Consider the following 72089-nt stretch of genomic DNA (forward strand, 5'->3'; position numbering starts at 1 on the left):
TCGCAAATAGTACAGCTGCTCTCAAACAGCAGAACTAATGAATTGTCATGACTGGAGAGAGGGAGAGGTGCCTTCCATCTGTAATCCGAGACAGCTGACAGGATGATGCCTGATCAGGTTTAGTCACCATTGCTAATTACAGGCTGAGAAATTATAGCCACTTTTAGGTTAATGGCTGGTAAACACCTAGAGCTAACTTGCAGCAAGAGAGGACTTGCCCTAGAGCTTAAGAAGGGGGTGGAAGGACATTTTCCGCTGCTGTGCTGACCCTCCAGCAGTGACTGTCCAACCCAAGCCTTTTAATTTCCATGGCATTCTGGTTCCAAAGACATTCTAAATACAAAACCTGGGGACCTTTCCCCATTAATTTTATTTTTTTTTAAATAGAGATATATTAACACTTTAAAGGCAAGTGTAAGAAAGAATTCAATTATTCTTCTCCTCCGTCAATTCTTCTTCTCCTCAACCAAGTTTGTAATGTTGTAATGAAAAATGTCAGTGGTGTGATGGTTATACCAACAATAAAATAATTTGCTCTCTGTTTTTATCTAAGGATACTAAATCTAACATGCCAGTTATATCTCTAGAGTGGGTTTGAGGGAGTAGTGAATACCTGCTCAGTCAGCAGAGTTTTAAATCAATCCTAGTGCTCTGTAAAAGCAGCAGTATCTTGTCAGCTTAGAAAATGTTAATGGACTATCTGGCAAGCATGACTAGAATTACAATTTCAAACTTATATTTCACTGTACTCATCATTTTTGGTTTTTATTTCCTCTCAGCAGTAACTCACATAAATTCACTGGTAAACCAGTCCAAGTGTTTCATACAAGGATACATAAACTAAGGCAAGGGTGATAAGTGAGGAAGGTAGGTAAAGGACACTAAAAGTACAGTAAATTCAAGTGGACCTTGAATTTGTAATACTGTACAAGCTTTTGTGCTGCTCAATATTTATTAGCCTGAGCATTTTCCTTCCAGACCTGTTGCAGTATTCATCCTCTCTGCTATCTAACAGGGATGGCAAAATCTAAAATCAATGCATGTCTCAATAACTCTGCTACTGAAATGCTCAGACTTGCTTTGACATCCCCATTTTGGAAATAAAAAACCCAAGAAGAGGAAAAAGCCACATGGACATTTTCAAAGCTACAGAAGGCTCTTTTTACTGATAAGCTGAAGTAAGTCATTTAATTTATCAAGATGATAACTGAGATGGGATTTGATTGCTGTTATGTGAACAGTTTATTGTTGGCTAAAAGGAGGGATGGTGAAAGGGCCTCTAATTTTTCAGGGAAGAGCATGACATATTCTGATTTATGGACAAATTCTAATGACATACCATGCCCAAATGTTTAATCTTTCAAATGTGATGAAATGAGCAGAGCAGCCCAAGGATGCAGAAGTTTAATGTTTCTTTATCTTATCATACCTAACTTCTGGCAACTGTACATGAGGATATTGAAAGTGAAACTACGTGCAATAGAGGGTTAAATTCTTTATTTGTATTGCTCTTTGATATATTTGACTGGGGATTCTTCACCTTTTAAAAAGTGAAAATGAACACATAAGCTTGGGGTTCTGGGCTAGTAGTTTTTTATTATCTGAAATGGTATGAGCTTGGTATGATGTCTAAGGAAAAAAAACCCCAAAGTTATTGCATCTGAATTTTTTTTTCTCTTCCTGCTCAGTTCCAGTCAGTTCTGGTGGCATTTGAAGTGTCACGCTATTTGTGTGTAAAGGCAAAAGAGTCTCAGTATTGGAGAACTGTCTAAAATTCATCCCAGATCTCTCAAATTTGACTTCTCTGCAGAGAGAACTTCTGTGCAGACATCTTCAGAAGCATAGAGATAGTGTGAAAAACTACAAAATATCTTTTTATAGCTTCAAAATGAAAAATGTAAAGATAAAGCTTGATAATTCATTCAAACTTTAGAAAGTCATGAATATGCTGACATTTAAGTCACTATTTACATATATATGTGTATATATTTACATATATGAAAACCTTTTTGAGGGAAAACCTTATTTATACACTCTGTTAGAAAAGTAAATTGCTGATAACTGTTAAAGTTTCATTTAAAAAAACCCTCACACCAGTTCATACTATGGCTTTCCTGGCTCCCCCTCTAGAAGCAGCTTTCTTAGTTCTCTGATCAGTAAGGCATTGCAAAAAAGATAATTCAGAATTGTATTTGCAACTTCAGTTTTGTGTGTGTGCGCTTAGATTCTGCTTGGACTATGGTCCAATGAATAAAGGTATTAATGTCAACAATTTTTCCTATGGAAAAGCTGAGGTTTCACTAGAACACTCCATCCAAGCACTTGTGCAGCCACTTCTTTTCGCCTCTCTTATCCCCTGAGTTCACAAACAAAACTTGTGGCTCTGTATCAATAACCCTTCCCCCAGCTGTTCTGAGGATGCTTGCCATGTGCAGGCTTCCCCACATGATAGCACTATCTGTTGTCCAAGGATAAGCCTCAAAGATGCCCAAATTATTCTTTTGGGTTGTTTATGAGCTGCAGAAGTGTTCTGGAGGCTGTGCCGAGGGTGGTTGGTTCCATAAAGATTTGGGGATTTGTGACCTCATTCAGAGATGTCCAGTGACTGATACAGTGCAGGGTAAGGTTTTAAAGGGTGTGGGGGGGCGCCCCCCCCCCTGAGGATTATTTCTTTGGAGGTTTTACTGTTTCATGTGGTGTTTTGGCAGGCTTTATTTGGATTACCTTATTACATGTTTCCTTAGTAAAGGAGCAGTATGCATATCAAGGAAACATGTTTTTAGTTGGATTAAGATTTAATAAATAATACAAAAAATAATTGTCAGTTGGAAAAATTACTGTTCGAAGATGCTCTAGTGAAGTCATGAAACAGTCATTACTTTCTGCTTTCCTGACTAGGCATAAAAATCCCTCACACTTTAAAGGGAATGCAAGTCAAAACTTGTTCAAAACTTGTTACTCAATTTTTTTGTTTGTTTGTTTTTATTTTTTGTTGTTGTTGTTCCTAAAGCATCTTTAAATTTCCAATTAATGTAGAAAATAGTTAAACTGCTTCTGCGCTGGAATTGGAGGAAGAAATGATTTTCTGTTTCTGGACTGAAGTCCAGTAAGTTATTTTATTTGGAGCTTTTTAGGTTTTTTTTATTCTTCAGCTGAATGAACCGAAACAAGAAAAATATTGCCTGTTTCACCACTGCTGTACACCATAAACTGCATTTTTTTAATGTGTCACTTAACTGCTAATGCTGAAAGACTCCACGAAACTGCAGAAGGCTTCCTGTTTACTCTAGTGAAAGCCATGATGACAGTAAGGTTGGGTAAAAACTAAGTGTCCTGACTTTCTATCTCTTAAAGGAATTACTTTAGGAAGTTGAGTTAAAGAAATACCAGATGTCAAAAAACCCCCAAACCTCTCTGCTTTGCAGTGTGGGAAATTAGAAATTATAATAAATGATGTCTGGAAACTTGAATTCAGTCAGGAACCTGCCTCAGTTTTATTTTCTTTAAGGACTCACTGTGACCTGGCAGGTAAGACCATCATTGTTTGTAACCAGCAGTTTATAGCATGATGGCACAGAACTTTGTAGGTACAAAAATGCTGCTAGCGAGATTTCCTTGTTATTTTCTAAGTCTGTGAGAGACTTTTCTCTCTCACAGAAGAGGTAGCAGGGAATATAAACAACCAAGCCACCTGCAACCTTGATAAGTCTTGTTTATGGTATAGTAGAAAAATATTTTGATAATGGATGTTTTAGGATTTTAGCCAATCACCCCCAAGGGGTGGCTGATCCTTTGTCCAATTAGACTATGAAGAAAAAAGTCTATAAAAGGTTTGTAAAATAATTAAATAAATCAATCTTGCTGCACAATTCCTGCCTGCTGGATCTTCTCTCCTCCTCCTCCCTATGGCTGCAGGACACGGTGATATACCCTAGGGCCCAGGCCTGCGGCAATAGAACTTGGCACACCCCATTTTATCCAGCTTCTTTATGCTGCCTTAACTTTTAAACTGCTTTCATCTATTTCTGCAGCTTAGATGCTGAAGGCCTTTGAAAGAGGAAAGCCCCCAAGTTGGTGAAGTGGCAGAACACCATCTCCAGGGGAAGCTCTGTGGGGAAGTCTGGGACTGCAAATGTTGTCTGTCACCTTGTTCATCAGGTAAGAGGTGAAATGCTACATTCACCTCTCCAAAACTAGCAGGATGTGCCCCTTTGCAAAGGAGAAGAGGGGAAAAAAGAAAAAAAGGTATTTTTTTGAAGTGACCCCTTGAAGGATTATAAATTGTGCAAATCCTTTCAGAGTAGATCTCCTTGGATCTTTCTCTTGGAACAAAACTGTATGCTATGATAGACAAATGCCCACAAATTTGCAAAGTGGTTTGCTTTTTTGTTTTTTTCTAATTTAAAAATTCTGGATTTTGTCTGAAGTGATCTTCTTGTAGCTGAACTAATTCACATACACTTAATTGAACAGAGAAAGGAAAGATAACAATTTCTTGTGTTCAACAGTTCTAGCTGGAAGGGCCATTCACAAAATTACCCACCCAAAAATCTGAACTTACATCTTCTAGGACAGAAGGAAGCTCGTGGTCTTGGTCCCCAAGGAAGACACATCTCTGACCTGCAACGAGGGGCTGGGAGCCAATGTGGCCTAAGAGTAACTAGTCACAGAGGCAGTTTGTATTTTCCAGGCATCCTGCGTTCAGTATGTACCCTGGCCCAGGATCAGGGCATCCTGCCTTCTCAGTGACTGGCTCCACCACATTCACTTGCAGCTACACAGGCTGCAGAGGAATTTGGCATAAATAACTGCCTGCAACACATGTAACAAAGCTCTGGTTGTCTGGTGTAGAGGGACTTATAAGTGCTTGTTAAGCAAAAGCATTTCACCACCATTTTTTAAAAAAAAAGAGAAATAATTCAAGGACATATTGCATGCTCAAATAATAATGATAAAAGAAAAGCTTGGGTGAAACAAAATCTTGCAGTAATGCCTGTAAAATCCCCTGGCACTAGCAGCTTTTGAAGTGTTTCACTCCAGTTTGCATTTATGCTAATGAGCACTTGAATATTTCAGTGGTTTTTTGTGTTTACTTCAGCCTGACCCAATAGTTTGCTTTTAAGATCTTATGCTCTGGAATAAAATCATACCTTTTGCCTACACTTGGAGCACATGTTCCTTATTCCTCACTTTAAAGAGTGCCTGGGACCAAGCCTGCCTGCAGCATGGTGTTACTTTTTCCCACAGATGATGGGCTGCTGTTGTTCCAGACATCTTTCAAATGGTCAATGGGATGATGAGACAAACACCTGTTGGTTTGCAGTCTGTATAATCTGCACCATGCTTGCAGATGGTGCCCTGCACAGTTCTGTGAGGTATGTGCTAAACAGCCATGAATGACTTGGAAGCAATGCTGGAAAAAATATAGACATTAAAACTTTCAGCAGTTCCACTCCTGTCAGGTTTTTAGACCTGGCTGGGCACAGCAGAGCACAGAAAGGGGAGGATTTCAAGATTGCAAATGTTCTTGGGCTGCTAATGTGCCATTTTTCAGCTATGAAAGTCTTCACTAATACAGAAATGAAGAGGTTTACCCAGAAGAAAATAAGTGTTGCCACTTTATTGTTTTCGGCAGGAGGTGGTGGTTCATCATTTGAACACATCAGGTACTCTTGTTGTGACTATCATATAATTTAAAATGACAGTGCTTCAAATGGTGACAAAATGACAAAGCACTGATCTGTGGTGGAAGTCTAGCATGGAGAGAGAGCTGCAGCCAAGCAAAATTGTCTGGAAAGGGAGTTGGAAGAGCACTTTGCTTTCATTTTATTTATTTCCTGGGCTTTGCCTTTGTTGATTCACTAGCAGGGAACCAGGAGGTGTGAACCTTGATGTGAATATCTCCAGTTTGTGGGGTATTGTGTCTGTGGCACTCTCTCCTCCAAAATTTTGAGGATTTGTTTATACAACGTTGTTCATCCCTTGTTTCAGCAGTGGAAACTGCTGAAATCAAACCTGGTGCTTTCGCTGTGGCTGGAATACTTACGGCCATCCACATAGTAAGGAAAAAATTCATGGTTAAAACTCTCTTGACTGGTTTGCATTGTCACAGTTGCTTTTGAGATTCTCAAATAGAGAATTTTGCATTTTGGAGATACATATTCTGCTGAAGTTCCCAAGCCTGAGAAATTCCTGGAAGGGCACAAGTAGTTGCTTTGTGACAAACACTGTGAGCTGGTCAGCATCAATAGCTGATGGTAGGAAAGTGTCCTGTGGCTGGGAATTTACTGCTGCCTTCAGAGATTCATAATCCTACACAATTTTTTTTCCTCAGGGACTTGCATGGGTATTAGAAGGATGGGAACGAAGATAGATTTTGTGGTCACAAAATACATAAAATTATTTTTTGTAGAAAAATAGTGTATGTTATAAATGCGGTGATTAGACGAAGTCTAGATAAAATTCCATCTAACTGAAACACTTTCAGCAAGGACTGAAGTTAAATGAGATTCTTGAAGTGTACAAACACATACCAGACAAGTGCTAGTGAGTGATATTACTATCTTAGAAACTGGAGTTATTGCTAAAATGTAACAGCTGTTTAAACTGAAATTAATAGAAAGGCATCCTGTGCCACTTGATTTTTCTTAAGTCATTTTCACTGCTGTTCCCAGGAGAGGCTGAGAATATGGGATTGATTTACAGTGAGAATGAGACCTGTGATTATCTAGTTCCTCATCTTGCCAGTAGCTTTCCTTTGAAAGGTATTCCTGCCCTCCTTCCCACCCCATGTCCCTGCTGGGTTGCAGGGGATGCCACATGGGGAGCTGGAGAAAGGTGTTCAAACAAACCCCCCAGTTTTAACTCAGCCAAGGGAATTATTTACGTGCTGCCCCTGTTAGTATTTAAATCACTGATACTCAGGTCCACGACGACGTCCCTTCCTCCAGTCATTTAGGAGACGCGAATTCTCCGACTGACCAGATGGTCTGTGCTTGTGGTTTCAGGTCTGAACTCTTCAGTGGCCATAACCAACTGCAAAATGCCATAAATGGAACAATAGCATGACTGGAGCTACCCAGTGTCCTTCAGATTAACAACTGGCTCTGTAAGTACCACTGTCCTGATGGGAATTCTAAAAAGCAGTGCCAGCTTCTGTGGATGGTGGGATCTTGGTTGGCAAATTACATGGTGTTAAGGAAAAAGCTTTTCTGCCCAGGAATTGTTCTATGGCTGTGTTCAGTTTGAACTCCTCTCATGTTTTTTGCGATTTACTTATATTTCTAAACAAAGGTAAACCGTCAGCCCCCCACAAGGGGCTCATACATATCCCTTTTAAACAAAGCCTTAAATCCCCAAACCATCTGTGCTGTAGGAGACTCGGATTTTCCAAGTACTGTTTCAAAGCTCAGGCTGGTGTGACTGGTCAGTGATGCACTTTTTAGATTTAAAATCTGGTTTCTTGCTTCTACCTTCCAGCCTATGGTTTTAATCTTCTGTGGAGCTGTGCTGAGCAGAACAGCTGGCCTGTAATTGGGGGAGATTGCTGCAGCCACTTATCTCTGTGGGTGTTACTTCTGTTCTCAGCATTATTGCAGTTAAAATGGTTATCATTTTCATCTATAGTGTCTTGCTAAGACAAAAATAAGCATGTGCCACTTACCTTTTCAGTGTTATTGAATCATTTCAGTATAGAATGATTTACTTTTTTTTTTCTTCTTTTCTTTCCCTGCTGATCCGTGGCCATATCCCAGCAGAAGTTGTGCATTGTTATCACTCTCATGCTATTTAGCAGAAGGGAGCAGGATCTAGATAAGCTTAAAAATTTCTGATTACCATGACTGGAATAACAAAATCTTTTAGTCTGACAATCAAAAAAAAATCCAAACTATTTTATAACTGTGCACCTGAATTCTACAAGTTATTCAGATCTTGTTACACTGCCTTCTTTTCATGCCCCTTTACTATTTTCTTTTAACTCTGAATGGCCCTGGGCAGGTGCCTCTCTTGTTGAGCCAGTCATTTCCTGAGTCATAAAATTGGGAAGCCATACTGGGTGGTCAGAGTTCAAGTGAGTTCTGGAAGAGGGCTTGTACTAACAGATTAGGACTTGAGAAATCTGATTTCAGTTATTATCTCCAGCAAATATTTCTAGTGGGACCTTATATGATCCATTAATCAGTCTGGGTATGATCTGCAACCTGACAGTGTTGATAAAGGTGTTTCTTTTGACTTTATTGAACTTTAGCATCCTCATCCACTAAGTGGGGCCATTGCTTTCTTGTTTCTCTTCTTTGTCTGTCTAAGAAAGAGGCAATGTGCAACGTACATTTAGCATCCAGAAAAAATAATACACATGGCTCTGGCAGCATACAAGTAATGCTACCAATGCAGGAAGAGAAACCTTTAGAAGGTCAAGTTACCACACATCCAAATTCCAGAAAGCATTTGTCATGCCCTGGGAACTGATCTGAAATCTGATCCGTTTTGGAGAATAAATCACCACACAAAAATGCATTAGAATATCTCTTACTGAAATTCCCCATGGAGCTGATTTCCTCGAAGCAGCCTTGGGTATGGTGTGGTAATGGGACTTGTGTTCTGGAAGGAGGCTTGTGTCTGAAAACCAGTAGGGACACTGGAAAAAGCAGTAAATCCCTCAGTGCTTACAGAGGGAGGGACTGAAGCTCCTTCTTGCAGCTCAGTGGAAAGCTGGATCACTCTTCAGGTATGTCCTTATAAATGTTAGCACATGGACCTCATTCTGAAAGTTTTAATGCCAGTACTTTACATTGGGTAACTTGTAATATACAAATAATATCAGCTCCATGAAGACTTTAAAATAGAAAGGAAGAGGATGTTTAAGTCCTGAGGGTTGCTCCCATATTAGATCTCCTTGTACTGCAAATTCTATGTAAGTAAAAAATAAGAGCATTTGACTGTTTCATAAAGCTACGCATATTTGATAGTGCCATATCATAAAACGCTTGTGTCTTGGGTAGCTGGGTGTGGTAGTTGTAAAAGTGTCAGATTTATTCTAGGAATTCTCTGGGTTCATATTTTTTAATTGCTTTTATTACTTGTATCTCCAAGCAGAGGTGCATAGAAACAATCAGTAATTTGTCCTCTAGCCACGTGATTTCATGTAACTGAGCCAACGTCCTCTGCACACAGAAAGAAAGCAAAGCCCCAGGATGAAAGCTCTGCCTCGGATTACCTGGGATTAACTGGTGAACACAAAAAGGGTATTAATAAGAAAATAGTGGAGGGCTAGCACAGGTCTTCTCTCCTGAACAGAGTCTAAGACACAACCTTATACCCTGGTGGGTCTGCTCTGTGCCTCTTTAGCAACTTTTGGTTTTAATGGTTTGTGCTAAAGTGGGCTGGGACAAATGTAATGGATGTAGGGGGCAGGAAAAAACCCTTCTGCTCTAGTGTTCGGTTTTAAATGATTTTCAGATGAAAAGAAAGCTGAATATAGTGCACAATATTATTCCAAATAAGGAAAGGAACTGGCTTGGAAGAGAAGGTGGCTGAGACTGAAAGCAAACACAGCACAAGAGAAATGTAAAGTGCTGTCTTATAAACTGTGTATTTCTCCTGCTCTGTCAGTTTATTCATAATAGTCAGTCCTTAAAGTAAATAAATAAACAGTGTGGATATTTTTTTTCCATTTTTCTTTTGCCATTTGTGTACTTTATTCAAACCATTTCTTTTCAACAGCTTTTTGTCTTTCCTTCCATGGCAACAAAGAGCCAGGGCTCCTTTGCAAAAGCAATACAGTCCTTCCCATGAGACCCTCTCCATGCTAAGGTAGGTACAAATCCCCACCTGTTGTTAGGACTGCTAACATTATTGACCAATAATGATGATAATGAGACAGCTCCTAGAAATGCATTATTAAGATGATGGTGTTACCCACAGCAAGTGGTGATCTCTAGGTTTTATTACACTAAGGCAGCCTTAAAATCTTCAAATCATTTACAGCTTTATCGCACTTTTTCAGTGGCTGTTATTGCTCAGCCATTCCTCTTTTTCTTCCTGTTGCCTTCTCAGATGAGCAAAGATCTTTGATGATTCCCTTTTCTCACTCCGTGAATGAATCAAACAGCTCAAAATCCACAGGGCTTTTAAAAAGGAGGAGCACTGGAAGAAGGAGATTGGTCAGATAGAACAGACATGCATTTGTCTGGAGCTGGATTGGTCTGGTTTTGTAGTTGACATTTGTGAGCACAAAAGCATTACAGAGAAGTAACAATGGCATTTTTAGATTAAATAGTAGTAGATAAAGTTAATTTTGTACTAAATACCACTGTAATATTATGTCTTGCAGTATATTTCTAACTATTCTGAAGTGATAATCAGTTTTCTTTCCTGTGAAAAGATCCATAGTCTAAGGAGACTCTTGAGTGGCAGCCTAGATATGAGAAATGCTATTTGAATTAGGCACAGTTTATGTGCCTAATAAAAAGGCATATACTATGCTTATAGTACCTTCCAGAGGCTTTCTCTCACTTTTAGACCTTCTTCACAAAAGCACATGCAATAAAAATGTTGCTGCCACCAGCTTGTATGCCTGAAAGGTCAATTCTTTTTCTTTGTTCTAACTTTATCAGTTTCTTTAATAAAAGATATTAACTCTCTTCACAAACCTGTCTCACAGAGAGAAGAAAAATATCCCCATCTCCAAAGAAAATATCATTTCTATTTAATGATTAAAACAAATCAGTGTGAGAGAAGACATAAGGCAGCTACCAGAAAATTCTGATGAGTAGCAAGCTATAAAAGCTTCAGTTTTCTGGCCATTCTGAAAGTGGGTTTTGTTTTCTTAGTAAAATTGAGCACAATAGAAGAAGAAATCTTTCAAGGCCATGGTTAATACATCAGGAAAAGAATTCTTCCTTCCTGACAATCTGGACGATGCCCTTTTTGATTCCAGCAGGTGCTACAGCAGCTCAGTACCAACTCCATTCCTTCAGCCTGACTCATGGAACATCCCCTCTGTAAGGGGAGACCAACACCAAACTCGCAGCTTTCACTGCTGGAAAAGACTGAGGTGACCTTGAGAAGGGATTCCTGGCTTTGTCAGAGGAAACTGATGGGAGGGTACTGCCTAAGGCCTTGACTATGAACACACGTCAAAATCATAGGAGATTATTACCAATAAGATCATTATAACACTAATAATTAATAATGATTAATAATAACAAACAACATTCATTACATTTCTATAAAATAAAACAACTATGATATTACAATAGTAATTAATAGTAATAACAATCATTAAATTTCTGTAAAACATAACTGATATTACAATAGTAATTGCTACTAATTAACAGTAAAAACCCCACTACATTTCTAAGAAATATACAAGTAATTAATATTAACAAACAAAAACTATTAAATTTCTAAAGAAGTTAACAACTATGATCTTACACTAGTAATTAATACTAATTAATAGTAACAAACAAAAACCATTGCAATTCCATAAAATGTAACAGTAATTAATAGTAACAAACTCCATAACATTTCTATAAAATGTAACAGTAATTAATACTAATTAATAGTAACAAACAGAAACCATTACATTTCTATATAATCTGGCAGTAATGAATAGTAACAATCATTACATTTCTATAAATATAATTTGGAGATCATAATAATAATTAAATTTCTATAAAATATAATACTACTAAGAACAATGCTAATAAGATGTTAGTCTAGTGCAGGTACCCACACCTGTGTTGTTTATACCGAGTAGAACACAAACCCCAGTTCCAATTTTGAGCTAGTGCATTTTTGTTCCAGGTTCAGCATTTAAATTCATCCCCTCTCTGGGTGTGAATAATACAAGTTATCCCTGTATGGCAGGGAAGAGCCAAGCCTGTGCAGAGTTCATTAGCACACTGTGCTCTGCATGGTCACTGCTTGATTATTTGAGGGTGTTTGTGGAAAATAAGTCTAAAGTTCAGCTTTGGTGGATGATCACTCTTTCTGCACCATTTAAGCATATCATCTCATTTCTAATGGTACTGATTACAAAAATTCATGGGCAACCACAGTCATTTTCTGAATGGAAGGCCAAGAGAAATGTGACCCTGTTATAAAACAAAGCCCATGCTACAGTGAGCGGTGCTAATATGGGCTAAAGGCTTGGGGGGAGGGGGCCTGTTTCCGTGTGTGATTAAATGCATCTCATTGGTATAATGCCTTCCCATTTAAACAGCTTAATTTTAAAATCACCAGATAATTGTGTAATTGTGGTATTTCTGTTCCCGGTGATGAATCAGGGTCTCCTGTCTAATGGTTCTGTGAAAATAAAATTGCCTGAAAGCAGACCCAGCTTTGTTCCATGATGTCACTGTGGGGCTCGGAGCTGGGCCCTGGAGCAGGTAAATGACGTTTCACCTGGCAAATACACCTACACCTACTGGGGCCGGTTCACTTCTCATTCCAAGAAGGATATTACTCATGACATCCCCGATGTGGTTCCACAGGCCAGTCAGCTGCTTCTGATTTCTCCTTGTAGCAGCTCCCTTGAAGAGTGTGTCAGCTGGGAAGCTGCACTGTTGCTGTCAAAGGAAGGTCAATCCATTATACATAGTGTTGTTGGACTCAACTGAAAAGAAATCTACCCAAAGCAAGCAAGTCTCAGTGTTCTTTTATGTCTTCCCATTTCACTAAAACACAAGCCACTTGCTAAATACATGTAATTTGAGTCAAATTGGTATAAATGCCTATCAACGATAGGGGTAACACCAAGGATGCTAAGGAAAGAACAGCTAGGTGTTACCAATTAAATACAGCAGTAGATTTGGGAGAAAGAGCTGGATTTGTATGAACACGCTCTTTGTGCTTTGCTTCTTCATGTAGAATCTCCAGAGACTAGTAAAACACAAGTCATTATGGGCAGCTTCAGGTAATCTTTAATTCTTTCACTTCACCCAAATGGGGCTTGGCACACAATTTCCAGATGCAACTACAGTCTGCTGTGAAACTGCACTGCCCCAGGCTACTGGCTCTGCTAAAGGCAAATGAATGGGTGGGAGAAAAATGTGAGTTCAGGCCAGCAGAAAGATTTGATGTGTCACCTGTGCCTGTTCCATCCCATGTCCACCTCAGCCTGCTGCCAGGGCGGGTTATGCACCACATACACATGTACAGGTCCTGCTTTGTGTGCAAAGATGCTACAAAGCAACACCACACACTCACAGCAATGTGGGGTGTTCCCAGGAGCCATGGTAAAACACTCTGCTCTCCACAGCATGATCGAGGCCAGGTGTGAGACGCACCAGCAAATGAAACCACAGCATGTAACACAAACACCCCCTGCAGTACAGATCTAAAGTCATGGGTCTGTGTAGGACTCATGGTTACTACCCTTTTATTTACTCATATATCCATTTATTTCTGTGTCAGTATTTCAATCCAAATACTTATTGCCTTATCTTGCTATTTTCTTCACTGATGTAATTGAAAGATATTCCTGTAGTTCCTCCACTTTAATTTTGTTAATCTAAACAAGCCTAGCAAAGCTATTTGAATGTGTCTTTAACAGAGACACTGTCCTTCCTATAATCAAGCCAGCAGTTCTTTTGTTATCCAGTCCAATAAAGTGATACATACAGTTTCAAGGGGACTGTTAACATTGCTCTAAATGAAAGCACATCAGTGGCTTTAACAGGATTTTTTTGGATTATGCCAGGAAACACCATGCCTGCTACATGAAAAGTGCACTGGTTTTCTCTTGGCAGTGGCAAATATGTGGGTCACAGCCACAGTAAACCAAAAATACTCCCAGGCCTTTGTTCTTCATTTTTTTTCCCCTCTTCTGTAACTTCCAGATGATGAACTGCAGAAGGTCTTGTCCTCTGGGACATGAATTTATGCAGTGCATTTTGTGATAGTAGGATCCAAAGTACATTTCCTTGCATAGTTAATCTTATTTTTGTCGTTGTACCTGTTGAAAGGCATTTAGTTTCCTGTTTATACAGAGACAGCCCTGACTTCTGTTTTAGCATCAGTTGAAAATTTAAAAGAGAGAGGATTTTCCCACACATTAATGAATATTTTTATCGGTATTGAACTCCAGGTTTCCTTTTTATATCCCCTACCCTAATTTCTTTCTGCCTCTGAGTGCTATACAAAACCCATAAGGGGGACAAAGTCTGAGAAACAGACTTCACGTGAACATTTTAAGCCATACCTTGAGAGGAAACCTTTGCAATTTCAGTATGTGCATGTCGAGAAGAGCTATTAAAATACATGGTTCTCTAAGGCACTGCTTTGCTTCACTGCTTCACCTTCCCCTCCTGTTAGACAACAGCCAATGCAGTCCATTCCTGTTGGGAGGTTTAAATTGTGAGCTCCTTGGGCCATGGGTTGTTACCTTGTTGCTTGGTGCTTTCACAGATTTTAGTCCCAGGAAGCCAATGACCTTGACTGGACACAAAAAACACACCTTATACAAATTATCCATTAAGTATTTTGAGAGTCTTTGGCATCACAGATTCATTCACCCACACTGAATATGTCTCCTGCTCAAGGCAAATTGTCTGAACTTCTTGCATAATACTCTGCCTTATTTATGAGTATTTCTGCCTCTAACCTGCTCTGTGTCTACTACACTTTCTGTTTCTTACCATTTTTAAGGACAAATCAGTAACTTCAAAAGCTGAAGAATCCTGTCCTGAGTGGCCACCTGACAATACGTAGACTCTAAGGCAAAGGCTCAAAAAAAATTGGTGACTTTATATTCCTACCTTATTATATGATGTTAGACACCATCGCATTCTCAAGTTTTACTAAGCTGAAAACAGACTGGAAGACAAAGGAAAATAATCCCTAAAAGCTTAAGAAATACAATTTTACATGTTGGCTGGCTCTGTGTTTTTAAGGTTTTTAAAAACTGAACCAAAGTATCTAAGATTTAAACACCAACTTGAGCTGTCAAAAATCACTACAGATGTAGGTAAAATTATTGTTCATGTAGCAGAATCTAATTCCTGTCTCTCTCTGAATTTTGGACACAAAACTGGCTGACAGCTCACACTGCAGTTATATGAAAACATCACTGTCAAAAGCACAGACACGTCAAACATTTTTCTACTACATTTGTGGTAAAAAAGGCTTTCTAAAAGCTTATCGTTTTAGAAAAATAGCACATATATGAGAAAAACAATGGTTTAAGATTGTTTCTTTTGCCAAGTATCAAGTAAAAGCATTAGAAACAGATACTGCACTATTTCATGAAGTCAGAAAAAGGTAAAGACTCGTAATTTAATGTCATTATATAGACACACTCCTATAATATTGTAATCATCTACTACTTGAGACAATGAAACCAATCCAAAAGCTTTACCTTAAGATAAGAAGAATTTTACACTGGAAACAAACTGAATACATATGGCAACCCTATGCACTATTCAAATGAATCCATTCAATTAATATTTAAATGAAAAATCATTGATATTCTCAAACTTAAGAGAAAAAACTCTTTAATAATCCCACTATACATGGCACTGCAATTAATAACATGCTGAGTGTAAAATGTGCGGGTTTTTTCTTTCTCCTGTTATGGTTTAACATGTCTGAAGGATTCTGTTGCAGATTTGTCTTTTAAAGAGCACAGGCCAAAGAACTTCACTCACATGGGCTTTCCAGTGTCAAATTGTTGATACTGTCACAACTCTTACTGCCATTGTACCTTAAATCCCAAATGAAACAATTACTTCATTATCTAGAGAAGAGTAACCATTCAAGATATGGCATGGAAGGAATAAAGGGAAGATCCTTACCTCTACATTTTCAGAACTTGAATGAAATCTATTCAGAATATAAGAAACACTGCAATATATCACTGTTCAATGGGGAAAAAAAAGAGGGAGAGAGACAAAGAAGGATTTGAGTTTAATTCTTGGATGCTTTTGAAGGACAAGTGAGGTACATGTCCGCAAGTACAATGCAGATGCAAGTGGCATAAGATGTTTGGGGCTTTTATAGCATACTGGAGACTTTAACTTTGTGATAGAAATTGTCACATTACAAGCCTTTCAACATAACCCCAACACCTTCCTACAATTTAATTTCTTCCTTTATTCAGACCACAGATAGTTTCCACAATGGAAAAGTACAGGCAACTGGAGGGAAAAAAACCTCAAACACTGCTGAATGAAACACAGATGTAGAAGGGCAGCAGACGTTCTTTTTCTTGGTAATTATGTTTCTGACAGTCCTTAATGTGATTTCCTACATCAAGAGGAGCCACTGACACAAATAAGTATTTCCAGACTTTGTTTTGCAGTTTTCATTGCTAGAAATGTTCTGTTCAGCTCTACTAAAGGGACAGATAATGTACAGGGTATGGAGGAAAAGTGCTCTTTGCCTGATGTTGTTGGCTTCTCATCCACTACATGGTGTTTGCTGATACAATCACAGTATTTTCTATGGGAAAATGAGTTTGGTCAAACTTCCATTAGGAAGGGTTCAGAATGTAATTAAGATCAGTCTAGAATAGTTCAGTGCCATTCTTAGTTTTAGAGAGGACTGTATCCTGGAGATCCAGGTTAATCTTATCCCTGTATCCATCAAGCTACTGGCAATTTTGAATTAATGGCAAAGTGGAATTGCTGAGGGGTTTTCCCATTCTTAAACATTTTACGCCTTAGTGCTTCCATTAGCAACATGTACTTCAAAGAGATCAGAGTATAGGTGATCCTGTAAAGTATTTTCAGACTAAGACTATTGTGACATGTATTTCACACTCAGTTATTGATGCGTTAGGGAATGAAAAATATGAGAGGCAGAAGGCACCAGTAAGGGGACACTCTATATGAACTGAGTGTGCAATCTGACTGGAAATTTCATCTAAGTGTCTTTGGAATTAAAGGCTGTTATCTGACCTTGGTGCTTACCAAGTTTTCTTATAATTGCTATTGTAAGCAAAAAAAAAAAAAAAAAAAGCTTAAATATAAAAACTCACCAAAAAAAGACCAAAGATTAACACAGCACTTAACTAAACTCAGTAACCACACCAGCCTAGTGATGCATGTTCACTCAGCCAGCACAGCACCGCTGCTGCTTGCAGCAATTTTTGCATCCAGTTTCCTTGGTGTTTTTTTAATCATCTTACAATTTTACGTGAAATTACATGTAGGTAATAGAATGGAAAAACCCAACACCTTCCTACCAACTGCTGCCAGATGTTTTCAAAACTGAAAGTAAGGGTGAGACCCATTCCAGTAAAACTAACAATGGAGTGCAGCAGAGATTCCCTCACTTGCCCACCACATGCCCCGTTAACAGCACAGGCCAGTCTGCCTTTGAGCCACAGCGGGCCAGTAGCCCTGTGCTTCCCATGTTCCCCGCACAAACTGCAGGGAAACAGCGGATCAGGGCATTGCTGCTGTGCCCTGCCTGTATAGCCTTTATGGACTGGAGGCAGAATCTGCAAGACAAGCAAGACCTTTTCTTTCCCTCAGGAGCATCTGCAGCTCTCCTCTGCTGCACAGGCACCTATCTTGTGGCAGTTATAATATTATTTGAAGTTATCTCTTATCTGTCCTATCTGCTTCCTTTTCACAGGAGAATTGAGCTGCTTTCTGTGTGGGGCCAAAGACTGCATACCCTGAGTGAACTCACAGCAGGAAACCTCAAGGCCTTTTTGGGACAGGCCACGTCATTCCAGAGCCCTGTGTGGAAAAGGAACCAAGCAGTTCCTCCAGCTGCCTTCTGCACTAGAGAGCAACTACTACCTTTCTGCAAATTTAAAGCTAGACCTGATGAACAAAAGGATTTCCAGTCTGTCCCCAGGATGTTAAATACACACAGTGTGTCGGTTTGGCCAAATTTAAAAATATATCCTCTGAGACCAGGCAGGTTACAAACCACCCCTCCCCCACCAGGTTCGGGGAAAAAAACCTTTTTCCTCGAAGGAAAGTGAAAGAGATAAAAACTATTTATTTAACAAATACACAGGAAAAAGATACTAATGCTAAATAATGAAACCTCTCGCTGTAGAGAGAAAACCTGGGAAAATTTCAGAGTCCTTCCATAGTCTCTCTCTCCCCCCCTCCTTGGAGCTGGGATGGGGTGGTGGGCCCACCTCCAGGGCCAAGGCCTCGGTGGAAATTCCTCCCAATGTATTCTGATGTTGAAACCATCCAGCACAGAAAAAAGGGGAAAAAAACCCAAAGTCCCAGGAAAACAAAAGTTCAACTCTCCGTCTCTCTCCGGAGAAAAAGAAAGCCGAAAACTGGCTGGAAAGCAAGCAGGCTGCTTCCTCCCGCTGCTGCAGAAGCAGACTGGTTTTATCTCTGTGTCCTTGGAACATGAAAACAAACTGCTTTGAAAAAGTACGCTTTTCTCTCTCCCCTCTCAGGCTCAGGTTAAAGGCATAGAAAGGCATATATACTAATTTCTGGGCATAGTGCAGTGATAGGAAATACAACATCAAGTCATCCCGAGACACACAGGCAGCCATTCCAAATATTATGAAATTAAATAACCTCCTCTATTCTGCATAATAAAACCAAATTGCTACAATTGTGTCATTAAATGCCACACACAGAGAGGATGAAGAATCAGTGCAGCCTGCAGATTTTTCTCAAGTTCTGTCAGCAGCACATGTCTGCCTGCAACAAGGAATACCTATATCCATATGCTTCCTGTCAACCTGTGTGACAAATGCAGCAGAGTCTCTGTGCTCCCAGCTAACAGAGGGAGTAAATGATATATAAAGCCCCCCTTTGTTCCGATCCGTGGATGGAAGGCATGGCACAGACAAAGACAAATGTGATGGCTGCCTGCTGGTCGGGGAGAGTCAGCCACTGCAGCTGTGAGCTGATTCAGAAAAAACACAGCTTTATTTTATGTTTATGGGTTTGAACCCAAGCTGAATGTGTTTGTAAATGACTAGGGTGCCATTGTGGCTTGGCTCCCATGCCGTGCTGCAAGCCAGGCCCGCTCGCTCTGGGCACGGCAGTGCCACGAGATGCCGACCCGCTCCCAGTCCGCACGGAAGCAGCTCCTCCACTTGTCACCGCAGCTGAGTCACCCGCTCACCGGGAGCAAGGGCATCCCAGTTGTTCGATGCCACAAGCCAGCAGCAAACTGCAAATTCCCAGAGTGACTAGGGGGACCTGAGAGGAGGCTGGTTCAGGAGGATTCCTCTATCTTTGTAATGTCCTGCCAGTGGGGTAAGGACTGCCACTATGTCAAAATTTTTCTTCCAAGTGGTAATGCCAAAGAAACTGATTATCATTTTTGCAAGGCTCAGCTTCCTAAATTGCAGTGAAGGAAAACAAAAGGTCACACCAATGTAAGGTCTCCCTTTTGCTCATCCTTACTTGGTCTATTCCCTTCTACTTCCCACATTCTAGCAGAGGAAAGGTCCAGGCTCCTATAGCCATATATTGGTAATCTTAGTATAACATTTTATACAAAGAAGCAAATCAGAGGAAATTAATATAATTAGGCTCATCCCCAGACAAAAGGTGGAGCTGATGTCCCTTGACTCCTCTAAATGATGAAGATACGCTGCTCCTAAAGGGAATTATGACCCACTAGATGTCCTGCAGACCTGTCTCACAGCAGTGGCTGCGAAGTCTTGCTGGTGATACCTGATGTGTTTGGCTGACTTGGGAGGCTAGGTTAGGTCTGAGGTTCCTTCTTCTGCTTTTCAGATGGCTAAACTTAAGCATTATTAAACCCAGCAAAACATTAGGCTTTTAAGCTGAAACACCATGTTCATCACTGAACCACTGTTTGTGATGTGTATTACTGTTAAGTAATACACAAACCTGCAATTTCAGAAATAAAATGTGACAACTCTCAGGCAACTGTGGCAGCAATGATCATTCTAGAACAACACCACTGAAACAGGAGATGATGTTGGCTGTTATTACAGGGCCTGTTTTCATAAAGCTCATATAAAATCCATATGCACAGTAACCATTTGCAAGTGAAAACAGTGGCTGATGTGTGCAATTGTTTATTCTGAATACAGAACAGACATCTGCATGAGCAAATCAATGTGCATGCAAATTTCCTCCAAAATTCACAGAGACGGTTTTGAGCCAAAGCCACAAATGCTTTTTGGAATATTCCTATTGATTTCAGGGATTTTGCCCACAGATGTTATTTCTACACTACTGACTTTACTCCACTGCTCTTAAATATCAAGAAGAGCCTTACGTTTTCTTTTACTTACAGCACAGTTAAACTGATATTGAGTCAAACCAAGCCCAAATACTCTAAGAAGGGATAATCTCAAGAAGTAAGCTTGATAGTCACTAAATAATAAAGTATGAATCATACTGCTATTTATCTTCTCCTGCAGTGGATATTTGCAAGCAAAAATCAGGGATTTCTTCTATTTATTTACCTATTTTCCCCTCCAGGAAGTCTGTTTAATGAGGAAAAACCTCCAAGCTCTTAAAATCCATGTGTATATGTAGGTACAAAAATGCTGTTAGTGAGGATCTTCTTGTTATTTTTCTAAGTCCGTGAGAGACTTTTCTCTCTCACAGAAGAGGTAGCAGGGAATGTAAACAACCAAGCCACCTGCAACCTTGGAAAGTCTTGTTTATGGTATAGTAGAAAATATTTTGATAATGGATGTTTTAGGATTTTAGCCAATCACCCCCAAGGGGTGGCTGGTCCTTTGTCCAATTAGACTATGAAGAAAAAAGTCTATAAAAGAGTTTGTAAAATAATTAAATAAATCAATCTTGCTGCACAATTCCTGCCTGCTGGATCTTCTTCTCCTCCTCCTCCCTATAGCTGCGGGACACGGTGATATACCGTAGGAACCAGGCCAGCGGTAATATTTGGTGCTGCCCGACGTGATTTGCACTCTCTGACGTGTCCTGCTGCTGCGAGCCAAGCCGAATTCCTGTAGAGGTACGCTGTTCCTTTTACCCCCCGGGACCGGGAGGTCCGACAGAACTGAGAAATGGCGAACAGGGGCTCACAGAATGACGCTGTCGTACTGGTCTGGAAAGGTGTGTTTAGCATATTGCAAACCTCCATTCCTGAAAACTCAGTTCGGGAATTATTAGACTGGGCTACTTTAAAAGGGATTTCCATGGACAGAGATACTGCCCTGGACTTTGCCTTATGGCAGGAACTCGGCTCTGCTGTCCGACACGAGCTCCCGACTGGGGAGCCGGCAGCGTTAGGATTATACAAAACCTGGCGTTCATTATTTTTTCTGCTGACAGCCCTTGACTGTGATAGCAGGGCTGGATCGCCTGTCTCGGTGATAAGTGACGGAGGAATGTCCGAGGGGGGCCCCGCTGACTGGGCTTCTGGGGCAAGTGATGGTGGATTCGGAATAACCCCCCCGGCTCCACAGGCAGAGCCTGCGCCGGCTCACCCTGCACAGTCTCAGGACTCCGCAGCCCCCAGGGACCCCGCGCCGCCAGAGGCGGGGGGGTCAGGGCAGAGGCAGGGCGCACAGCCTGCCTTGCCGTTCGGCTGGACGGCAGCCACGGCTTATCCAGGGCCGCAGATCAGCGGCTTAGCCAACTGGACGCCCAGAGAGCGTCCTAGTTCGGTTCCGTATGCACCTGGATCTAACTTAGTGGGCGTAGCGCCGGGCGTGCCCCCCCCGGAACTGCCTGGCTGTGCTCCGATGCCCTCCCTGGCGCTGGACTGTTCTGCGCAGTCGCAGAACCGAGGCATGGACCCTTTTATGCAGCATTTGCCCTTTCTGGCAGAGCTGCGAAACCTATCCCAAAGGATGGAGGACTTGCTCAGCCTGTTAGAGCGGCGAATGCCCGAGCCCGCGCCGCAAGCGGCGCCAGCGCCGGCCGTGCCGCCCGCGCCCCCCCCGCCAGAAGCGGGAGCCGCAGCTCCGAGCCGAGAAACGGCGCAGCCGGCGGCGAAACCGGGAACAGCGCTGCCGCGGGAAAACCCGGAAGTGGTGGCGGCTGCTGAGCGGCGGGCAGAAGCGGCGGCGCCGGGAGCGCCCGCAGAGAACGGACCGGCAGAGGCGCCGGGCGCATCCGCAGAGCGCCGGCCAGAGATGGCGGCACCGAGCGCGCCCGGGGAGCGCGAAACAGCGGCGGAAGCGGCAACCGCGCCGAACGTGGCTGCTGTGCGGGAGACGGCTGCGGCGCCGGGCGCAGCCGTAGCCCCAGAGTCGGCTGCAGCTTCAGTAGCGGCTCGGTCGGAACTGGCCGAGACGGCCTCCCGTAAAGAGACTGCTGTAAAAACTGCCGCGCAGCCAGCTGCAGTCTGTCCTGTCTGTTCTGGCTCTGGCGAACTTAGCCAAAGTGCCTCACATCCCCGTACATTTCTGTTCCCTCCCAGCACCCCAAAGTTGCCTTTGCCTGATGATTCCTCGTCAGGCAGTGAGGCAGATGAGGTTCTGGCCCCGGGTCGTCAGGCGGCTGTAGCCGCGCGGCGAAGAAAAAGGCTGCGCCGGTCTCGCCCCTGGACCTTTCCGGACTGCACGGTAACAGTGCGTCCAACGCATCATAATCGCTTCCTAGAGTCTCTTAAGGTGCAAGCATTGGGGGAGGGTGACTGGAGGTTATTAGAAATCCTTGGATTGCCAAATAGATCTGAGGATTCTGGGGGTAACCGGGGAGCTGTTACACTCCATCCGCAGGCTGTGCCCGACGTTCAGGATGGTACTGGTTCCCCAAAAGCGATCCGAGCTTTCCCAGTGTATAAGGCTCTCCCAGATTCAGGAGAGCATGATAGGCATGAGGTAATTGCTTGGAAAGTTGCCCAGGACCTCCAATCCAAGGTGGCACAATATGGGCTGGGTTCTGCTGAGGTTATGCAAATAATAAGGGTGATAAATACAGATTTGCTTTCTCCATTTGATATCAGACACTTAGGTCAAATTCTATTTCAACCTGTACAATTTACAGTTTTTGAGACAACCTGGAGAAAGCTGGCCAAGAAGACTGCATTAGCAAATTTGCAGCTCCCTGCTGCTGATCCTAGACAGACAGCAGGAGTGGATGCTTTGATGGGGACTGGTCCCTTCTCTGATCCCAGCCTACAGGGTAACTTGCCCTCTAGCAACCTGCAGCAAGCACAACAGGTCAGCATGGCTGCCCTGTTGAAAACCATAGAGTTGTCAGCACCCAGAAAGCGATATACTGAAATAGTTCAAGGGAAATCAGAGTCATTCCTTTCTTTTGTAGAGAAAGTTGCTGCTTCTCTCGAGAAGCAGGTTGAAGATGACGGGTTAAGACAGTTGCTGTTAAGGCAGTTAGTGAGAGATAACGCAAACGAGGAGTGCAGAAAAATCATAGATGCCTTACCAGGGGATCCTGAGGTAACAGACATGGTCGAAGCCTGCGCTAAGGTGGGATCTGGGAACCAGAAAAGGTCTGCTTTGGCTGCGTTCCTGCAGCCTGTTGGCGCATCTTCTGGTCGTGAACCAAAGCAACCAAAACAGGTGAAGAAACGGAAGCGGCCTAAGCCTAGCCAAAAAGAGAACACACCGATCCCCCAGTGCAAAAGGTGTGGCAGGCCAGGGCATTGCACGGGCTACTGTAGATCCCGGACTCATGCCGATGGTTGGCCATTGTCGGAAACTTCCGCCGGGGTGCAAGGAGGGGGAATTGCTCTCCGATGCAGTCGCTCCCCCAGGGGGTGGCACAGGTACAGGCACAGGCCTACCCAGCCACCCTAGAGACGGCACCCAGGGATCAGACGGCACCCACGGATCAGACGGCACCCACGGATCAGACAGGTTTGATGTCCACACCGCAGCCGCAGTCGTCTTAGACTCTAGCGGTATTTATAAAGTTCCCTTGGATGCATATGGACCCTTAGCCCAGGAATCCAGTGCGATGCTGGTGGGAAAACCTGATGTTGCCCATCAAGGAATCTTAGTGCACTCAGGAGTTATTGATGCTGACTTTAAAGGTCAGATTTGCGCTATGGTCTCCACGCAAAAACCCCCTGTAACTATTCCTGAAAAGACCTGCCTTGCTAAATTGGTGCCTTTTAAGTCTTGTGTCCCCAGGATAGAGCAACAAACTCACGAAGATAACGGCAGTGGATCTGCGGGACTTCCGCAGGCCTTCTGGACTGCAGACATCTCTGACCAAAGGCCACAGATGACATGTACCCTGATCCTGCCGAACGCCCGTCCACCCCGGACTCAGCTTCGAGGTTTGATTGATACGGGTGCTGATGTAACTATCATCTCCTCTGCATGGCCTCCCTCATGGCCTTTAGCCCCGGTGGGATCGGCCATCGCAGGATTAGGAGGAACCACACAGAGCTATCTAAGCGAACGGCCTGTGGTGGTGAAGGACTCAGAGGGGCACACAGCTACAATCAGGCCTTATGTTGCTACCACTTCCCTTAACCTTTGGGGGCGGGATGTGTTGGCAGCTTGGGGCGTACGGATTGGGACAAATTTTTAGCAGGGGTCACTGTGTGTAAGGGCGCACAGCATCCTACACTGCCTTTGCGGTGGTTGACTGACACACCAGTCTTTGAGCCGCAGTGGCCCCTACCAAAGAGAAGTTAGACGCCCTTCATCAGCTGGTTCAGGAACAGTTGCAACAGGGGCACCTTGAACCTTCTACTAGCCCCTGGAACACTCCTGTTTTCGTAATTAAGAAGAAATCAGGGAAATGGAGGTTATTGCAGGACCTCCGGAAAGTTAATGCAGTAATGGAAGGTATGGGGGCATTGCAGCTTGGCATGCCCTCTCCCACCATGATTCCTACGGGGTGGGACATCCTGATCATTGATTTAAAGGATTGTTTTTTCACAATTCCTTTGCATCCTGATGACAAACCAAAATTTGCCTTTACTGTGCCTGCCATTAACAATGCTGAACCTGCTAAGAGATACCAATGGAAGGTCCTCCCTCAAGGGATGAGGAACAGCCCAATTATCTGTCAGTGGTATGTCGCCCAAGCTTTAGCCGGAGTTTGCAAGCAGTTTCCTGATGCACGCTGCTACCACTACATGGATGATATCCTGGTGGCAGCGTCCACTCGGGACGAGCTGCTGAGAATACAGCCTCAGCTGCTCGCTGCTCTGCATGCCTATGGATTAGAGGTAGCTCCGGAGAAAGTTCAACAGCATCCTCCTTGGAAATATTTAGGAATGAAAATTTTGGACCAAACTATCCAACGCCAAGAGGTGCAATTCCCGGATTCAATTAAAACCTTGAATGATGCTCAAAAGCTGTTGGGTGTCATCAATTGGTTACGACCTTATTTAGGTCTAACTGCAGAGCAGCTTTCCCCTCTTTTTAATATATTAAAAGGGGACCCTGGTCTGAATTCACCTCGGGAGTTGACTCCGGAAGCGCGGCAAGCGCTGCAGGAGGTCCAACGGGCTGTTTCCGCTCGTCAGGTTTATCGAGTGGATCCCTCCATTGCTATCACTGTTTTCATTACTATTCCAGACCTCCATCCTACAGGTATCATTGGCCAGTGGAATGCACAATGGCCTGATCCTTTGCATATCCTAGAATGGGTCTTTTTGCCTCACCAGCCAAAAAGGACGGTGACCACAGTGTTTGAATTGGTCGCTTCTCTGATAATCAAATGCCGTCAACGGTGTTTGCAACTGATGGCTGCGGATCCTGCAGTAATTGTCATTCCGATCTCAAAGGAATACTTTGAGTGGAGCCTCATCCATAGAGCTCCTTTGCAAAGCGCGCTGCAAAACTTTTCAGGGCAGATCACTTACCATCTGCCCAGCCATAAATTACTGCAGCTGGCAAAATCGACCGTACTTTCCTTGCGGCCGAGAAATAGCCGAGTGCCGGTGCAAGGACCCACTGTCTTTACGGATGGTTCAGGGAAAACTGGGAAAGCCATTGTTACCTGGAAGGAGGGATCGGAATGGCAGGTGCTGAAGGAACACGAGTCAGGCTCTGCTCAGTTAGTTGAATTAAGGGCTGTTACCATGGCTTTTCAGCAATTCTCACAGGAACCTTTGAATTTGGTTACTGACTCTGCTTATGTAGCAGATATAACTCAACGCTTAGATTGTTCACTTCTGAAGGAGGTGAACAATGCGGCTCTGTTTTCGCTGTTGCAAACCTTGTGGTCTGCGATTCAGGCTCGAGTGCATCCGTATTACATTCTGCACATTCGAAGCCACACCAATTTACCAGGTTTTCTAACAGAAGGCAATGCCAGGGCTGACATGCTGGCCAACCCTGCATGGGTAGGGCCTCAGCCTGACAAAATTGCACAAGCCAAGGCATCGCACGGTTTCTTCCATCAAAGTGCACATACCCTGCAGAAGCAGTTCCATTTAACGCCAACCGAGGCGCGCGACATTGTCAGCGCTTGTGCTGACTGTCATGGACTCGCTGCGCCTTTGCCAGCGGGGGTAAACCCCAGAGGGCTAAAAGCCTTGCAGATTTGGCAAACGGATGTAACTCACATCCCAGAATTTGGTCGGCTGAAATATGTGCACGTGTCTATTGACACTTTCTCCTCGGCTATGTGGGCTACTGCTCACACTGGAGAGAAGGGCCGTGATGTCATTGCCCATTGGAAATTGGCTTTCTCAGTCCTGGGCGTGCCAGCTTCTGTGAAAACTGATAATGGTCCTGCCTACGCCTCGGAGAAGACGCGGCAGTTTTTACACCTATGGGGTGTAGACCATACCTTTGGTATCCCGCATTCTCCTACTGGCCAAACCATTGTCGAACGCGCTCATGGTACCTTGAAGCGTGTTTTGGACAAACAGAAAAGGGGAATGCATGGAGAAACCCCACAGAGCCGACTAGCAAAAGCTTTGTATACAATTAATCACCTTACAGTACCACAAAATTCAAATAATCCTGTTATTCTGAATCATTTTCTCTCATTGCAGTCTGCAGGCGACAGACAGCTGCCCCGGGCAAAAGTCTGGGTACGGAATTTACTCACTAACCAATGGGAAGGCCCACATGAGCTTATCGTTTGGGGTCGTGGGTATGCTTGCGTTTCCACAGATACTGGAGTACAGTGGCTACCTTCAAAATGTGTTCGCCCTGACCTGCGGCACCAGAGGCAGAACAGGCAACCTCCAAATGATGACCAGAACGCCAACCATCCAAATGGCGACCAGAATGTAGATCATCAGCCTAATGACTCTTCTGATGATGACCAGGATGTCAACCATCAGGCAGATGGTCCTTCTACAAGCAGAGACTGGGATGGTCCTTCCACAAGCAGAGACTGAATTTTAAATTTCTTGTTATGGAGTCAGATAGTTAAAGCCTTAAGGACATTTTTAGAATTAATAACTGATGTAGATTTCTATTTAGGATTAATAGTAGAGTTGTTATCTTATAAAACAAAAAAGGGGAATTGTAGGTACAAAAATGCTGTTAGTGAGGATCTTCTTGTTATTTTTCTAAGTCCGTGAGAGACTTTTCTCTCTCACAGAAGAGGTAGCAGGGAATGTAAACAACCAAGCCACCTGCAACCTTGGAAAGTCTTGTTTATGGTATAGTAGAAAATATTTTGATAATGGATGTTTTAGGATTTTGGCCAATCACCCCCAAGGGGTGGCTGGTCCTTTGTCCAATTAGACTATGAAGAAAAAAGTCTATAAAAGAGTTTGTAAAATAATTAAATAAATCAATCTTGCTGCACAATTCCTGCCTGCTGGATCTTCTTCTCCTCCTCCTCCCTATAGCTGCGGGACACGGTGATATACCGTAGGAACCAGGCCAGCGGTAATATGTATATGTTAAAGCTTTTCAGTAAAGAAAACTCTTCATAAAGCTCAAACGTCTCACAGTTATATTTTGCTGTTGCTGCTAAGGGATGAAAATAACTAAGTGTAAAAATAAAATATTCTGAAAAGCTTTTGAATTCTGTAATTGTGTTCATGTTGCAATGGGGGTTTTTTGTTTAAATTGGAAGGCTCTCAATAATTGGAAAGCTACCAGGTTGCCCTTAGGCAGAAAAGTACCACCAACTCTCCAATATTGTGCAAAGAACCAAGGGACATTTGGTGCATCTCCGTACCATACATTTGCTACTGCCCAGGGGTTTGGGCCCTTCATCTGCTATTCTGTGGGCACAGGAGCATCTTCTGCTTCAAATTCTCCCAGTCACCACAGGGCAGCCCCCATCTGTGTGCACCAGGTCCAAGTTACTGGCCAGGTCTCAAACAATGAGAAGCAGTAAACAAGCAGCAGTGACCTCCAGCACTTGAAAGGGCTGATCAGCGTAGGAATAGTCTCTTGTTTTGCTTTGCCAAATTCTCTCAGGATTCCTCATGAAAAATTAAAGGTTCTATTCCTTTGGCTTAAGCTGCCACACTTTAATAAGATGAGTTGTTGTTCTTGGTTTGCTGATTGATAAGGTTTGAAGCACATTTACTTTGCATTCTGTTGCATGTAAGCTGGCAATGGGCTAGAAGGAATCATTTATAAATGAGATTAATTTTTATAGATTAGCCAAGTGCCTAGTGACTGGGAATATAGCAGTGTCTAAATATTTAGATGAATTAAGCAGCAAGGAAAGATAAATATTCTTGAAAAGAACACATTTATTAGGCCACTGAAGTATAAGTAGGAATAAATAAAAACAAGCAAAGAAAAAGCCTAACACAGAGAAAAGGCGTACCAGTACAATAAGGCAACCAAAAAAAGTTTGCACGTCTTTATTTATACCTGTTCCATCACTAAGTCTATGTTTATAATCTCAAAAATGTAAAATACTGGTTAGGTGAATGATCTTAGCTGGTCTATATTACTATTTTCAACCGAGCAGTATGGGACACGATTTGTGTCTCTGTCTCTGTTCTCCGTGTTAAAATAACTGCTTTACAGTCCTGTTGCTGCCTGTAGACAAACATATATCTCCATTTATATATACACATCCATATGTACACATGGGAAAGGATTATGTAAGGTAGCCTCCCCTTACCTTGGAAAACAAAAATGTTGGCATAGATTCCTGTCTGCCTCCTGATTTTAACAATCTAGGAGTGGGGAAGAAGTATTGCTCTCATACTGAATAAACTATCATCACAAAGATGGGTTAGGCACCATTATTCTAGTCTTTCTATAAGCTTTGCCCTGCTTTTGTGGTGAGCTTTTTCCCCTCTTTCCTTAATGGGGAACAAAGGATCACCAGGCAACACGACAGAGCAAGTGAACAACCTCTGTAGCATCTAAGTACTTCCCCCAGTATTACTTTCAAACTAATCTAATTACTTCTCAATTTTCCACTTCTGGATGAAAATAAGTTTGAAACAATAGGAAAGGGCTAAAAAAAATGAAAGAAATATTAAGCACAAGTGAAAAATATCTATTTCTCCAGTAATTGTCTCATGGGATTCTTAGAGATGTTAAAAGTATACTCTAGGAGTAAGAAGCATCACTTCAGTCTTTCAGAACATTTGTATTTTACTGACATGAGTTCTTGTCTCTGTTAATTATGGAGGTCTGGGTGAGGTAATTAAGAGGAAAAAATAGTGTTTGGGTTGTTATTTTAATAACTTGAGTAATGCATACTTTGTACAGTTTACCTTTTAAAAATATAGTCTAAAATCTCTAGAGAATAGACTATTAGCTCTGAATAATCCTGGAGAGAGCTTGACTTCATATTAATTGATCTGCTAAATCACAAAATGGTTATTGCATGCATATAATTAAAAATAGATACTAGGATCTTAATCACTACTTTTAATCTTGAAGTTCTTTCCTTAGGTAGTAACAACTGCAGTTCTGTCTGGTTTATGTGTTATCTTGTTACTTCTAAAAGTTATTAGATTCCTTCTCAGAACAGTCTGGTTTGTTTTCTTTGTTTTGTGTAAGTATACTTTAAAACATACTAAAATATCAAAGAGAATTTACAGTTTTGTATAACTTTAGAAAACTTGCAACTATTTAAAATAATTTCATTGTTCTCATAAAATCATAGTATTTTCATCTCATGTCCTCATTATGTGGAACATGTCAACTCTACTTCAAAAATCTGTATTTACTTTATTGTAATAACAAACAAGAATTCTAGCACAGGGAGCCAGCTAAACTAGAAAACATTTCAAGTAAAATGGTTCTCTCTACTCTGGGCATGGCCTTATCTGATAAATTTCCCAGGTTATGATTTTCTAAGTAATTTACTGACAGAAGAAGTTAAAATAGTTATTTGACCTTTCTGGATTAAGTGAATCTAAATTAAAGTATGAGCAATTACTGCAGTATTTAAATTTTCCACCTTCCCTCACTGATTCCTCCCCTCCCCTTCAGTATGTTTATTAGCACTGGTTACTTCTGGCTTGTCTCAGAAGTTAATTTTTAAATTTCAAAAATCACAGAAGAATTTTTTGAGCTTATGCTTTGAGGTGAATTTTACAACCAAGGATCATTAAGATTTCAGTCTCATTTCAGGGAAAGACAATTCCACTCATTTCAGGGAAAGACAGTCCACAAAGACTGCAAGGAAGAACAGATTATTCCACAGATTAAAGACAAAGCCCAGAAGTATACATGATGACAGCTGCAAGAAAGCTAATATATTTTCAGTCTCTGCAAAACATTAGGTTTTCTCAGCTGAGTAATGGAGTGAGAAGTTACAGGGTTTATATTATGTATGTTTTCAAAGCCATAAAAAAGCAGCCACATTTCTCTTCATGAACACTATCTCAGTGTACCAGAACACTTCCCATTTGACATGGACCAATAAAATAAAAAGGGTAACTATTTATGGCATTCAAAGCAATGTATGGAATTTCAGCCATAAATGAAGTTCCAAACCCACATTTTTAAGGGTTTCATAGAAGTGGCTTATATCCCAGACTTTAGGGGGCAGGGCAGGTTATACATTTAGAACAGAAAATCCTGGATCTACTCAAGATGATGACAAACCTATCAAGCATGCAATGATGTTCAAAGGAAGTTCATTATTATTGACCCAAAAAGACAGAAGGAAGTCATACAGAAAGAAAAGACAAGGAAATCACATTCTTCAATTCCTCTTCTCACCTAAAAGCACTAAAAACCAAAGAACTTCCTGTCTGTTTTATCTGTGTGCCATCAGCCAAAATAACAACAATCCATTTAAAGTTTTACTGACACTTGAAGTGCTGATAAACCTCCATCTCCTATGGAGAAGTGCTGATAAACCTCCATCTCCTATCTTTATGAAATGGATTGGACAAGTCAGACTGGAAGCCTTTAAAGATATTAGCTGAAAATCAAAATGGAAGGGAATTTTTTCCTGATATATTTATTCTCACTCTTTGACACTCTTACATTATAAATAAATAGTATGGTTCTTCTCTTACAGGGTACCTGGTGGATTAAGATTAACTCTTTTGGAAAACTACAGCTAATCTCAAAACCAGATAATTCACACCTAGTTCTTTTTTAAACCAGTAAAATCAATTTGATCCTTTCTGGGCAGTCAACTGTTGCAATCTTCCTGGAACTACATGCACCTAAGCACCTCCAAGAAAATGATAAATATTATTTTTATTGTGGTTTTAACACACACTTTATGGTTAGTAAGTGTGTGCTTTCTCTTTAAAAAGAGTTACAATCTGCTTCTGTAAAATCCAGCAGCTCAGAGCAATGTCACGTTGTACCAAAACACTGTTGTCCTGAAAACAAGAATCAAAATCTTCTATGCACTATGCAGTACGGGAAGCCAGTCTTGTTTCTAATATCAGAGGAGTAAACCAAATCCTTCCCAGATTCCACTGACTGGAGAGCCAGAGTCTGGGCTTCTGAATGTCTCAAGGAAAGCTGTGGTGTGACCTTGCTGGCATCCACCATATCACAGAACAGACTGTTGCTGTTCTGAAGATGAGACAGCTGCACACTTTTGGCAAGTTCACTGCCCATTCTACATCATAACGTATAACCCACAAACCTCTCAGTAAAATGTTCTCTGTTGGAATTTCTCATAGAATAAGGAAAACAATTCTCCTTTGCACTTTCTAAAACCAGGATGGTACATTGTGTAAAACTATCTGTCTGTTGAATTGTTGGTCTTCATCTCTGGAAAATGCTAAATATTTTTAGTATTTCCATTGAGTTACAGTACTTGTGGCAAAGAAACAAAGACACATGATCCAGACCCTTCCTTAACTAGAAAACTTCTTAGACCCAGAGGGCAGCAGTGAGGCAACAAAGGTTGCTCAAGCCTCTCTGCAACATTTTGTTTAGAAATTTAGATTACATTGAGCTTTTTCAATGAGAATTTTTAGGTCATTTGAAAGGTACAGCTCCTGTATTGGAAGGAATTTTCTGAAGCATCTTTCATATTGCTACCATGGGTTTGCTCAGGAGACATTTTTCAGAAAATAAATGTCTTTAAGCAAAGGGAATTAAAAGACAGAAGTACTCAATGTCACTGTCTGAAGCTCCATTCAAAGGAAAGTGCTAATTTCTCTAAGTTGATTATTTCATTTATTCTGTTTTCCTATTCCTATTTTTATATATTAAAGGGGTAAGGGATGGACTGCTCTGTTTAGAAACCTCCTTCTCCTAGAAGTTAATTTTACCTCATTGTTGATGTTTATCACTAGATGCTTGAAAGAATCAGCTGGTTTTTAAGCTATTGTTGCAGCTAATAGCAAACTGCTGGGAACGGCAGCGAGGTGCAATGAAGCCCTGCATTCTGTGTGATGATAAAAGCATACTGGTCCATTCAAAATCAATGGAGAGGAAATAAAATGGAACACTACAATATACCAAGTGCCATCACCATTAAGTTACCATCACACACACTCTCTGTGAAATGCCTGAGTGTGGAGACCACATTTTCTTTTTAGTATTTAGAGGTATTTTCTGTCCACTCATGTACAAAATCTTACTTCAAGATAAGCTCTTTACCTAGTATGTAAAATAAAAATTTCCCTAGAAAATACTATGAATATTTCACCTAATTTGAATGTTTTCCAGTTCTGGGAATGTACAGCTATCTTTTCACCGAGCATTGTGACACCCATCCTAGCAAGAACACATTTTTGATTCACATCAATTTTAGATAGATTACCGGGGTGATTTTCTTCCTCTGTTCATGGGCTTCAGCTGAAAAAGCATCATTTGCTATGTTTAAGTATCACTTGCTATCTTTGGATCATTTAAACTGCTTAGAAGCAGGGGAGAAAACACCTGGGGTTTGGTTTTTTGATTGTTTTTTTGGGGATATCTGCCTGTACAGATAAAAAGTTCTGCAGGATTCAGGAATCTGCATTTACAGTAGTATGGATTTCATCACAAAAAAACCCCAAACCCAAAAATCATTAAATAATCTTCCATTACTGGTACATTTGTCAATTCAAAAGCACCAGGAAATTACCTCAGCTACCCAGTAAAAGTATATTTTATGTGGGGAAGGTCACAACTAGCAGAAGGCTCCAAAAGCCTTCCATTCTGTGATCATTTGCAGCTCTATTTTCTTATCTTTCTCATCAATAGCTATTTTCACTTTTGCATCTCTCAGTTCAGTTTTCTTATGCCACGTACACTCAGTAAGATGGAATCATACCCAGCAGCTTCTGATCATGGTCAAACCCCCTCAACTTACTGCTGCAATCATCCTTTGTGTCAGAGAGATACACTCTGCTACTTATTCCAAATCATCTGGACTCCCTCCCCCACGCCAAAATCCACCCATTTCTTCAGTGTTCCTTTATGGGAAGGAGCTGTAACACCTCTGAGCCCATGCTGTTTCTCCACTTTTACAGTTCTTTCAGGGTATTGCTCCCTGAATTTTTTGGATGCTAATAGATCAAATTTCTCTTACCCCATCACAAGATCCCCTAATATTCTCAAAGGAAAGGAAAGAGGCAGAGAAAAATGATTCTCTAAATATATATTTTATATTCTTAAGAAAAACTGGTGAGAACAGATTTGAGTTGCCAAACTTTAGGGACTATACCGCACTTGATAACATGGCCAAACTTCTTGGGACTTGACTTCAAAATGCAGATTTGTACTTCTGCAATTCGGGTTTGAAAAGCGGTAACATGCAGGCCTATTTACTATTTTTCTGCTTCCTAGTTTTGGGTTCTTATAGAGCTTATATCGATCTAAATATCTATCCAAACAGGCAGCAATTCAAGTACTCTCTAATAACTTGTGGAAGTTGAAACAAATAATTTGCTGTAACCTTCCACTTCCCAGTTTTCCAAATCTATAAAGCACGGTATAAAACCACTGCCTGAGGGTGTCACGAGGGGAGCTGCACATACAGTGAGTGTGGCAAGTATTTGCTTTCAGGAAGGGAAGGTATGAACTGAAAATAAGCAATCAATTTCAGTCTGGAACTGCAGCTACTAAAAGCTGCAGATGTTGCGGTACACTACAGCTGCTCTTGCCTCAGGGCCTTTCAGACCTACCTGCATGTCTGGGCCATGCACATCAAGATGAGTTTGCACACTTTGCACATCCCATGGGAGCCTCGGCTCTGAAAATAGTACACTCACTTTTCCTCAGTGCAGGGTTCACTACATAATTACCCATATTCCAAGAATCATGAATACACAGCCAACAAAGTAGGACTTGTCCTCCGGCACTCACACAAGTTCTTCACAACTTATTAACTAAGAACATGATATAGAAAGTCACATTTCAAGGTTAGTCTCACATTCTAAGTGTCTTGCTGATGAGGCTGGGCTCTGTGGCCAGGTCAGGAGACACTGACAGCCAGGGCAATGAGTTGTAACATCAAGAAAATGAGCAACACAGATGCTAATAAGATCTTATTTCTGTTCTGCAACTGAACAGCTTTAGGAACAAATCCTGTAAAGGTTAACAGATCACAAAGGAAAGAAATCATAAAACAAAACAAAGAAATCATAAAAGAATCATAAAACAACATCCAAAAAAATCTGCTGGTTAAATGCAGATTATTTATAGATAGGTATGTATATTATACATACGTAGCACTATGTTTATATTAGATTTCATGTGTACATATTTATAAAGTAAACTAACTACAGGAATATAAATTATCAAAGCCATCATTTTACAGTTCACATAATCTTAAAACAATTTCCCACTTTAGACCCGGTTTTCAAAAGAAAAACAAGAGGATGGCAAGTCTTTTTGCCCATTAATCCCTCCTCGGAAGATAAACCACCAATCAATATTTTTAACAGCCTGTTTTGTTATTTCACACCCAGTCACTGCTCTAATTGTGGGCAGGAACAAAGCACTGAGCTGTTGAGCTTAAACCTACTCAGAAATACTATTTTTAAAAAGTCATACAGAAAAAATGTAATCTGTCCTTTTCCTCCTGGTTTTGTAAAATCACTGTCATAACACTGAATAACAAAGTACTCCCCATAAGATCATGGAAAAATGATCTTAGGAAGTTTGAATGTTACAGTTGCATTTAACTTCCACATCCTTCCTGTAAGACTTTTACAGGAAGGAATGTGATCATGAATTAGCACAAAATCCAGAGTGGTCTTCAGTGTCATCATCATTCTCTGTGTCATCATCATCCTCAGTGTCATCACTTGTAGCTCACAACAGGTGAACACTCCTAAAGATTTGAGACATGCTGCATGTCCCAGGACTTTCCCCGGTTCCTGCCTCCCTCTGAGACAAATGCTGCATGTCTGAAGAGGCAAACAAGCCACCAAGCACACAATAGCCCTAAGGCCAACAATCACTTTGCAGCTGACAGTCAAATGCCTTATTTCAAGCCACTAAAGCATGTTCCACCAGCAAAACGATACGTATAGGAACCAAAATTATTTAGTAAGTGGAAAAGAGCTTCTGTCCCAAATTTCTGGTGCTGTTACTATGGTGAATACCAGTGCCTACCCAGAGGGGCAAGAGAAGACATGCCTTATTTCCCCAAAACCAGGGATAGCATTAAGACTGATAATAACATAAGACTGATTAATCTCTCATGCATGGTATGCTGAGACTAAGACGCTGATAAAAGGTTCTAGAAGTCCTGTAAGAATTGTATTTTGAAGTGAAATTGGTTACAGAATAGCCAGAAGCCCCAGTGAAAGCTTCACTATTGTTTTCCCGTGCCTGTTTTGCAGACAGCCTTGGAGAGGTCAGTTTCTGATAAAACCGTGGAAGACAGGAGAGTTAATGACTCACATCTGCGATTTTAAATTATTCAGTTACCACTTGAGCACTAACCATAGGCACAATAAACAGCAGCTAATACGAGTCATGCATGTTTCATAAAGGGAAACTGTACACTGGAGTATATTACATCCAGCTCTGAAAAGACTCACAGTGTTTTCAACATCATTTAAGACCAGTTCTTCCTACTATTACTTTAACTTTCTGCAGTGGTACCTCTCATTGATTTGAATCGGAGTTTTATTGCGGTACAAGAGACAGATTGCAATCTATTAAAAAAAAAAAAATTCTTTTAAAGTCATATAGACGGGGGTAAATCTTTTATGAACAGGTTGGCTCAGTTTCCCTGTGGCTTATGCAACCCTTCTTTGCAGGGGCTGCAAAGAACAGCTGTAGCCACATGTGCTTTATATTCTGCTGAGATATCCAAATGACTGAATACTCTCCAAAAGCCAGAACATGGTAGTGTCACCAGATTACAGTGACTGCACACTGCAGTGGAAGTCTTTCCTTGCTGGGTTCCTCAGAGTTCACCCAGCATCTGCACCCTTCAGCAGGCAGCTTCTCATATTGTCAGCAGAGTTTGAACATGACCTTTGAAAGTACCTTTTTCTACTGTCTGTAAAGGAGTCTAGTACACAAATACTGAACACACACCCAGAAGAGGGAAGAAAGTAGGAAATACTGGAAGGAACATTAGAAATACAGTTTTAGGCAACTTTCTGGCAGCTATTCTTAAGAGCCTTAATATATCATTATCTTCTCTAATTCAGTTATGACTGAGAAAACCTGAGAAGACCTCACTGCACTTGTTCCTCAGTTATCCAGGAGAACTTTCTGGTGAGCTTATCTGCAGTGAAGTCTCTCCTGTTACAGTTGGCAGTATTATTAATAGCAAAGCTTGTGAGACAGAGAACAGCAAAGAAAAAAAGTGTGATTAAAAGATAAAGCTCAAACATCCACCGAAGTGTTTGGCATGAAGCAACAGCCTGCTAAAGCATAATTGAAGAAGAAAAGACAATTTGACTTTAAACAAGTGCATCATGAACACCTCTGAAAGATGGAGAGAGACACTGCTACAGTAGCCACAGGCTGCTAAGTTCTGTTCTTACCTAGACTTGGCAAAGTCAGTATTTGCATAACTCTGCTACACTGAGACTGCAGCTCACGGAGCTATTTGCCACCTCCTTACACTTCTCATCTTCTTCTTCTGTAATTGGTTTCCTGCCCTTGACTTGGGGAGACGGTGCCATGTAACAACACTCTGCCAGCAGAATATTTGTACCTCTAAGGGATTAATGGCACTACTCTCTATAAAAATGTCTCTATTGAACCAACACGGCTGCTCTTATAGCTCAATTACAGAGCAGTCATCCAGGAATTGAAGATGACTTCTGAGGCAGGAGAACTCATGTCCCTCCAGAAACTATACCTTTTCTCCAGCTGTGAAGCCATGACCCCTCAGGATCCAAGTCATTAAAAGAGCCTGACTATCACAGGATCTGCCATCCGATTACTGCACTGTCTTCAAAAGAGCTCTTCATTCACAAAGGTATTAGCAGGGAGTTAAAGTGCCATCAGTTTCTCTCTGCTATTTCTTGGATAGCTGTTTCCTCTCTTCCAGCTAATAAGGTTAAAGAAGGAGAGATTGTCAGTGAAGCCAGAGTAAATTAAAAGTGAAACTTCTCAGTCGTTGTTATTCCTCAGTTTCTGAAAAATTCACTGTCTCCTTTTTGAGGTTTCACTTTAAATGAATGACACCGAAGTTTTAGAGAAATAACACACTTAAAACCCTCACTCTAACCTTTCCCTCAAACAAATGTCTACAAATATCCATGAAAGAGGCTATTTTTGATAAAGAAATATGCTGCTTTTATAGTGAGATCTTCAAAGTCTCCAGCAAGTGACACTTCTGGAAGCCCCTACAGTGTTCCTTTGTGTTAGTTCCTCATGGAAGGATGCACATCATCTTTCAACACAGCCATTTCTAATTTTGGCAGGTTCACCAACAACAAACAGCAACAAAGTCCCTATTTTTAGCCTATTTTCATGATCCATGCATCTGTCCAGAACCAAGGTCCCTATAGCAGCAGTAGCACAGGGACTGGGAGATGCAGAACACCCTGTGCCAGAACACTCCCTCTCTTCACTTCCTCAGCTCATTCACAAGAAAAAGAGAGGTCCACAGGGACAAGAAGCAGCAAATCACCTTTTCCCTAACTCCAGCCATAAACAGAGAGGCATCTACATGGCAATCAACACATAGAATTTTAGTTTATAAATAAATTCACAGTTAAGCCCCTCTTCTCTTATGAAGGTACATGTCTCTCTTCAAAGTTTCACAAACTCCAGCTGGGTTAAAATTCTCTATGGGCACATAAAATGTACACTTTTCCAACAAGTTTCAGGTGGGAGTGGCCAGTCTACACAGTGAAACAAGGACTGAAAGAATGTTTACATATGGCTTGATTTTTGGTTCCTCTGAAGAGCTGAAAAACTGGTTTACTAGCTTTGAGTTTGGAATACTGGTGGTTCCTTCCCAAGTATGAAGAACACAATTTTCCCCAAGATGTCTCTCCTGAGCTTAGAACTCAGCAAAATAATCTTGTTAAACAAACAAACAAGGCGGCAAACAACAAAAGAACCACCACCACAACAATACCACAAATTGCTGAGACACTATGAAATGCTTTACGCCATTAAGCATCAAATTTAGGAACTCGGGCAAAGGAGAAATGTCTTTTACTGCTAGAAATTTTGCTTATGTAAATAATAACAGATGTGGAAGGCCAGAACTTTCCTGAATCTATTTTCATTCATTCCTTCATGACATCTAGTCAGGTGAACCATTATTTGCTACAGTGATCAGTAAACTTAGGTTATTGCCTAAAGAGGTGAAATAGTGCTGGACTCACTCTGCCTACAAAAAATCCTAACTGCTTTTGGACACATGTTCTGGCAACAGGGAGGGAGAAATAAGTATCTATTCTGCATCAAAGTCAATTTTAAGATGATAATGCTATCACAGCATTGTAAAAAAATAGAACTGACATAACCAGAGATGTGATTATTGTTCTTACTAGTAGGACAGGATCGATGTATGTCCCACGTTGCAGTGTACTCTATTACCATCCTCATGAGCTGTTGAAACCAAGTGGGGCAGTGTTTCCTTGCCTCCTCCCTCCGGACTATCTTTCTGTTAATGAGCCCATCATTGTCCTGACGCATGACTCAGAGATAACTCCCTTCGGACTATCTTCTGTTAATGAGCCCATCAATACCTTGCCTCATGACTCATCATCCCATTGTAAGATGCTCCACTCACAGGGAGGAACCAAGCATTCCATCCTGGATATTATCCGAGATTCCAAACGCCACAGACAACTCTTCTACTGGATTCCCAGAGGACAAAAGCTACGTAGCCACCACTGGACTTTCTGAGGAAGAACAGACCCAGCTTCTACAGGACCACAGCTTCAACAGAACCACATCCACCACTTCAGGAGGACTGCAGCCACCATTTTATGGGACTGCTACCACCACCCTGACTAACAGGGTGTCAGGTTGTATCCTGACTCTGTCAGTTTAACCCAGTGTTTTCTGCCTTTATTTTTTTTTCTTAATTTCCCCATTAAATTGTTATTCTGACTTGGTGCCTCCCACTGGTTTGTTTTCAAACTAGTACAATGTACTACTACTGCCATAACAATGGAAAGAGAAATCAAAATTGCCATGATAATTAATGAAACTAGGAAGATGCTTGAATGCTATAAGTAGTAAAAGAAGAAGAACATATACAACTAGAAATGGAGGTGAAAAATAATGTAAACAGAGCTCAAATTAAATTAAAATGTCACATGTTAAAAATAATGATAAAATGGAATACAAATGCAAAGGTAGACAAGAGAGGGAGACCAGAGAAGGAAGATCTGCAAAGAGCTACTACACAACTCTTGAAGGTAAAATAATCTGAGTCACTGAACCTGGTAGAACTAATACATGCTTTTGAACATCCAGTAATAAGTACTGTAAGAAATATTTTTGAAAGCAGCTTTTTTAATATTTCTTAAAATCTAAGTACCACTTTAAAAAGTTCTGGAAAGGGTTTGGGTAATAATTCTCAGCTCAGATGTATGGAAATGGAAATTTTTTATTATAAAGTAATAAAAGATATAGATATGAAAGTAATTTTTTATAAAATGTAATGCTAGGTAATGAAATATACACCAGTTTGGACTAACAAAGCAGTAGAAAGACTTCACCAGTTAAAGCCTAGAAGACAGCTATTACCTGTGGCTTGATACCACCACTTTTTGTCTTTTTGGCAGTCAGCTGGATGCTCTTGCGGAGAACAAGGTCTCAGCTATGCAGACTAATCAGTGAAAAACCATGACCCAGAGGTGTCATAAAATATGACTCAGTGGTGTCATATTTAATATTTATAGATGCTGCCATAGGATTCCTTAACTGACACATTTCCAGTAAACAATATGAAGCAGCAGATCTTTTCAGCTATTTTAATATTTTCATTTATTGTTAAAACCTTAACTTAATTCTTTATGCAATTCTCAACATTTAACTTCAAGGGAAAAAAAGGAATTTGAAATAAATAAAATTTTTTTCCAGGGAGATTTACTACAATAATAAACAATTTGATTGTGGATAAATCAATTAATTTGTGATTAAATTAATCAACAGTTTTTCCATTCTTAAAAATGTTTTAATGGATATAAAATTAAATAATCCTTTAAACAGTAAAATCCTTATTTTTTTTTTAGGGTACAAAATACTCAGGTGAAACGTGATTCCTTCCAAGGAGGCACCACACACCACCAATTCACATTGCTCACAGCAAAAAATCTGCTACAGCTATTTTCTTAATTTCAAAGTCAGACCTTCTGTTGAAAAGTGTAAACAAACCCCTGACTTTTAGTCTCCAAGGGGCAAAATCTCCCAAACTCTCCTTTATTCATTCCTACATCAAAAGTATGCTGCTAAGACTCCAATTAATCTTTAAGAGTTCCTACCATCTATTTTAAATTCACATACCTTGAAGAAAAAACTATAATGAATCAAGTCTACTGCTAATCATGACCCATAGCATAACTTTTTTCCCCTCTGTCCAACATAAACTTTGCAATATCCATTATCATTGTAAATTATTTACTGCAGAGCTGCTGAACAAAAACTAGGCTTGTTGGAAATTCTGTTGGTACACAAAATAGCTTTACAATACATTACACCTTCCTACTTCTATTAGACTTATTACTTCATATTTCTAGTAGAAGTAAATATTCCCCTTGTAGGAGACTACAGTCTATTTGTGTAAGACTTAATGACACAAGGTAAATGGTGCTGTTGGTTTGAGTTAGACATGCAATACACTTCAATAATGTGCTATTTCCCCCCGTATATGATGCAATCCTAAAGAAAACATGATTAAAAAACCCATTTGTGCTTGAAATTTCCTTTGATTGTTTTAAAGGCTATAGTTCAGATCAACACAGTACTGTTCTTCCTTAATCAATTTCCATTATCAGTTTGACTCAGAGAAATCCTGTCCCGGGAGGTTTCCCAAACAGATTTTAAGTGGATATAGTGCTCTGATTACAAAAGAAAAGCAAACAAAAGCCTACTGATCCAATACATTCTGAAAGACAGTTAACATTGAGTAGTAACTATCGCATTCAAAGATCCTTGTTTCATATTTTCATTAGAATACATATTCTTTCCTCAAAAATTGCAAGCAAAATATTACTACTAACTCTCAAATCTTTACAGTAAATTTAATTTTCTCAAGAACTTTCCTTTTTATTAGGAAACCTAAAACCAGGAGGATGTATCCAATCTCATCTGGTCTTTCCTCGCCACTACTCATTTACCAACATCAGTAGCAAAGAATGTTTGTTTGGCTTTCATTTATATTCAGTGTTCTGTTATAAAAAGGAAGTGCAGTACTGGAAAAATATACAAATAAGAACCGTTGCTAATTAACGGACAAGTCATTTTTCCAAGAAACCCATGGAAGAACCACAAAGTGACTATCCCTGTGTGTATTGCTCTTTGTTCATGTAAAAGCTGGTGGGATGAGACAGGAGGAGCAGAAGCTCCAGAAAGGAAATGAATCCTCCAAGCAGTGCCCTGATCTAAGTGCAGTCAATAAGCAGCATGAACTGAGGGCTCTCTGCAAAGCAATCATTTTCCTGCCAGCACCTCCAACAGATATTTAACCCACAAAGGTTAACAGACTATGCTACTTCAAAAAGTCCATTCAAAAAGAGCTCTTCATTATTTCTCCTATTTTTTCCCCCCCATACGTACTAATTACTATTCAAGACAAGATTTCATGTTAACAATATGTAAACAAGAGATGTTTATTATTTTCCCATGTCTCAATTCTGGTGCTGAATTTCACCTAGCAGATTTTTCTGCAATTTTATTCTGTCCAGAATTAATTTATTTCTCAATTTACTCATGCATTTTTCACGCCAGGTCACAAAGCAGGAAGGAATAAGGAATTTAAACATTTCAGAATGCCTTAATACATAGACAAGCAAAATGTGTGTTGTTGGCATATCACTGCCTGAGATTCACTGCTTGAGGAAGTAACAGTATAAAGTCAAGAACACAACACAGCTGCTCTCCCCAAGCATATCCTGGCAAAGTTCATCACCAAAGTAATAAGAAAAGAAACCGTCTCTGACAAATACTTGTTAGAAATGCTGTTAAATAGGATTAATCTGTCCCTGGGGCACATTGACAGTCTTCTGACAAAATCAGAAAAAACCTGTCCTGGACCAGAACAAGAGACCATCTAATTCTGTGCCCTGTTCCTATTGCCAGCAGGAAGATGGTGCCTAGAAAAGTTATAAATGCATGACAAGTACTTATGATACCTCCCCAAATCCAGTCCCAAATACCAGTTATTTTCAGCTGAGCAACTGTATAAACCAATCATTCACTCAGCCACCAGGGGAACAAAAAAATAATTGAACAAAAAAACCTCCACATATAAAAAGAGAAAAAAATCATTACAACTGAAAACACGTGATGTGCATGTGTGTAAAATTAGAATAAACTCTTAGTGTCTCCTAGAAATACTTAAAAAACACCAACTTTGCTTCTTTGGGGCAGAGGGAGGCCAGTTTGAGCTGCCCAAGAGCTGCAGCTCTTCAGGATCAAACTGTTCTCAGATTTCCACAGTAAAAGACACTGGAATCAACCTCACACTACTGGCTTTTGATGTATGTCAGAATAAAGTCTTATGCAGAGTCCCCACTGCCTGTTCAGGCCTGCTTTCTACCCGTGTGAGAGTAGCAGAGAATCCGTCCAAGTCTGACCTTGGAAAAGTACTATTTGTAGATGGTGTTAACGTCACCCGAGAAATGATAATTCACTCTGATACTTCTTCATATGCTGCTTTTTTGGGATCTGTAGCTCACTTTTGCAGCATCAAAAGACTTCAGAAGTTTGATTTCAGTTCTGGTAAGCATCTTGCAGAGCTACTGAACTGACAAGATTGCTCTAGACTGCTTCATGTTTCCCTGCTCCTCGTGAGGGTTTTCTGGCTCTGTCTGCCACCGGCCGAGTTCCCTTCAGCACTGCAGAGGCAGATAATGAAGGCACATTCACAGTGTGAAGAGCTAATGCTGCTTCCTGGGGGACACTTAACGTGGGAGGGGAGAACACAAACTGCTGTGCTGCAAGTGTGAAAGTAGCACATTCCAAATTACATCTTCAAGCAGAATGTCGTCACTGGAAGTCAAAGTGAGTAGTCCTTTATCACACCCAGATCTGCTTCTGAGTTTCAGCAGAACTGTTTCCTATTAGAAGTCAATTTAACCTAAATTCCTTTTTCCAACTTTATCCTTTTCTAACTGGAAACACACAAGGGTAAATACAGCCTCCCAGCCTAATGCAGTATTCTGAAAGGATTAAATAAAATCTATCTGAGCAAACATAATATCGTTACACGTTTCTCAAGAAGGCTGAAGGATTATTAAGGGCTCTATGATTTTCTGACTAGAGAAGCAAGCTACTTTGGGACATGTCTCAGCCTACATTAGTGGGATTTTTATACATTTGCCTCATCAACTGGATTATCGGAAAGAGTAAATTCATTTAGAGAGACAGATTTTTTTTTTAAGTACTGCAACAGTAAAGCCAACAAAATCTAAAGAAAATTTAATTTAAAGACTCTGAAAGATTTTATACATATGAACAGTGGTAATATGCAGTATTTCATAAGAACTGTGGGGATTCTAGACCCATCTGATTTTTCTGAGATTAAGTGAAAAATACAATAAAATTTTACTTACTTTGTTTTGTTGTTTTAAATGGAAGATAACATTTCTGCCTTAGAAAAAATGACCCCAATATATGCTGCTGAATGCACTGCTTACTCATTGATTTGTAAGATTCTAATGGTAAAGATTAAAGATAATTAAAATTGCCTATGCTTGAATTCTGTTTTCCATATTCAGATACCCTTATGCCTAAAGCAATTTGAGGTGTAAGCCAAAATGTCAGCTTTGGGAACCAACAAGCAAGGTATTTCATGAGATGAGATTAAGGAAATGTTCTTTAAGGAATGCTAAGCAGACAGCCACCGGAGAAAATTCATTAACCTCTTTTCAAAAGAATAATTCCACTCTAGGTATCACATGTAAATATGACCTGCTAAATAGTCACCAATTCATTTATAGTGGATTCCTCTATTACCTTATTTTTATTTTCTTGTGTCTTTAAAGTTAGAAGGGGTTGAGTGGGAGCAGGCAGGAATTGTGCCTCTAGACCAGAGCAGTCTTGGGGCTCCAGGCCTGGCCACAGATAACACAGCTGCTAATTTTAATTGAGATGTAGTCAAAAGACATATTATATTAATGAAAAAAGTATCCCTTTTTTTTCCCAAAAATTTCCTGCATCTTTAATTCTTATTCAAATCAACCTGCTAAGCCAAATTAAATGTTGTTCTGCTGTGGCAGAAATCTTCTCAGAGCAAATATTGGCAATAGAATGGTTTGTGATGATTATTCCTAAATTTGTATGAACACTTCAGATTGCATTTGTGAAAAGGTATCTATTAAGCACCACAATAATAATCAGAATTTTTAGAAACACTGGCACAAGGCCAAATCAATACAAACTGCTCAGTAATAATTAAGTTTGCAGGCATATGAGAAGGGAATTACTGAAACAGCTTTTCAGTTTAAACTTAACATTACAAAAAGTACTCTGTGTATCTGAATTCCTACAAAGAAAAATAAACAGTGCAATCAATCACCAATTTGCCAGTGACCTGTGGTCCTCCGAAGCCTTTTGAGAAGAAAGTGTTTTGCTTTATATTTGCACTATATGTATATTAGTTTAATTCACATCACCGAGGGCTGCCACTGGATGGGTGCAGGATGCAGGCAGGATTGGACCTTTACCACCCAGAGCCACTAATGTCCATGACAGACCACTGGATTTGTGATTTTCCATCCTTGACAAAAACCTGTTTTGATCACTGGCTTTCCACCAGGAATGTCAGTTTTTGTAGGAGTCTGTATAATATTCTCTTAGGGGGAGGTGCAGCACAGATGAGTGGATGCTCTGGCCACCCTTCATTGCGCACAGTTTAACAAGACGAGAACTGATTTCTCCTACAGAGAATTTATCTTTTATGCTTTTTTTTCCCCCAACATTTTGCTTATTGAGAAGTTCTTCATCTTAGCTTTTCTGCAAGTTCTTTTAGGATTTTGTTCTTTCACCTTTAATAGCAGTGCAAGAAAAAGAAAGCAACTGCCCTTTTTTGTATGTGTGTCTTGTTGCATGCTTATTCTCACCTCTTTTTAAAATGTCTAAAATTTATGACTGCTAGGTAACTTTGCCCTGATACGAAGGAAAATTTTAGTGACCCATAACATTTGGAATTTAAATTCATTTATTTTTGTTACCATTAATTCCTAGTGTGACCATCACTGCTCACAGCAATTTACCACATACTGCACACTTTAATATAGCTGAAGCAACAGGCTCTGGGATCCCTCTGAACAAATGACCATATTGAACAGTCTGTTCAAGTGACTGACTTTTCCTATTTTTCCTTAGTCACACAGGGTACCATATGTGAAAAGCCTAACTGAAGGCTGTCCTTGGACTCCTGAAGCTTACAGGATGCAGCATTAAAGGAGGCAACACTTAGAATGTGCTGGTTTCTTTTCAAACTGATTGCCAAGCTATAAAAGCTAAAGTATAAACATTTGTGTTAAGTAGTTTTTCACTTTTTAAAAACCAGAAACATTATTATGTGCACATTAACTAACCTTAATGAAAGATTCCTTGGTGCCACAGGGGAAAACTGCTCAGTTCTCAGGATTTCAAGGCCAATCAGGATTGGAGCAGTCTATTGATTCATTAATGACCTAATTAACTGGAATCGGTGAACTATACTTTCAGGATCAGTATCTGCACTAAAACAGCTAAACCAGAGTATTCCACATTTGTGAAATGTTAGAGCCTATAATTTTCTAAGTACTCATCTATAACTAATCCCAAGAAGTACACACAGAATCACACACAGAGCTACCCACACAACCTCCCCAAACATAAAGCGTGAGCTCACCCCGCCCCCTCTTCTGGGAGTAGTACTCCCACCCCTTCAGCACTGGAGGGCAACCCATCCACAGGGAGTGTTTGCACCCACACTCAGCAGAGATTTTCATCCAGCCACTGGGCTTTGCCAAGACTGGAGGGGAGCGGGAGAGGTACTCTGCTGGCACCTTTACGTCTTGGTACAAGAGCATCTTTCTTAATGTTGTAATGGAAGAAAAATCCTGTTGATTTAAGGTAGGTAGTATTTAATCCCTCATGCCCTCACGTTTTTTGTCCTTTTATGAAAACAGAACAGTAAATAAGAACGGACATTGTTTTAACCCTTACTGTCCATTTATTTCATTTGCAATGGCTACATGCGGTTGTTTCTTTGCAGCCTAAAATTATTTACCGAGATTTTAAGATCTGGATATCAACAGAAACTTGATTAGCATTAGATAATGAAATAAGTGCTGGTTATATTTCTAAAAGTAATTGGGCAAATTAATCTTCCAAATACATATACTGAAACAGTGTCCATCAGCCTCAGTCAACTTTTTTCCTTTTAAAACTTTTCAGATAGTCTGCATTAAAAAGGACTTCAAATTAAATGGTTTGCCAGAAATATGAGCAACATTTCATATGAAAACACATCCCTGCAGGGAAAATATGTGCCATCTCTATATGAAGATCCAGCACAGCCTGGATTGTGCGATAATCAAGTGCTTGCCTGACTTCTCACGCTGGCCTGCTTTTGCTGCCAGCATCCTTGAAAACAAGAGCTGCACTTCTTGCTCTGCTGCAAACAATTCTTCAATTCTTAGGATATCTGGACATTAAATTCTATTACATTACACAACCTCATTATTATATTTCAAAACTTTTGACCTCCAAGAAAAATAGAACCAAACACCAGAGGAGTTTGCCTGTGCTAAGCTGTTTCAGGGCCAAACCCACAGGTATTCTTTTGTTTCTGCTAAAAAAAATAAATCATTCTGTAAGGCATCAACAGGATGTTATTAAAGAACTGGCATAGCTCTATTGATCTTATCTCTCGGAAATCAATTACCCTCACAAATGTCCTGTTTAAATCTGTGTAGGTAATCACTTTTAGTGACCATTGAGAGGAGCAGCATCTGTGTCCCACAGCTGCCTGTATACACACTCATCCATGGGCTGCAGTGACTTCACATTGCACGCCACCATACAGATAATTCTCAGGATAGGAGGCGATGCAGAAAGTTGCCTCCATGTCTGAATGCTGACAACTGGCCCAAACAACCTGATTCCCTCTTTAAACCCGAACTGTTATGTTGCTGGTGCACAGAAGAGTGCAATAATCAATTACCCACAAAAAAAGGCTTCATCAGTGACTGAAAGTACCTCCCACATGTTCAGACAGTCATTTTAGAAGTTAGCAAAATTGATCATTTGGTAAACTCCAAGTGATTAATTCATAGTCTCAGACAAGTTCCCATCACAGACACAACTCCACCAGGGGAAGTCGATGCCTGACTCAACATCTGGTATGCGTTCTGCTGTCCAGATGCCTGGGAACATGACCTTCTTTACATTTCATTAAAAGAGATCTTTAAACAGGCTTTAATTAGAATGTTTGCAGCTGAGGTACCTATTTTTCTTTTGAAAACCCAGTTTTTATGCATCTGGATTGATGGCATTTCTGGAAAGAAACTGGGCAATCTTTGGAAACTTGTGGAATGCACTTTCTCAGTTGGGAGAAAGTTCTTTGATTGAACAAGCTAGGTCACTTAAAAGGCTTCACCTGGCTGAAAATAACAATGCATTTTAGCTGTACTTCTTGGCAATATCCTGCCATTTGTTCATGCAGACTTATTTTTCAAAAGGCAAGCTGAAAAGTATCAAAAAGTACCTCTGCTGATCTGAATATATGGAATTCTCCAAACTACTATTTGTATGTAAGCCAGATATATAAACAAAACAGCAACCACATGAAAGTTAATTAGAATAAAGAGAGAGATTAGCTTTTTTCTACGCGACTTTTAAAAGAAAATACAATAGAAGATTGTATTATATTGATGTAGATTGAAAATAGTAGCTACATCAAAGCACAAATACTGTTACAGGAAATCAATTAACCGACAGGTTTTACTGAGGAGTTTTTACAAAAATCAAAGCTACAGTGAAAACTACATAAAGGAGGACCTCAAAACTGTTCTGCCATACTGTACTAAATTGAAACATCTGTGGCCATGAGCCTGCAATTTCATACACTTGGAAAGATTACTGTACTTGTGTGAAATGCAATCAACTTACTTTTAAAGACTTCACAGTGGTTTGCAGATGCTAAAGCAATCATAATTAACATCTGAGTTACCATGCCTTACACACCAAGTTTTTATCAAAATCAGTGATTTTACAATTCAAGGTCAGGCCTTTAAATGCTGAAATCTCTTGTCACTGAATATCTAGCAATGATTAAACCGAAATGATTGAACATCTGGTTAGACTAAAATACAGTTGTTCAAGGAGATTAAGAACAAGCAGCCACTAAAGGGGTGGAAAAAAATAGAACTGATTGCAGGTTTGTCAACCTGAGGCAGTAATTTCACTGCTTATCACTGTTTCATCAGCACATCTTTATATGTTGAATAAAGCAGTCACCAGATTACTGCTTTAATCAGCATCATAAAACATAGTGTTTCTCTCTGCTTCCTAACAGCTGGTTTAAGAGGAATAAAAGGTTTATTTGATGGATAAGTTGGAAGATATCCAAGGGCCCTACAAGCTGATACATTTCTACAGTTGGACTTTCAAAGTAAGATGAGTCTTCACAAATACTGCCAAGCCAATTTTTTTGAGCATGAAGGCTTCCATTAAAAAAATCAAGATAATTTTCCTACCTCCAACACAGGAATCTACTCACTCATCCTTTACCATAATGTCAATTGTGCCATCAGTAAGAAAGAAAAAATTACTTCCTTTAGATATTATCAGCTTAAAATCTAATTCCATAAGACAGAAGCAATATTTCACTATCTACAATTTATGCTGCTAAATTGCGAGGTTCCTCAATTATGCTTCCATATTAAATAATCTTCACCAAAAAAAAGTCCCCCTACCTCTCATTGCTTTCCCTATGCTGTGGAAGGGACCCACAAGAGCAGAGCCAAGTGAACAAGGCAGTGTATAAGGGAATCTCTATGGCATGGATAAGAAAAAGAGTCTCCTTGTACAGCACTGATTGCAGCATAAGACCCAAAAACCTTCATGGTAAACAGAAAATGAGATTTTTAGAAGCTCTATTAACAACCTATTGCTACTCTTACTGAAATGTGTTCCCATGGTGTTGAGCACCTATAGAAATTTCAAAGGACACAGCAAACACCACCATCCACCCTCCTGCCCAAATTAAAAAAAAAAAACCAACCACCCCCTGAAGGAGAGAGGGAGGGAGAGAAGAAAGGAGAAAGGCTACAAATAAAGTACCAAGTAAGTTCTCTCTGGTATTTTTAAAAATATTATATCTAGAATTACCTCAAATTATTACAATAATAATAGCAACGAGGTAATTCAGCTAATTAAGGCTTGCACTACTTCTCTTTGAAACAGAACAAACAGCGCCACTAGATCTCTATGGATCCCAGGAATTTTGTAGTGATGGCAGTTGCTAAAAAACAGAGCACCTCTCCTAATATCCCATTATTTTATATGTCATGCAGATGTCACTGTGACATGCATCTTTAACATGGCTGTGTAAAACTCTTCCAAAAGTCTTATTTACAGCTGTGGTGGGGCTTCCCCAGTGTAAATGCTCCACGTGCTCACAGATGGCTTCCTGACACCCTCAGTTTGAAGATTCAGCTCCTCTTTGGTGAGAAGCTTTGCCTTCAGACTGCCCGAGTTAATTCTCATCTTGGGGTATCTAAACTATCATTACTCAACACATTATCTTCGCCTTAGTTATTGAACAAATACAACCAACTCATTAAATAAAGCCCCTCTCATTTCAGCTTGTGTTCTGTAGTCAGGAATGAGGAGGGAAAGGTAAAGTACAACTCACCAAATTTTAAAATTTAAAATGTGCACTTTGAAAAACAATGATTATTTATATTGTTAGGAGTTTTCATCAAAGTAAAAAAATAACTTTCAAGCAGAATCCCAGCCTTCAAGGGTACACTAGATGGGCACATGCTCCATGCAATACTGCAAAGATTCTAGTCCTGCTGCAGAAGTTAACAAGACAGTCAATTAAATTAAATTAAATTAAAACAGATTCCCAGAAATCCCTAAATTATGCCTGGGAGCTCTCCAGTCCCACCAGGATTAGGCAAGCACAAAACAGTTTTACAGATATCTCTATTCCAACCTGACTATTAAAGGTACAGCAGCACCTCCAGCAACATTGATTTTGCGGACATGCTTTTATTTGAGAAAGTAAGAGGTAAACAGTACGTTATATTGTTCAATAATCCCATAGTTATTTATTAGAACATTTGGCACAGGTGTGCAGGAATCTAGGATTTCCGTTCTGCACACACCTCCCTCCCGAGACCAAAGCTGTCATCTGATAAGGACAGCAGCTAATGCTTCTGTCTTGGGCTTTTTGCTCCCCTTTGGTTTTTTCTTATTTTACAAGTCCACATTTAGATCACTTATGGATAAAATCACCAAGCTCTAGAGTGACAACCCAGCAAGAGCTGTTATAACTCAATTTTCTGGGGCAGCAGTGAAACCACAGGTATTCCTGTTGGGATGGGGTACAAAACTACAGTGTGTGTCCTTCAGGCTTCTAAAGTCTATGCTGCTGCTCCACATCCTCCCTCCCCTGAAATTAATGCTAATTTGGTATGGCTCTGTGCATTAAAATGACATTTCCTGATACAGCAGGTAATACATGCAGGTATGTGCATATGTTTAAAAGCCAGCAGACAAAAGCAATTTCTTTGCTTTAATGAGAAAGAATAGCAAACTGAAGACAGATCATTCTCAATGCAGAGATTTTACCAGGCAGACAGGAAAGTAATCAAGGCATACACTATGATGAGATATTATAGCAAGACTAGAAAAAGAGAAAAATCCTTGTCAAGCCTCAACTCAAGAAGCTTCAGCCAGACACACTTCAAGATAAGCAGTAATGATTCCTTCAGGACAGTAAACAAAGGGAAATTAAGAAAGGAATCAGTCTCTTCTTTTATGGATATGCTCAACACTCATCAAAGTCTTGTGAGCAGGTTTTATGCATTGAGTGAGAATCCAATGTAAAGGACTGCCCAAAACAACAGTTAAAGCTTTCTTATACACAGATCCCAAGCAAAAAACCAAACCCAAAAAAAACAACCAGCGTATAGAAATTAAGGAAAACAGCACATGGGCAGAACGTTCTGTTTGAACTCCAAGAAAAATCTCTTGCACCTGACTGCCAAAACTGAGCTACCCCACCTGGTCCACACAGAGTTTGGGGGACAATTCCTCTCTGTCCTCCTGAAGTGTCCCAAGCAGAGCCCAAGCTGGGTATTTGTTTCCAAGACAGAAGTGGGAAATAAAAAATAAACAATCAGCCCCAGAGCCAAGCAGAAAAAAAGACTACAGAGAGACAGAAACAGAGGATAAAGAAGCTGACAGGCCAGTTTCACGCAGCATCCTTTCATTCCGCAGTTGGTCACTCACACCAGATGCAATGTTCCTTCTTCAGGCAGCAAAGATCAAGATGTAAATGACAAAAGATTACTTCCCACAAACCCAACTCCCTGGGGAAACTTAACCTCTTAAATAGGATTTGTTCTGCAAATAGAATTTGAAAACCAGGTATCTACCAAACAGCTGTTGTCTGCAGTGGCTCCTCCCCAGGCAGGGCACAGTTTCTCTATCACTATAATGCTCTGTTTTATTTTCTAAAAATAAAAACAAACACCTCCTCCACAAAAAAACCCAACAAACAAAACAAAAAAAAAAAACCCAAATGAAACAAACTCACAAAACCAACAAACCAAAATGAAGCAAAACGTCTGCAAAACCCCCCACAAACACCAAAGCCATTTCTAAAGAAAAATGATTTCTGGAAGAAAAAGTACAATTCCTTTTACTTTTCATTTTCTATCTCCTCCTTTCTATTAGTAATTAACAAATGTACATTCTGCCTTAAGAATAGTGTCATATACCTGTACCTACCTATACCACCAGTATATAGCTAACCAGTATAGTACTGGTTACTAGTAGTACATAATACATAGGACATAGTACATGATGTTAGCCTGAAAAAGGTGAAAACTGTGAAACCTTTCAGCAGTGACTTAGATGTGCTAAGACTGATAAGATGGCAGGAGAGGGGTTACACTGGAAATTGCTTTATTTCACCACTGAGGACTAGGAATAGATGTTGCTCTCCTGTTTATGTGAGCCAACAGTCTCTATTCACCAGCAAGAGAAGAGAAAAATCTTGGTTTGATGCACAGCCAGGTGAATTCAGTAACTGTTTTCTAGCTTATATTAAGCAAAGTGGGTTTTGTTTGTTCTTTTTTAACACTTGAGTGCAAGTGCCAACCAAACTGCCCCAAAACAACATCCAATTACTACTTTACTACCAAGAAAACATTGACATTTCAAGAGCTAGATAAATATGGCTTTGTTCTCCTTGACATAACAATGTGACAGGTGCCCAACCTTTTGGAAACAGATACATTACATTGTGATTAATCCTGCTTTATCTTTTGCTATTTCCCTCTGTGAGTAGGCGCATTCTATTCAGTCAAAACAGGGAAGACAACTGCGTGTGTGTGGAAAAAAGGGATGGGGGTGGTGGGTGGGAAGGGGTTTCACAGACCTCTTTTCTGCTTCATATTATCTTCTTCAGCCCCAAGAAAAGAAAAAGCACTAGAACAAAATAGTTCTTCTACAAGCCAGGGACCATGACTATTCTCAAGGGGAGAATTTTGCATCAAAAGCAGGAATGACACTTTCAAGTAAAAAGAACTAACTTCCAGATTGAGTTTTGGAAAGCTCAAGATATCAAGTGTGGAACAGGTGTTGCACAGATAGGTCTTCAGAGCTGATGTTCCACACATGGTTTTACTTTTAATGGGAAGCACAAAAGAGGCAGCAACTCTTCAGTCACTTCCAGCCCCAGGCCAATCTGTGCACATCCCCTTCTTTTCAGTGGCCTCAGTTGTCACATGGAGCATTCCCAACCTGTGACAGCCACTCTTTGCTTCCAATGTATATAATTTGGTACATACTTCCAAAAAATAATTCCAGCTTAAGGTTCAAAGTGCCATAAAAGCTAAGAAAATACAACTACTAGAATATTAGATTATTCCCCTACACCCCCCATAACCTTAGGTCTAAACACCCACAACAGATGACTTCCATACACTGAAAAGCTTAGGAGCAGTCCAGATCATTATGTCCACATCCTGCTCTGAATTTATAAAACAAGTAGTTTCTTATTTTTTTCCCCAGTGCTGCCATTAGTATTCCTTGCAAACAAGGATCTGTCTCTGGTACATTAACGTGCCACGAGCTGTCGCATCTTGAAGCAGAGCTTTGCACAAAACATACCTGCAGTCTGACAGCCAGAGGATGCCAAACACAGCAGGAACAGAGAAAGCCCAACAGATTCATAGCCCTGCCTCAAGAAAGCCAAATGCTTAAAATTCAATGTTCAATGCAATTAATTTTTTAAAGGGAAACTCTCTGCATACTTTCCAAGAAATGAACTGTGTCGGCCACATAAATAGTTTTCCACTTCAAGGCAGAACTTGGAGCCCATCACATTTATGACATTGTGACAATTGTTCATTTATCCTAAGTGCAGTAAATCTTGCAGTACCAAACTCAGCCTTTTACACTTGTTTGATTTTTAATAACCCCGATGTGCCAACAGAGAGAGTCTGTACCAGAGGAAGAGGCCTAATGCTCTGTGTAGCTCCTCATAACTGACTGTTCTGTGCAATACCTGAAGTAAATCCATCCTGGGAGCAGGAAAAAGAACTGAAATTATGTTGGCAAATAAAGCTAAAATAAACCAACATAAAACCCCCCAAATAAACTGCAGTGTATTCCATTACATAAACTTAGTAACTACACTCCCACACATACGGGGAAAAACGAACATATGAACAAACTAATAGGATTATGCAAAAGAAGCTTCTAAGAATAGGCCCACAATTAATCTCTTTTGGTCTTGGGGCTTGCCTATAATCATTCTTCATGCACATAATGTAATTTGGGCAAAAACTAATTCTATGCAAAGGACATGTCTTACAACAACCCTCCAATGGTGAGGACTATTTTTCCTAATCTAGTTATGGCTCAGCAGATGGTACAGAATCCACTTCTGAGCCAGGCTTAGCTTTGTTCCATGCTTTATTGACAAAAAAGGGGGCGACTTTTCTTTGGACCACCAAAGTGGTGGGTATGAACAGGTGAACTGGAACTGAGGAGAATTTTACAGAAAACCTTATGACATCTAAAAGTTATCATGATAATTACTCTGCTGTAATTAGCCTTACTAGATTCCTTAGTGTACTCCTCAACTATTTTCTTTTTCAGTAGTTATTGTGTCATCAAAAAAAAAAAGCTCTTTTACTGAATCAAGTAACATCTGTAGGATGAAACACTTGATCTGACAGCATTTGTGCATGCACACGTGTGTCTCATATAAAGCAACACATATTTTAAAATAAGTTTTCCTGGGTTTAAGAAATAGACAATCCTTGCAGAAAAAAAGAAATTAAAACATCCTAACAGTTTGCTTTACAAGTTTCCTGGAAGAACAACTATTTAAAATGAAAAAACAGGGAAATAAGAAAGGAAACTCTACAGAAATTCTACTCACCACATTAATAATTTTCTTTTAAAACACAATATTTAGTGAAAGTATTTTCCAGTTATGGAAAAAATCACATTTTTCAGCCCCTAAAACTAATTCAAACCTTCACACACAACTGAGAAAACACTCAGGAAGTGGTTCCCCCTTTCTTTCCCCGAGTTATTTATTCCAGTTATTCAATTAGGGAATGCCACTGCTGGAAGTTGAGACATTCTCTAGAATATATTCATTCTCCAGCTTCTTAAAATGCAATGTGCTACAGGTGATAACTGAGGCCAATATTCCTTTCATGTTCTCATAAGTATAATTAAGGCCTTTTGCCACACATGAAAAAAGTCTACAGCAGCTGTATCAAAAATGTCTCAAGCACCGTCACACATCAACCCCTCAATCCACAACCTTGCTCCTCATTCTCAAGCTCAGTACACAAGAAACGTACTTTTTGCTCTGTTTCAAGGGGATTAATTTTTTGCTGTGTATGGTGTTAGACCAGCCCCCTGCAGGTTCCATATTCAACTGATATCAGGGTACATAAAAAGCAGAATAATACAGCATTGCAAAAAAGCCCACTACTGGCTAATGTCTAATATTAGAAAAAAAAAAAAAAAACAAACCAAGAACCTTAAACTTTTAAATGAAAAGAACAAAATGAATGAAATCTCAATATATTCTGAGCAGAATCAGTGAAGATTTTCTAAGTGCAATTTACAGGATGATGTGAAGAGATGGGTTCCTTGGTATTGATTTTTTATTTTAATTTATATTACTGCTACTACTACTACAAGCTTCAGCTTTAGTGTTGGGAGACATGAGTTAACATTAATGAACCCAGAGAGCTGCCTGGCTAACGCAGGAAGAGTCCAAGGCTGCTGCAGAGCCGCATACCCAAACCTTGGGGCAAAGGGACCTTGATTGTCTACACAAGCTTACTGAAAGCTAGAAGCTGCAGCAGTAAATGCATGTACCCATCGATCAAAATTGTAAACAGAAACTGTCCTGAGTGACAGCAGAAAGGAGGACTAATCACTGGCCAAACTGCAGGGAGGTGGCAGAGATGCAAGATGCTTCCACATTTTTTGTGTGAGTTTACAAAAGAACACCAACCAGAAGAAACTGAAGAAAGTTTGGAAAAATGAAGTGGGGAAGTAGCATTCTTAAGGGTAACAGGTAGTTAAACAACTGTTTTTCATGTGGAAGAATGAAAAAAAACCATCCTTCCTACCCCACAGCACACACAAATCCATGACAAAAGAGTAGCAGCAATGCCAGATAAGGATTCGTATTTCGCAATAAAATAGTAATGCATTCATCACAAAAAAAGGGGAAACTGCATGGTAAATCCGAGGGGAAACTACATGGTAAACCCAAAGCCCGTGCACATGGAGCTTCCAAGGCATCATTTAAAAGAAAACTCTGTTTGCTCCAGAATCTATGTAGAAATCTTCCTGAGGAGATGTGCCTCTATCATGAGGCAAGACCCTGTGCCTGGCAGCTGAATAGGTTTGTGACACTGTTCGTCTTGGTCTGTCCCCAGACTGCACTGGAGGCTGCTGGGCTGCAGACCTGTGTCACTCTGTTCATCTCAAACACACCAGTCAGCTGCAGTGACACAATTCAGGGTTTTTATACTACACATACCAGTGTGCACAATGTGACCTCAGGACAACAGGCAGTTATGGTTCAAAAACATCTCTGATTCACCACATATGCCTTCATTTCTCCATTATTCTTTATGGACTCTATTATAGACGTATCACTGCCCTTCTAGACTGTTACCTGCTTGCACAGTCTGGAAAAGCAAAGTCAGACAGAAGTTCTGCAGATTTAATAAGATTGCTGATAGTGTGTCATGAGCTTCAGTGACTCTGGGGATAAGATGTACTAAGAAATGCTATGTAATCTTCAATGTTCTGCAAGTAACCATGGCTTGGCATTAAAATATATAAAAACTTGTCAAGACTCTGATATATTTAATATCTGCTTAGTGACATCTCATTTAGATAAAAGATTCATTAACCTCAAAATGCTATTGGTTTTTTTCATAGCAGCAGTATGATATGCAAGGCTGAGCTGGTGCTTGCTTAATAAACAGATTTTCAGAATCACTGGCTGAATGGATTCAGATCTCAGCAGCCTAAAATTTAGTACATCAAGGTATCAGAAAAACACAGAAATTCATTAAATGGCTTTGCATACTGGAACCCCACAAAATATGACTGTAGCCTAATTTGAGGTTGTGTCTTCTCCCTAAAATAAAAGGGAGACACTAAATTAGAATGACTGGATTTTGTTCTACCAACCATCCTCAGAATAGGTCTTTGAGTATTGTGGGGAATATATTTGAAATGAGCCAAGTATTTTTCTGCAAGAATGAATATTAAGTACTGAGCAGGTGCAGTAGTTCATTTTCATAATGTTCTTGGTTATGCAGCTAATATAGCATTGCAAGTTTCATTACAAGGCAGAATAGATTCTAACAAATTTTGTTTTGACACTAACTGCCATTCAAATGAGCAAAAGTACCCTCATTTATTTTAATGAGAGCTGACATAAAAAACCACATGCAAATAAGACAATATTACATAAAGGCAAAAAAGTCAATCAAATCATGAAACATAAATAAAATGCTAAATATAGGGATTATATGGTCTCAGAGTCACAAAACTATTTAGGTTGGAAGAGACCTTAAAGCCATCTTGTTCCAATGCCCCTGACATGGGCAGGGACACTGTCCACTAGACCAGGTTGACCCAAGCCCTGTCCAGTGTGGCCTGAAACACTCCCAGGGATGGGAGTATTCACCACACTTAAACATTAAAGAACTGATAGTGAATAAACATAGCCAGCAAAGAAACAGAGACAATGTACACACACATCTGTTGTATTTACAGAGTGTGCTTGTAGTCTCAGCAAAAAGCTGCTGAAGAAGGGAAAGTGACAAACTTCCAGGTAACCAAAGCCAGCCCTGCCTCTCTGCGACTTTTGCTCAAGCAGCGTCACCTAAAAATCTGGAGGTTCTGGAATAACTTTTTCATCTTTCCCAATTCCTCCTTTAGCAATTCTATTATCAAAACCACTGCTCTGTACATACAACAAAACTCAGTATGTCACTGCTCTGGTCAGGAGCTGCAATGAATCATATTTTGTGTTCCGCACTCATATTGTTTCCTCAATCATCCTTTACCCTTCAAATGTTGACTGAATCCCAAGCAAAGACGCCATGAGAAAGGAAATTTTCTTGTATTTTCTGCCAATCTATTTCCAAGCATTTGTACAATGTCATATAAATAACCGCATCGTTGTATAAAACAGTGCAGCTGAAATGTTGTAATTAATTTTGATACCTGTAATCATAACCTGTAATTATCATGTAACTGGAGAACTATAATCAAGGAGCAAAGCCTAATTCCACATTTGATACATTTCACAGGAAGAGCTCTGTGGTTACTCATCTAAATAGGAGAAAAAGCTACAAAAAGATTAGCTGTAAAAGTGCACTTTTAAAAGTCATTATAATTAGAGATGCTCAACAAAACACAACTGAACAAAAACAGAAAGGAGAGGAAAAAAAATTGTTTTGCTGGCCTTCAGGGAAATATCAAGCTTTTGACATTTCCACACCTTTTAACTATAATTGTGATATAACTACATAAAATGCATTACAGACATTACAGAGCCATCATTCTTAAACCCATATGCATTTGGCTGCCTGAACTGCACTGACTCCCCAGCAGTAAAGTGGAATTTGTTATTATTTATAAATCAATCAAGCCAACTGTTGAGGCTATAGTAATATTTGCTTGGAATATCACAGCCATATTTTGACAACAAAGACTAATAAAGAAAAGCCTCTGTAAGAGAGGAAAAACATAATACTTAATAATAAATTACATTAAAAGATTGAATAAAATCATTTGCACTTATTTTTTCACACCCACACATTTGCAAGCACAGAAACACCTGCACTGAAGTGGTCTGCCGATTATAGCTGTCCTGGCATGAAGCAGAGGAGACACCAGCTCAGTGTTTCCTGTCTCCAGGGCTGTCCTTACAAAGGAGAGGCTATGGTTCCACATTTTCATATATTTATGTCTTCTGTCCCTTTATTTGGATGTCTCATGGTTGCAGTCCTGTTCTTTATCTTCCCTTCATCCATTCCTAACAGCTTCTATCTGTACATTATTTTGCTCTGTCCATCTCAGCATCTTGAAAACCTTTATGCCACTGTGCTGGGATTTTGCTGCTCTATGTGCCATTGAACATTGCCTCATTTACCATGTTCCCTTTCTGGTGCTTCCACAGCCTTTTCTTCCTCTTCATATTTTACTCATACAAATCTCACAATCTGTATTACAAATTTCTGCTACAATGCGTCTTCATAGGAGTCCAAAACTCAAACTCTGGAAAACACTGCTCCCCTCCAGATTAGGTAGTTCCTATCTGCAGAACTAGATCAAAGAAAGACTGAACTCTATCCATCCACAGGACTTGAGACTCCAAAATCATCTGCATGCTTTTAATTACACAAGTTACAGAGTGATTTGTTGGGTTTTTCTTAAAAGTTCACAAAACAGAACAACAGTGAAAGAAAACCCACAGATGTAACCAAGGTCACTCCTACACAAAAGAGAACTCAATTTGTTCCAGCACTTGGGTGATTTGTGCTATAATGAACTTTGCCATTATTCTCTTTTTCTGTGATGGTATAATTACCTTTAGGGATTTTCATGCAAAACTGGCATTTTATCTGGTGAATAATTTACAGGTTGGCAAAGTTTAAATACATATAAATGGCACACTTACCATTAATGTCAGATAGACAAAGGAGAACAAGTAGGATCCCAAGGAGGTGCCATGCTGCTGTTTCATCGCCTCATGCAGGCAAGATTAGCAGGGCCTCTCAATGCACTCGCCTACATTTTCCAAATAGCTGATCTCATACAAATCAGGCAGACTGATTTTAAAAACACGAACGAGAAAACTCCGTGGATACCACATACAATGCCCTGTGCAGTACCTTCCCAGCGAGCATGGAAGAAGCCGATCAAAGCTGACGTGTTGATACTTATCAAAATGGATAAGATCAAGTATGAGATGATCTTGTTCACAAAGATGAGTTGACTGAAAATAATTTGTACAAGTTTCAGCTATTACAAACTGTCCTTAAAAAAATAAAACTTACAAAAAAGTACAAGATATGCTTTAGCTATGATAAATCCCACTAAAATACCACTTGGTCTAAAATGTGTGAAGTCCATGGATTTGATCTATTCTATACATCAATCGTGGACAATCTAGTACCCCCTTCTTGCCTTAAAAACACTCAAATCTCTAGTACACACTGTCACCCTCAAAAAACATAAAAGATGTTTTTAAATTGCAGCCAACTGAACCTAGTAAAAACCAAGTAAACGGATTAAGGCCAAAGCAACCTTTACATCAATCCCACTTCATACATGTCCTGGGAACCTGCTGGATTGATACAGGAAACAGTTAATTATTATGACAGCTACAGACTGAAGACAGATATAACTTTTTAGGAGTTCCCGCTATGTACCCATTTCTTCTAGGTAATCCAGCCCACAACGTAGTGAAAAGATTGCCATTACATCCAAAGGAGGGATTAAACTACAGCAAATTTTCAATAACATGCTGCCTGGAATGCTAATTATGACACTCCTTTCATGAATATTTAATTTTTTGTTGGGTCTTATGTCCTTGAGCTAAAGCCCATAACTTCTATCAATATTAATGCCAATTGTGCATTCAGATCCACAGAGATAGAGAAGTTACCCAGACATCTGAATACACCCAGTCTTGTTTAACTATATTGATTTTCAACTTCATTTCTAGCTGGTTCTGTATGACAAGGATACGAAAACCACACAACTTTTCAGCCCTTTTTAAATGGCACAGATGATGATGATCACAGCAGACCTCATCAGCATCTAATACCAGGTAAAAGGTTAGTGAGTTTGAAAACACTGATTAACTACTGTTATTAAAAGGGGAGGAAAAGCTAGAGAATCTTCAGTTTGAAAATCTAAAATCCACATCTGAAAGACTATCATAACTGCCCTGCTTAATTTCATCTCAAAGAGATGCTTTTGTTGAGTAACAGACTTTTGAGGATACAACTTTCTGTCCCATAAGTAACTCAAACCATGCATCTGCAAGTTTGGAATTAAAAAAAAAAAAAAAAATATATATATATACATATATACATATATACATATATACATATATACATATATACATATAATCAGAGAGAAGCAGTTGGAAATTATTAACTAGAAATGATGGGTCACACTTTAGTATCTGTCAAAGTTTGAGGACAAAATTCTATGACTTGGGAATACTACTTACTCCTACATTGGTACATGATAACAAATACATCCAGGGGAAAAAAAGCTGCTCCATTGCAGTCAATGGGAAAAAATGCTGTCAAGTATTAGGTGAAGAAGGATTTTATCCATTGAGTGTTTTTTCAAATCAGAATCTGTACAGAAGTTTCTGGGTCTAAAGAAGTTTTGAACCTATGCTAAGCAGTTTTGAGGTATGTTGGCAAAGGGAAAAAACATTCATGTTGTTAATAAAAATGCTATTTTATCAAACCTCTGTTCACCCGTAGGTTTCTCCTCTTTTCCCATTTCAAATTAAATTAGTGTATTTTTGTAGGTCCCATCATCCACTCAAATCTGTTTGCATGGACTCTTCAGGCTCACTCACATATTTCAGCAGGGTACAATGAAATCACCTAATAATCACATCCGTTTGAAGACGGCGTTTTTAGCCAAATGAATTGCAAAGACAGACATCCTGTGAACATTCCCACCCCAAGCAGGACCCCAGCTCTTTGTCCAGCAGCACAGCCTGAGCCGTTCAGGCCAGGCTCTCCCCATCCACTCACACCAAAACTCCAAGCCATGACTTTCACTGCACAGCTCCTCTGCCAGTTCTCCCTTCCCTTCCAGCTGCCAAGCTTTCCAGAACTTCCCCGGGGTATTTCAGTTTGTAAAAAATGCCACCTCTGGATGCTGAGTTACAGACATTAAATTTAGCAACTTCTCTCTGATTATGTCAGTATAAGATGCTTTTCTCAAAAATGCATTAGAAAAGCTTTGAGGAAAAATTACATCCATTCCAACCTGTTTGTAGGACAAAAAGAAAAATTTTCACTTTCATGTCAAAAATTTTATTTCTGGTTAACTTTGTTAAGATTTACAAAGCAGTAAGAAACCAAAGCAAAGGGTAGAGTTTCTTTCTTTTTCTTTTAAAAATTATTTTTTCCCCCAAAGCTATTTTCCATTATGTAATTTCAAAAGAAACACTCTCAAACCCACATTGTTTATGAAATTCTAAAAGTGTCACTTTGATTTGAAAAACAAAAAGTCTAACTGAAATAACCCAATGTTTGCAGATCTCTGGTACTGGGATTTGCTAGTCTGAGTAAGTTATTATAAGATATCACACTGTGCCTATATCAAGCCCTTCATATTCCTTTCTGCATTTCAAAGGTTTTGTTACTTGTCTGCAGCACAAAAATCAGTGCTTTTTCAAGTGAAATTACCTCAGAATGACATAATGAGCATAAATAGCAGCTTAAAATTCAGAGGCTAAAATTCTATCAGCATAGTTTTTACATTTCTCTGTCAAAAATATCTATTTTCTATAAAATTTACCATGGATACCTAGTTTTATCTTGTATAAAATGCAAACATATTTCAAACACCACAACTGATCAACAATTTTATTTTGCATGTGAAAGATCTTCAGAAGCCACATTTTCACATTTTCTAAAGCTCTGCTTAGGTCGAGGTCACTTTGCCCGATATTTAAATGGAGCAGCAGATTTTTAATGCTTCTTGAAAGAAAGGCAATGGAAAAAATCCATCATTGTTCAGTAACCTCCCCAGTGTCAGGACACTTTGATGCATCACCACGACAGCTTAAAGACAAGCCCATGAAAATTATGCAAAAAGTAATATTTAAGAGGTACTACACAATTCATGTGCCCCTCTGCAAAACAGAGAAAATGCCTCCTCCAACCTCACAGTTTAGTTTGTTTTGTCCTAATAAATAAATAAATAAATAAATAAGATAATTAGTTTATTGCTGACAGTTACTTTTCACCAGAAACTGATGTGCCACTGCTGCGGAGAAGCACAAAAGACAGACCATCAAAAGGCCTGAATGAGCATCATCCTCTGTTAAATCAAAGATTTCAGAAGAGCTCTGGGAATTATCTATCTCAGTATTAATTAAGATTTGCCAACGTACAAAGCAAAACACTGGCAAGAATGGTGCAGAATATCGCCAGAGTACAACATAAAGCAACAGTTCCAGATCCATGCAGCTATACTGCACAGCAAAGTCCCACATCTACATTTTTCTGTTCTTGCCACCATTTCACTTTTCACATATTAAATATTCACAGCTTAATCTAAAATTCTCACTTCATTAAAGCTCAGAATCAGGCTCTCTTATTTCAGAAAAACAAGGTTTTAACCAAACACTCCAAGTAGTGAACAACAACAAGACCATATTCTCAGCACATAAAGTAATTGCAGAATCACCAGCCTGAGCTATTTTAGATTAAAACTGAGGTTTTTTTCAAAAGGAAATAACAAGTATGACTTTTAAATACCAGATTTTGACATTAAGTTCAGAGTGTCAGAGCTTAATCTCAAAATGTACAAGTTTCATCAAAAAAAAGCCTGTAAGACATTATTAACTATTCCTCCCCACCTTTTCATTAAATGAGGAAGAAAAACAAGTCAAAACAAAACCAAATCAACAAAGGGGCAAAAAACTCTACTTGATCCCTAAATCTGCCATCAGTACTTTCCTTCTCCTGGACCGGGCTATGTTATTCTTCAGAGAGGTTGAAAACGGGATTTGGAATGGAAAATTTACCTCAGGTACTGAAGGCTGGAAAGCACATAATTGCAACAGCAGCATGAAATTCATCCTTTACTCTGGCTTGAAGTGCTATTTGCCTTGCTGGTTTATAGTGTTTGTGCTCAAAGCTCGTTCTTTGCACACAAAAAGGCTTCAACGTTTACATTGAAAACATCGTAGCAAGTAAACCTCAGGCTAAGAAGAGTAGGGAAGCTGAAAAGCACATTCTTAGTTGCTGAATTCTTGAGGATTTTCTAGAAATTATTCCAAACCTGATGTGGTAAATGATAAAACTAGGAGAAGAGAGTATTAACTCAGGAAAGTTCAACTGTTGTGTGCTGAGCTGCTGAGGCTGCACCAGGCTGCCAACTCACGACGGTTCCAGGGGTTCCCAGCCCCAGAGAGGAAAGGAGATCCAGCAGCTTTCAAGGTGGCCTCATTACCTCCAGAAAAATACATGTAAAAAGAGCCTGTATATAGCTGGTTACAAATTCTGTAACCTCTCCATTACACATCTTTTTGTATAAAGAACTTCCTATTCTAATGCAATGGAAACCAGCCCTGGGTTTGGAGCTGGGAGAGCTGGGTTGGAAATCAGAGTGGAACAGCACAACCACTGCTCCTCACCTTTCTCCCGGTCCAACACCCCAGCACATGAAAGGCTGTGTAAGAGCTTGATTTTGCACTACAGCATGATCCACTAATGTCCTCACTGCCACAGCTCGGCTGATCTCCACATAGCTCCACTCCTTCTGCTGCCAAAAGGGCCCTCACACTTGCAGAGGGGATTTTTTCTAATTAGCACTTCTCTGCCTTGTTAACATACAAAGAGCACTATGGCATATGTTTGCCAGCCAAAACAAATGCAGTGATAGAACTTGTAAGATCCTGACACCGCGATGTCTTGTCGCTTATTGCAATGCACAAAGGGTTTTATGTGTGTATGTTGTAGAAAGTAGAGAAAGAGAGGGAACACGTACACACACAATGAGAAAAAGGAAAAGAAATGCCTCCTAACTGTTATATCAAAAACATTTCTGCTAAAACATCTGTTAAATTAGAAAGTGGACTGTTTGTCTGAACACCAGAATCAAAATTACATCTAGCACAAGACAAAGCTTTTGTAGATGCAAGGGCAAGAACAACTCTTATTTATTTTTAGAGACAAATGCCACTCTGATCCACCTAATAGTGACAGGAACTTGGCTGGGAAGATAGAAACCAAAATGAAGTACGGCCTTTGTGAAAATGGATGACTAAATTTCTATTGATTTCCTTCTACTTCCTAAGGAATCAAATTGCTGTAAGACTCAGTTTGGAGCTCACAGGTTTTTGCTCAGTAGGTTTAACCTCGACTCGGTAACCTCTGTGACACATCTGTTTCAATTTATTATATTCAAGCCTATGGAATTTATACTTCCTTCGTGTCCTCATAGTGATTTGATTTTCTCTGGCTACAAGGAGGATCATTAGGCTTAACGCAGGGCATCAGGACTCACACAGATTTGTATGAGAATGTAATGCAAAGTGATATTAGGTGTTAAAAAAAACCACAGCTGGAGCACAGGGGGCTGTAGACAAAATCAAAAATAGAACTGAATATTCTTCTAAAAGAGAAAATAACAGCAGGACTCAAAGCATGTAACACTAGTTCTGTTCTGCTTTCTAAAAATAACCCTAAATATGGCAATAAATAAATAAATTAGAGGCCATAGCTGAGAATACAGGTTGAATGCACGGCAAGTCTGTTAATCAAGACTGAGAGGAAGAAGGCTTAGCCTAAAGGGGATACTGAAGACATTCATCAATGGGATTTCTGTTTATACTAACTATGGACCCGTGTTTGCTACAGTGTTAAACAAGCATACTCATAGGGACCGGGATCTCTGCAATCCTGCAGTTCCAGTCTAGTCTGTTACTGCCTTGAAGGGTTTGAGCATTGCCAAAACAATGTCTGCTTAGACTTGGAATTTTTTAACAGATTAGTCTAGTCTATTAATTTAGGCATAGGTTGTGCAGCGAATTTCAAAAAGTTGTGAGTTTTATACCGTTTTCCTAACCAAAGCCCAGCTACCTGCTCTTTTTACCTAAATCCTTCTTGGACTTTTAGAAAACAGACATACTACTCCACCAGGCTGGAGGAAGCCTTTTTCCATGTCACAACTGACTGCTTTGTCTCATAGAGCCAAATCATCCTGAACACACGCTTTGCAGTCATTTTGCACAATCTCCTGTACATTTTAATACCTTTAGATGAGTTCTGCATACATCAGTTACACTGACTACTACTTTGCTGGCAATCATTCGCCTACTAGAGGAACAGTGAGATCCTGCCAAGCGAGGTAAAACCTAAGGAACAGGTCAGAGATAACAAAAAATTAAAATAAAGATCACTGTATATTCATGGAAGCCCTTGCTCCTGTACAGACCTACCATTAAGGAATGCTCTCCAGTGGAATAAGCAATAGGCAGTCATATCCAAAATAAGGATTACAAACAAGATAAAACTTGGTCAGACTGTATATTTAAACAAATTAATAAAGGGAGATTACACCAAACTCCCCAACTTTTACTGTTACTCCTTCTGGCAGCATGAAGAGTTTGTGACATCTTTTTAATGTGTTAGTAGAGGATTTCCAGGCAAAGGGAATATAGAACTTCTCACATATAGAAAGGATTATATAGTCAAACTATTGAAATGACACTCAGTAATTCTAACATTTTAGACTTCAAACTGTTTCAATAATCCTTAATGTTTCTGTTTCTCACTTCTTTACCTGTAAAACTTGAGGATTTTTTCAACCACAGCACGGTGATACCTTAAATTATTGCCTATCGCATGTGCAGCCACTATGCAGGTGTAAACATAAAATATTAAAACTAGGAAGAAGGAACATAGTGCAGTGGTTCTGTAAGCTCTTTGTGCCAGAATGGTCTTCTGGAGCCAAACAGAGTTGATTGACACATTAAATATGTTTGTTTGTGATCTCTTATGTAGGTGTACACACTTATATTTGGTGTATGTGCATGAATAGATCCCCTGCACAACAGCACAAATGGGACAGACCTCAGTGTTGCACTGGGGCCCAGATGGGAAAATTCAGGTCAAATTCTCTGTTACCAGATCATATCTACTAGTTCGAAAGTATTGAAAAGCATTCTCAGAGAACTTGAAATTACACTCTGTGATACATGTAATTATTACATCACACGGATAATTGTGTTGGGAGGAGGGGACATGGCTTTATTTTTTTTTTTTTTTATTTTTTTTTTTTTGTCACTCAAAGTTCATGGCCACAAAATAAACAGCTATGTGTCTCATGTTCTGCTTACTTTAACCGGTCTCATTTATGAAACTGAACTTAGAACATCAATTCAGAGGCTTTTTCAAATAATTTTAAGAATTAAATCCCTGCCTTTTCCCTTCGATCCTTGACATATGTACCTTTCTACAAACAACATCATCCTATTTTCTGTTAATAGTGAAAGGCAAATCTCCTGAGGATCATGAGTACTCAGCACATCTTAATGCTGATTCCAAAATTAAAAGCCAAAGGGGCTTCTTTTCCCTCTCTCTGAGGTCTTCCAGTAAATTATTGATTGTTGCTGATCTTCCATTAATATATTTCTTTCTTACAGCCTGAGTGATTGCGTTAAAGTGCTTAGTAACTCTCTAATCGTGTGCATCTCCTGGGGCTGAAAATAGCTTTGGTTTTAAAAGTAATTTGTTTCAAATGAGGCCTTATCCATCCTAATGTGAGGGTCAGGGGCTCGGGGGGGGGGAAAGGAAAAAAATTTCCAGGATCTTACTCGGAAGATCCTAAATTCTAAGCTGTTTTAGGTCTGACAGAATAATAACTCAAATTTGTATCTTCTGAAAATCACCTACCAGTTATAACCACCTATGAATACCTACCGCTACAAAACTGAGTGGTTTAGAATATTCCTTTTAACAAAATGTATAATACTAGGAAAAAAAAAGTTAATAGTTTCCAATCTTCGGCAACCTTAAAGTCAGACACAAAGTATGAAAAAAATTGAGCCACAATACTCAATTTTTTCCATAAGTATTGCAGCAGCAGTTTAGCCTCATCCTGGAAGCCGAGCTAAGCTGAATGATGCTGAGGATTTTTCCTTCACCTGAGCTATCCTTCTAGGCAGAGGCCTCACTTTGCTGCCATCAGCACAACTTGTTTCAACTACTTCAGTGTACAGATCAAGCCCAGACCCTTTACAGTTAAATCTAAGTCATGATAACAAACCATAATACTGTAAGAATCCCACAAGATAGTCTGGCACAACACAGCTGCATCTACTGAGGAGACACTGGGGCTGCACCTTTTGGTCATGCAGGTTGCCAGTATCCAGCCACTCCTTTCAGAATTTTTAAAGGGTATTAAGACAGGCAAAGGAAGCACAGAAAAATATATACATTGAATTTTTGATTGGCTTTAGTGCAAAAGCTTTCAGGTTAAGCTGCAATTAAAGTACCAATCAAACCCCAAAGAGATGGTGAGCTCAATATCGCAAATGATTTGGATGACCAAAAGCTTTCACTTCCAGTAATAAGACTTTCTGTTGCTTGGCTTGGATTTGTTCAAAAGCCATCAGTATTTTCAAGGTCTGTGGAAAGTCCTGGTACTCCCACTCATAACCACAAGCAGGGACCATCTTGTGCAGCAAAGCCAGAGGACCAATATTGAAGGAAGGGGGCTTAGTCCACCCACATAACCCCCATACATTATGTATAGAAATACAGAGGACCTTCTGTAGGTTGTTCAAGAGCTTGCAATATGGTCATGTGAAAGAGCGGAAGTTTTAAGAGCTTTGCATCTGCTGGACTGCAGTCCATATTCTGTGCTGAGCAGTCTGTTACAAGTAGAATTCAGCTCAGACATGAATTTCCACAGAGAACATTTACTTATTTATTTTAAAGCTCTCTTCTTCCCCATAATGAAATCAGACTGATATTTGAACTGCAGAATAATACCTCCATGGCAGGCTTCCCACTGTGTCCTACACCTGGAACTTTTTCTGTGATATCTAAACCAAGTCTGGAAAATAAGGATTTGGGTGTAAAGTTTGGGACCTACGTGGCAACACATATGTACCTGATGTCTAAGAGGGGAAAAAAGAGGACAAAAACCACGCAGAAGTTGGTCACTACTGGTTCAAATAGAGCTCTCTCTTACGATCAAACACTTTCTTAAATCAGGGCTCAAAGCAGCCACCATGAACACTGTGGTGAAGAAGTAGGCAAAGCTTTCTGCTGGTATTTATTGAACTTGTCTGGCAGAAGATGGCAGTTAAGATAAAAATAAGAATCTATTAGCTAAACTTGGCAGCTTTTCCACTCTCTGCAGCACTCAGCACCATTCAGGTAACAGACAGGTTCTGGCCTTGTATCAGCAGAACAAGGTGGATCCGATAATTCACCTCTCACACCAAAAAAATTGCACCTGCTGAGACTTTGCAGAAGTATCAAAGGAAGCAAAATAATTCCCTTCGCAATATACTCAACTCAGATTATGTTTGCTACAAATTGTAAGATTCCATCTCAGACTTACAGATTTTTGGCTATTTCTTCCAAGATCATATGTGACATCTATTCAGCACCATAAAGTGGTTTGTTGGTGCGGGGAGAAAAGGGGCCACAGGTCTCTACAAGAGTCACTGAAGATAAAAAGAGGTTATACAAGTGCTTTGACTGAGTGGGTCTGTCAGAGAAACTGCTTTCCCCTCCTAAGAGGATGTGTTCCCTGTAGAAATAGGGCAAACAATGTGACTAGTTCTCTTGGCTTCTCCAGGGAATACACTGTAACTTCCAATATGCAAAATTTAATAGGTTGGTAAAATTTCTATCTTTCCACCCCCTGATCTGTTAAACTACAGGGTTTGTTAGATCTAAGAAGAGGTCTGATCTCTACAGCAAGCAGAACAAAACTGCAGCTTAGCAGAGTTTTCTTAGCAGTAATCTTAAGCTTTTCCAGGTAGACTTTACTTTGAATCCAATCCCTGAAACCACACTTCAGGGTATTCAAGCTGCTTGAAAACCAGATTAAGACCCAAAGAAGTGGTAGTCCCCACCATGAAAATAGTTTCCTTTCAGAAGCTCTGATGCTCTGGATCTAAAAGTTTTGATTCAGTTCTCTCCCCGAGATACTCAGTATCTGAAAAAGACAAGAGAGTTTTTAACACCCACTATGTTGTGCCAATAACTGTTAATTTTTTAAATGAAACCTGCTTGTCCTAATACAATAAAGTGAAACACATTCTTGTCTTTTTCCTTTGTATCACCACTGTATCCAGGGAGCTTGCTGCTAAGTGAAGCTAGTGGAAGTTTCTTTTCTTCTTGCAGGAAGGGTAAAAACAAAGTTATTAAATAAAATTTTTAAAAAATATTAAATACGTTGCACAAGCTCCATTCCTCTCTAAAACCTGTGTGTAATATTGCAGAGTAGCTTTTAGTTAGCTTCACCTTTTTTTATACTTCTGAAGTCAATTAAATTCTATGCATACTCTATCAGACTATGTGATACATTTTTTACCAACATTATATTAAGAAGCAGATGTTTTAGATGTTATTGCCATCCAGAGGAAGATGCCTTAAGAACACGTTGTGTGTATATTGATGTACTTCCCATGTAACAGAAAACAGGGCTGTAACACTTAGGCTATTTCAAAATAAAACTTCTAATTCAACATAAAGCAATTAAGTGGAGCATATTGAATCTACAAGCAGCAGGTTAAGTGCACAGGTTAATTTATTCATGTTATTTATATGGCAGCTCTGTACCACTCCCCCTTGCCGGGGCACAAACCTGCCAACTCACTGCCAGAGCATCTCAGCCTTCCAGCCTCATCTGATCCATGCAGCTCTCATCTGCCACCACAAACACGAGATCACTGAAAATGAAATGTTCCACTTCATTTGACCTTCTCTTGTAGAAAGATATTAAACATGTATAAAAATTGTACATTTTCTTTCATTGATTTCAGAATGTATTCAACCGAAAGCAGCAGAACATGCATTTCAAGAGCTGTCAGACACTCAATTTACTGCTGTTCTGGGCACTAAAATGCACAGGGCTCAGAGAACATAAAAAACAAAGCTACAGATACATGCTCAGAATACAGAAGATCCCAAAGATAATTCGACTACTTGCCAGCAGGTTTCTCAAGCCTCAATTATTTGCACATTTGCTATGCAATACTTAGAGACAGTATATTCACTGCTCTTTGTCTCTCCTTTTAGTATTAGGTTTTAATTAATTGCAGTTAGATCTGCATATATGTGTATGTGCATTGCCATGAATGTATATGTTTTTTATGAACACACCTAACCAATAATTCAGGCTTTTCTTCTACACATTTACAAACAGGCCTAAAGGCAGACATGATCTTCTGATCTATCAACTGGTCTACTCCCTCTTTTAAAATCATCTATTTTTGATTAAAATGTGACATAAACCTTATCCTGTACAAGCAGACATTTGGGCTTTGCAGATGACCTTCCTAGAGAGAGGGATATCAGCAGGAAAGGGCATGGAAATATTCTACATGCACCTTGTGTTTATTAGCATAGTAAATACTAGTCTTGGCTTGGGACAGATGCAGTCAAATGGTATGTCTTTCACCTCCCTGAGAGTCTAGCTCTGTGCCTAACTCTGTCAACTAAATTAACTCAGATCAGAGAACCAGGCAGATGACATATTCCTGACAGAAAAGAAAAAAAAAGGGGCAAACATGGAATAAAAATAAAGCTCATAAAGATCTCACATGAAACAG

The 72089-nt window shown here is 39.8% G+C and overlaps 1 protein-coding gene and 1 long non-coding RNA gene across 3 annotated transcripts; both read left to right on the forward strand.

Moving 5' to 3' along the window:
- The first annotated feature begins 3877 nt into the window (after positions 1–3877).
- Positions 3878–17904, forward strand: LOC121661224. Its single transcript, XR_006014886.1, has 5 exons — positions 3878–4158; positions 5248–5375; positions 7008–7108; positions 9724–12392; positions 17584–17904. It is a non-coding gene; the product is annotated as an uncharacterized LOC121661224 (long non-coding RNA).
- A 2811-nt stretch (positions 17905–20715) lies between these two features.
- LOC121661225 (transcription initiation factor TFIID subunit 4-like) lies at positions 20716–27023 on the forward strand. Of its 2 annotated transcripts, XM_042021169.1 has the most exons (3): positions 20716–22465; positions 23979–24141; positions 26824–27023. In XM_042021169.1, exons 1-3 carry the CDS (start codon positions 20954–20956, stop codon positions 26880–26882), a joined length of 1734 nt encoding a protein of 577 aa, XP_041877103.1. In that variant the 5' UTR covers positions 20716–20953; the 3' UTR covers positions 26883–27023. The 2 variants fall into 2 exon arrangements, with proteins under 2 accessions (XP_041877103.1, XP_041877102.1); XM_042021168.1 differs by lacking the exon at positions 26824–27023 and having other exon boundaries at positions 23979–24538.
- Positions 27024–72089: the final 45066 nt, after the last annotated feature.

This window comes from Corvus kubaryi, unplaced genomic scaffold (assembly GCF_017639235.1).
Source record: "Corvus kubaryi isolate FWS band 111438036 unplaced genomic scaffold, C.kubaryi_AGA036_p1.0 37126, whole genome shotgun sequence".
In the NCBI taxonomy this organism is placed as follows: Eukaryota; Metazoa; Chordata; class Aves; order Passeriformes; family Corvidae; genus Corvus; species Corvus kubaryi.

What these genes read in the sequence shown, in the direction of transcription:
- LOC121661225 (XM_042021168.1), top strand. Translation starts at nt 20,954, where the DNA reads ATGGCGAACAGGGGCTCACAGAATGACGCTGTCGTACTGGTCTGGAAA. An exon ending in TTCCGGACTGCACGGTAACA is followed by an intron (nt 22,466 to 23,978) that starts GTGCGTCCAACG and finishes GTGCCTTTTAAG; the next exon opens with TCTTGTGTCCCCAGGATAGA.